Here is a 72,089-nt window from a genome sequence, read left to right on the forward strand (position 1 = left end):
CTTGAAGAACCCTTTATTGTGCAGGTCCAAAGATCCTGAACTTTTCATTTTATGGTACCGTGAAAACGAGTGCCTTTGACTAATAAATCCTTCCTTGTAGAGCTTAAAGAGTTAAATTCTGGTAAATGTCAGGGCTTTTCTCAAAAGTCCTTCCAACGACTCATCCCATCCAAAATTAAATCATCCTGGAAGATTAACTTCAAAGAATTGTCTCGCTCGATCTGTTCTCAGATGCTCGAGCGGAAGACATGTGTTTGGCTGCGACCCATGTGTGTTTTTTGTCATTTTTAAACTTTCCTTTCACCCTTGATCTAAGAAAGGAGAGGTTATAAACTGATGAAAGGAAGGGGAGAAACCTTTGTATGCGAGAATGTATCAGGTCGACAGGCAGCACCGGTAAGCTAACGTTAGCTTCTTTTATTTTGGTTTTGTTGGACGGTTTTCTTTTTCCTGCTTCTGAGACTTCATTCAGGATGACCGGGCGCGTTGCTAGGATGCACCTGAACCCGAATCCACGATCGACCCTGAGACTAGAAGGATGCAGGCGGATACGAGGACGTCATTTGGTTCACAAGCTTCCCAGCTGCAGTAAACAACCTCGTCTTGTCGTTACATTTTTGTTCTTCTTGTTTATTCTTGACTTGAGTATGTATTGACCACCACGTCTTTTTATTCCTTCAAAACATCATGATTTTCAGCTGGTAAAGTTATTATTATTTCTTGGACCTCAGTGATATGGACTCTTACAGGGATCACTCCTTAAATTGTGACTAAAAAATTCATATTTTTTGGGTCTTGTGAATTGCCTGTTGTTCACTCTTGATCATCTTGTGACACCACACAATTACACAAAACCACAAAAGCACAAAGCGGAACAACAACCAACTTTTGATTCCATCTGATTTTCAAGTGGAGGATAAGTACCGTTTATAGAGGAAGATCGATGCCATCAATGACCACTTTAGCCAGAACTTTTTCTTATTGGTCAACAGTCCCACCACTGATGACTTACCACCACAATAATCATCTTTTTGTTAAAAAAAATGATGAAACACAAACATTCATACAGAAGAAATTTGATAAAAAAGCGATTCTGCTGAGGTTAAATTTAATGTTAATCTTTTCAAAGTTGTTTTTTGAGTTAAAATCTTGAATAATTGAATAAGGAATGTGTCTTTTAGACCCAGTTTAGCCAAGTTGTGTTGCCATAGATTTGTTTTTCTTTACGTATTGCGTATGTCTGTAAATGATCTGGCACGATTCTACAAAATGTATTTTTGTCATGGATAATAGACTATGTGTCAATTTGAATGTGTCATTGTCAAGTGTATTCAAGGGTGTAACCATTGTGTAACCAGTTCTATGCAATTAGATGGTTCTGTCTCTATTCAATCACATTACCGCAAAGCCCTTCCATTAGTTATCAGAAACGTTTTTTTTCCTGTAGTGTCAAATCAAATAGGTACTAAATTAGAGCCCAAATAAAAGAAAAATGACATAACTCCATCAACCGTATTATTTGGACTACAATGGGAACTTAAAATCCCTTTATTTTCCCAAAAATCGACAGTAAACAACCTCGCTCAAAAAAGCAGCTCCATAATATAGGTACTGAGACTCACCGTGGTATGACTCAGAGAGATTCAGTAACTATCGGACTCGCTGAGAAATTGTATTTATATGGTGTTTTACTAACATTTTATCTTAGTCATTGTATCTTTACAACAATTAGTCATAAAAGCTTGTGAGCTGAGTCAAAGTCTCGAAACTTTATTGACACCACGTGTAGACGTCGACACCCCTATACCAATAGACAAATGATCTGCTGGAGACATAACTATCATATTTAAATACATGAATCATGGCTGATGTTATATACAACTGTAATAGCTGTTTGTAAATTATTTTGAGGGAAACTGTTGTTCTATTTTACGACCCTTAAAAAGAAAATTGTTTCAGTTAATTTAGTGTTCATTATCAATCTTAAAAGATTCTTTGATGCTCAGATTTAATCCAGATTCAAGTCACTTCACGCAGATGAGATTATAACGGGGAGATATTGATTGACAGCTCTTAAGCTTCTCTAAACGCTTTTCAGTCAAACTCCTCAGTCTTGTTGTGTCTTGCACGTTTGCTTTATTTATAGTTGAGCAACGTGTTCCGCTCCAGAGACTCACATTCAGCATTATCGGATTAAATGTTGATCGGAACTCACGGCCGAGCGACGTTTCATCTCAGTGGTGTGGAACCGAAGACTCATGAGACACGGGGCAGAATTTTTTTTTTAAACAGTTCAATTGTTTGTTTTTATCTTAATAATGCGATTTTATTTTCAGATTACTTCAGAATATTTCTATCTGTTTTGAAAATATATAAAAGAAAATTATACGAACATAATGATTATTTTAACATGAAATTAAACATTCTTTATTCTGATTTTATGATTGAGTGTATATGATATACACACACACACACACACACACACACACACACACACACATATATATATATATATATACTGTATATATATATACAATAAATCAACTGTGTGGCTTTTATATTTGGGTTCTTATGTCTTTATGTCCATTCTTTTTTTCCTAATAATCAACTGTCTTTTTTACTTTTCACAAAAACACTCTATAATTCAGAATATCTTTACTTTTCCTTAAAATCTTGTATACAATAAATAGATATATTTCTTGTCTTTCTTTTGTTTTCAAATAATGTTTTGGGAAGTTCAAGTATTGACATGTCCAGTTAAAAGGTTGAAACATTCGTCAGCTTGTTGATTCTGTTCGTGTCCACAGTGGAGCCAATTTTTCCAAGATCACCTGTTTTTTGGGGGATAACCAGGGGTTGGGAGTGAGTAACCAAGATTGCTTCTAGAAATAAAAACAGATGTAAATTGTTGCCTATTTAAATCAGAAAGTGTCGGAGTGCAGTGCAATGGGTTTAGAACTACAGGCAAGAAAATGCTCAAAAGCTCTTGTATTTCATTGCAATTTTGTCACAGTTTCACACAAAATTTTTCGGCGCATTCCAGCCGGGCTCCTGCCACTCCCTCGTCTCTCGTCCGTACACATCACCAACCTTTACTCGCATGCGAGTCACCAGCACCAGAATTTATTGACTCATCAAACTCGCTGAGTGTGTTCTTTTTTTTTTGTGGCCACCACCTTCATTCTAAGTCCTGCTATTTTGGCACTGTCAAAACTGTACAAACAATTGAAAAACTAAACCGACCAGTGCAAGAACAGATAAGTCTAAATTCTATTCAAGTTAGTAATCTTGTTCTCATTAAATAAAGTCTTGCTCTTCTTCACTCAGTCTACTCAGCAAGAAAAAAAAAAAGTGTTTCTAAAGTTTGTTTGAATTTTAGGCAAAATTTGAAAAACTTGTTGTAAATATTTACTTTTTTTCTCTTTTTCTTTTTTGAATTTATAAACCGTCGGTCGTCTCCTTTGTCTGAGGTTTTATCTGCTGAAACTTCAGTCGACGACAGAGACTGAACATACAGAGGTTGAGTGATAACTTTGGGAAAACTTTCCTTAGAGTATGAGTGTGTGTGTGAATGGTTGTGTGTCTTTGTGTGCCCTGCGACAGACTGGGGTCCTGTCCAGGGTGTCCCCTGCCTCTTGCCCTATGATACTGGGATAGGCTCCAGTCTCCCCGCGATCCCGGTAATGGAAAAAAGCGGTAGACAATGAATGAATGAAAATTAAAAATGCAAATATTTACATTAGAATATAACTATAAACATACAACAAAATAACAATATATACTCTATAGTTTATTCATGTTTTGTCTTTTTTAATGAGTAAAGTATATCAGGACCATCTGAATATTTGATTTAACTGTTATTGATGTTGTTTTTATAACCCTTGTGTTATCTAAGGGCCTTGAGGTCACCTTGACCCAGAGATAACACAAGGGTTTACCGTTTATTTTTTTAATTTTATTTCTATAGTTGAATTCAAAGATTTCTATACTGAAAGGTTGAATTTATTTTTTGAATAATACGAATTAAAAAAAATACTTGAAAAAAATGAAAGACTCGTTTTACACATAGAGTTAGATGTGCTAATCATAATAATTAAAAATTACTTTTTTTTCCAAATGAATTCTTTTTTAATTCGTAGGCTTTTAAATTAAATATAAATATTGAAACTTTTTAATTAAATTATTTTAAAAAATCCTTTCAATATAAAGATCATTGAGGACAATTATTAAAGAAATAATAGAAGCTTTCAATATATCAATCTATCTATCTAATATTATCAAAAAAAACAACCAAAGTGTAAAAATTTAAATGACACTGATTGATTTCCATATATTCACAAGGACGTGACAAGGATTAAAATGGGGGATGATGACTTGCTCTGGCAACCCCTGATGAAAGTAATGATTAATTCCTGGAAGGAAGAGAACAATGAACACAAGATTGTTGATGAAACAAATGTGTGCGTCGACACTTCTGGTTGTGTAATTACGGTACATTTGCGTCGCTCCGAAGGACTAAACAGTGTTCCAGTCGGAGGCCGTGAACGAGTGCCAGACGGAGAACGTCCCAGATAAGAGTCCGAGCTCCAACATCTAACACCTGCTTTTTCCCTCTCCAGTGACCTTGAGCGAGGTTTCCCTGGAAGGAGAAAATCCAGAGCCTGTCGCGGATTTTAAAGCCAAAAACTTTGATTGAAAAAACAGATTTTTTTTCTTTTGTGCTTAAGTGTGAACAAACTCAAACAGGGATGAGAATATTTTATCAGGGGTGGGAAAAAAAAGTCCATCTTCGGAAAGAAAAAACTTTATTGAACAATTTGCCACGAACGATGGACGAGGGATCAGCAGGAAATCTTCAATCCAGCGTAACATTCCTGCATAAATATTGGGGTCGTCACGAGCCTCATTGTTACCTTTGACCGAGGCAAGTACTACATGATAGTGGAGGATACTGGGGAGGAGATAAAGGAGGGAATGTGTGGGAGAGAAGAGAGAGGGCAAAGTGCCAAGGCTGAGACGCTGAACCTTCTCCACTGGGCAAAAAAATCTGAAAATTCAAGGTTCACAACAAGCTCCAGGTTCACAGTTTAGGCTACAGGACGACAGAGACATAAGAAGTAACACATGTTGACCGTGATAAAAATGTTAATTAGTGGAGTCTGGGACCAACTCAGAGCTCAGTTCTAGTCCCGACTGAACCCATGACGAGACACATGACGTAAACTATACAAAAATAAACACAAACATGTGCAAAAAATAGACAAAGAAATAACAAAACACACACATCATCTACACATTATCATCAAAAAAGCAAAACAGACTCAGACACACAAACAGATCCTGGAGGAACTTTTTATTACCTTAACTGTTGTATTGATAGCAACAGTGTCAATAAAGTTTTATTTTGAATATAAAAAAACAAAGATCATTGATTAATAATTACACACTTGAATGTGAGACGCGATTTTGTGGAGGTAGTCGTGTGACGCGTGAAGATGTCGCTTCAACTGCTGTAAAGTCTTTAAAACACTCATGGATACACACAAAAATGTGTCAAAATATAAGTACACTACACAACATGCAGATGTAAACACAAGTTTTCACAACATGCGTGAAGAAATATGCAAAGAATTAAGAAAACGACAAAAAATGAAGAAAAAATGTTAATAAAACCACAGAGCACACATTCACACATACACAGACCCACAAACACGCACATAAACATACACCTAGACGAACACATATACGACACACATTAACAGCTACATACTCATATATTCAATCACACACACAGACAAACACTCATATGCAAAAACAGACATACTCACACAAACACACACATCCACACAAAAAGTGTCTAATACACACTTAAACCCACCTGGGCGAGCACACATTGGCCCATACACACACAACAACAACAAATACTTAAATCACACACCCAGACACAGACACACAAATACAAACACACATGTAAACACACACTCATCCACACACACATGCACAGTCAGACAGACACACATAAAGATGAAAACATACACAAACATACACACACAGATACACACAAACATGCACACACAAACACACACCTATACAGACACACACACACAAACACGGACACACACCACACTTATACACAGACATACACACAAATACAAACATACACAAAGACAAACACATACACAAGTCAAATACACACAAAACATGCACAAAGACACACACATATAGATAAACACACACAAAGAGAGACAATAACAAAGGCAAACACACACAGACACACACCACACTCATACACAGACATACACACGAAGACAAACACATACACAAGGCAAATACACACAAACACACACACAGAACATGCACACACAAACACACACTCCTACAGACACATACTCACACACACACTTATACAGACACACTCAAACACAGACACATACTTATAGATACACATACACACACATATATATACCCACAAAGACATACAGACACACAGTCAGACAGACACACAGACACATACATATAGATACACACACACAGATAAACACACACATATATATACCCACAAAGACATACAGACACACAGTCAGACAGACACACAGACACATACATAAAGATACACACACACAGATAAACACACACATATATATACCCATAGATACATACAGACGCACAGTCAGACAGACACACAAACACAGACACATACATATAGATACACACACAGATAAACACACACATATATACCCACAAAGACACACAGACACACAGTCAGACAGACACACAAACACAGACACATACATATAGATACACACACACAGATAAACACACACATATATACCCACAAAGACATACAGACACACTGTCAGACAGACACACAAACACAGACACATACATATAGATACACACACATAGATAAACACACACATATATACCCACAAAGACATACAGACACACAGTCAGACAGACACATAAACACAGACACAAACATAAAGATACACACACACACACACAGAGATACAAACACATATATAGCCACAAAGACATACAAACAAACAGTCAGACAGACACACAAACACAGACACATACATATAGATACACACACATAGATAAACACACACATATATACCCACAGATACATACAGACACACAGTCAGACAGACACATAAACACAGACACAAACATAAAGATACACACACACACACACACACACAGATAAACACACATATATACCCACAGTCAGACAGACACACAAACACAGACACATACATATAGATACACACATATAGATAAACACACACATATATACCCACAGTCAGACAGACACACAAACACAGACACATACATATAGATACACACACACAGATAAACACACACATATATACCCACAGTCAGACAGACACACAGACACAGACACATACATATAGATACACACACATAGATAAACACACACATATATACCCACAGTCAGACAGACACACAAACACAGACACATACATATAGATACACACACATAGATAAACACACACATATATACCCACAGTCAGACAGACACACAAACACAGACACATACATATAGATACACACACACAGATAAACACACATATATACCCACAGTCAGACAGACACACAAACACAGACACATACATATAGATACACACACACAGATAAACACACACATATATACCCACAAAGACATACAGACACACAGTCAGACAGACACACAAAAAGACACAAACATAAAGATACACACACACACACACAGATAAACACACATATATACCCAAAGTCAGACAGACACACAAACCCAGACACACACCGAGGAAACTTTCTTCCTCACTTTACTTTGGCAGAGCTGCACCAGAGCAGATTGTGCTGCACGTCTGCACACTTGGCAAACAATAAACACTTTTAATTCTGAGATTGTGACAAAGAAAGAGAAACTTGAGTTCGAAACACGATCTTAATGTTTCTGGCGTCTGCGTTTCCACGATCAAGATAACGTTTGCTTCTCCCACAGACCCCGGCGTGTCAAGGTGAGCCCGGATCAAACAGACGGAACCTTGGCCCACACACACGTGTGTGTGTGTGTGTGTGTGTGTGTGTGTGTGTGTGTGTGTGTGTGTGTGTGTGTGTGTGTGGGCCGCTCGCACTGTAAGGTTTCTTGCACTTGAGAGGCTGTAAACCGTTCTGCTGCTCAAACTCTCTCCAAATATTTTAATTTTTCCACTTGTTTCTTGGACGCCGTGAGACGAGCGTTTGAAGCGCTGACATTTAATCACAATGAAAAGCTGCCACGCAAGTCAACCCACTAGTATCTGTGCCTGTTTGGTTTTTTAAAAATAATCCACTCTTTCCAGAATCGAGAAACAATTTCTTTCCGTCGAACGCCAGGAGGAAGCGGAAGAAACCGATGATGATACGACAACTTGATTTTTGACGTTAAACTGTGATGGAAAATATGTTAAATCTGTTGAAAACATCGACTCCTGGATACAAAATAAGTCAAAAGTATTTATTATAAGGAATCCATTTTTTAAACTCACCTTAAATTGCTCAGAAAAGGCTTTAAAATGTATTCAGGTTTGAATTAAATACAAAAAACTTTGATCATTTAAGTACACAATTTTGGACGAAAGTTGACAAAACATGAAAAGAACACACATTTGTGAAAGTGTTTGTGTGAGGCTTGAGGTGTCACTCAATTTGTCTTTACTTTATATTGGAAAAACGTTCAAAAACACACTAAACAATATTATAATATAATATAATAGTTATAAAGTTAGAAAGTACAACCATAAACACAAAAAGAAAAATGCATAAAATTAGAAAAATACAGTGGCTCAGAAATGCAAAACAAACAAATGAACTCTGAAACAAAATTGAAAAATTTCCTGAAACAAATTTGCAATTTCCTAACATCGTAAATCAAGTGTTCTTAAATTTGTTTTAGGAAATTGTAATTTTTTTATTAGGATTTGTAGATTTGTTTTGAACTTCTGGGCCACTGTACTACAGGCACCAATTTCCAGATAGTAATTTAAGAAAAAAGAAAAAAACTGAATTTGTTTAAGGGATTGTTATTTTGTTTTGCATTTTTTTCCTATCGTAGTATGGCGACCAAATTTTCAAATTTTTACAACATTGTGAAAATTTCGGGGAAATTTAATTTCCATCAGAGTTTTTGATTGTGCCCTATTTACTGACAGCTGATTGGTCGCTACAATACCGTATTTAAATCCCACGTCTATGTTACTACGTCAGAGGTGGTCGACAGATGTGATTGGTTGGCTGGGCGGCAAAGCATCGGCCAGGTCACCGTTACTGAGAGGGTTGTTTAGAGAAATGGAACCCTTATATACAATGTTGAGTTCATATAAATATTGTTTATTTGAACAAGTGATAAGTTAAAATTTGAATAATGTGTAAAAAAATATATAAATCAAAGATAAAAGATTCTCACGACAGTTGATTAATCGCGATTAATCGCTCTGATCTGGAAATATGGAAGCTCGTTAGAGCGTCGTCTCTGGCAGCGGATGAATCGGCCGATAAGACGGATATAGAAGGAGATTCAAGGCTATTCTCTAAACACGCCGCGATTAGATCGTGAGGAAAACAACTGTCACTATCAAGATCGCGCCGACAGCTCCAAGGACGGCGAGGATTCGCTCGGTGAGTCTTCAGGAGTCTCTGCGGTGCCTTCCATCGAAGCCAGACTCTGGTCTCGAAGGCGGCGAAAAAAACAGCCTGCGTGCCTGTGACCAATGGAATTCTGGTCTATGGAAGCCCAAATACTTTCAGTGACAAAGGCAGCAGTTAGGGCGGAGGATCATGCGGACGGCGGTGGCGACGGCCGCGGGCCGTAAGCCACACCAACAACAAATTGGCCAATTGTTGCAAACTGATGAGCTGCGGTCTGATAAGTTCTCTATCTGACCCGAGTTTCCCGAACCGTTACGGAAATGAAGGATCATTTCACCCTCATTAAAAGTCAACTGCGTATGGATCAAAAAACTCATTTTCCTGAGATTAAAGAAACAAAATCTTGATGGGTTTTCGGACAAACTTTTCCCAGAATTCCGATGACACAACGAAATAGAGCGACGCGGGATAAATCTCCGTTGCTCGTAAATCAGAATAATCTCTTCGATTTGTGGCCTGACAAGGTTTATTGACCTTGTGTGACAAGTGTAATAACATTTTACTTCAAAAACATGACGACAAGTCAAAACTCACAAAACCAGCGATTGTTCCAACTGTTGTGATGACGTCACTCAAGTTTGTTTGTCCGGGTTGTGTCTCCGTATCCATGGAGGGTATTCAGGAAGTCACTTTGCACGCTAGCAAGTTAATAATATTTGAACAGTCGAAGGTACAAACGGTGTATTTAGCAAACCGTGAGAAAGTACGATTCATTCTCCGAGATTTTGTCCTTCTTTTGAACACCTTTCCTTTGATGTCAGTTGTAGTTGTCGACCTCAGTCACTTCAGGTCGAAGTATTTTCGTTTTTATTTTGAGCAAACTGTACAGTGGGCCACATTTAACGACTTGGTGGCCCAGATCTAGCCCCCGGGCCTCGAGTTTGACGGACAGAATACTACATATTCTTACTCATATCTTGATGATTCATTGTTCGGAATAAAAGTCACAAAAGGTCGACTTCGTTCAACTTGGATTTGTTACACAAAAAAAACAAAAACTTTTAAACTTTGAAATTGAAATTGAAACTTTTTTTTTTTTCCAGTCTGTTCGTCTGAATGATTATTCATGAACGATTCAAGTTGTTTCACTTTGTTTAATTAATATGTTGCATTAATTTATCTGATGAATTATACAATCAAGTCAAACAGAGGGAGGCAGAACAACAACACTGGATGGGGGTTCAAATCTCATTTGAAAGTATAACTCTTGCATTCATATCGGCGCTAATGAGTTGGTATGAGAGGTTCAAATGTATCAATTTACTAATAATTAAAAAATTAGAATCCAGTGCTATCAAGGCACTTAAAAAAGAGATTAATTAATTGTTATTGTTAGTTAATTCATGTTTTTCTCACCTAAAATAACTGAGAAAAGTCATTAACTTGAGTTTTATTTTGTATTTTGACAGATTAAAAGATATAAATGTAAGGGAAAAAAAGGGTCGTCATGTAGTCATTTATTATTTTTGTATTGCTGTTTTTTTCTCTCCAAATAATTAGAAAATAAAAATCAAATAAAAGAATCAGGTCTATTTTTGTAATAAGTGCATTTTTGTGAGACTTCTTGAGAATCTTGTTATAAATTGAAAAATAACAAAAACATATTTGAGTCACCATAATATTCCGATTTGATATTAAGTAAACTAAGTTAACGAAGTAGAAATTTTTAAAAATAAATACATAAATAAAAAAGTATCAACAATTCTAGCACTAAAAGACCAGACAAACTAAACAAAAACACTGAAAAAGTCAAGTTAGAAATACAAAATCATGCGATTAAAAATAAAAATAAAGCACTAATAATATAAATAAATAGAAACTGTATGTATTTTAGATTTTGGACAAAATATATATACAAAAACGAATATATAAATAAGACATAAATCCATTTTCCCCCCCAAAATAACTCTTGATTTAAAAAGACGTTATGAACAATTAGTACTCCCAAAACAAATGCATTTAACATACGTTATATTGTTGGTAAAACTAGTTATGAAAAGTAAAATACTAAATTTTGTAATAAAAACACTGACATCATAATACTGTATAAATATTGACTAGAAATGTCACTCAAACTATAATTTTTACTTATTTTTGCAATTTTTTACTATTGAGAATTTCAATGTGTTAGTTATAGTTTTTAATAAGGATAGAAAGGATTGAAAGAGGATTGAAAAACGTGATTAAAAACAAAAAATCATGTATAGAAACCCAAAAACAGACGTATACGTATCATGACTTCCATTTACTGAACTTATCAGTTCATACAAAACACATTTTTGACTGTGTATTGATCATTTTTACACTATTATTTTTAGATATAAAATCACATGATATTTCTGCTGAATATGATTTTTTGATTCGAATTGGCAGTAGAAATGGGAGGAAATATGTGCGACAAATCAAACCACAAACCTGGATTAACAGAAAATTAACAGTAATTAAAATATTTAAAACAAATGTTCACCATATGATCATAAAATGAATTCAAAGAAAATATGAAGTTGTGTTCATTTTTTAAATGATTTTAAAATCGTACGAACAGAACCAAACGCCTCCCGACGTATTAAAATCGATCCTGGAGTTCATTGGAATCTCGAAAAAAAAAAAATCGACTTCTTAGTCACGCCGCTGACTAAGCAAAAAAAATTCTTGCTTTTCATCTTCACCAACGTTTGTTTACATCTGCGCATGGGGAGGTTGAGTCTGTTTACGTCACGGCTTGCAATCCAGTGTTTGGACGAGCTGTAAACAAAGGTGTTCGATTTGACAGAATATTTCTCCGAGCTCAACCGTTTTTAACGATGGCAGCAATTACGCTTACGCAACCGTAAATCGTTTTTTTTTTTGTTTCACCGACGCCGACGCCCTTCCATCCTGTCGCCGCCCTTGTGTCGATTTCGTCTTGGCTTTCCCTTGCCGACCTGAATTTACATTAAGCGTAACGTAAAGAAAAACACACTCGACCTCCTTGGCAGAGGCGATTATCTTCCCTCGTAATGACGTTTGTAGGTAAGCGAGGGGAACTGGAGGCGATGCGGGAATATCTCGCCACAAATAAGCGACTGACACACGATTGATCTGCGAACAAACCCTCGAGGGAGGAAATTGGACACAGAAGCTCGCCAACAGAGAATTATATCAGTTGGTTATCTTATTGATGAACGCTTTCTTTCTTTCTTTCTCGCTCTCTTGAGTAGCCGCTCCAAAAAAAAGGGGGAGGTCGTTGAGTTGAGTGTGACAAACTTATTTTGGGTGATTTATTTACTGCACCGGAAATGTTTTATGGACTATCACGGAGTCGCTCGCAACCACATAACACTCCTATTGTATCGGGAATCTATTTGCGACATCAGATAAGAGCCTCGTTATCCTTGTTTTAATGTAAGGGATAACAGACCCTAATCGTTTTAATAAACTGTAAATGTGAAAGATGAGTCGCAATTATAGCAAAAAAGATCCGATGTTGAGATAAAAACGTAAAGAACTTCCATGAGTTGAGAATTGTTCCCATGAATCGCGATTGAACGACCGACGGCTGTCATGAAACATGTGGAATAACAAAGATTAACACTGGGATAAGTTGTATAAATATGATTAAAAAAAATGGATGTCGAACATCCAGTTTTAAAGCGTGAACGTCAGGGTAGAAAGAGCTGTAGTTCATCGACCGTCCACTTGAGGCTGGATTGATTAATATCACACAGTTAAGAAAATGGAAATTAACGACATTAAAAACTATATTTACAGCTTGGTTCTAAAAGCTGCCCCAGTCTTAAACACTGATAAAAACTATTGATTTTATTTCTGTTCCTGAGTTAAGGTAAGGTAAGATAAGGTAAAACTTTATTGATTGAAATTTGTTTTATTACAATAGCCAATAATAGCCCGAGGAATGAATGAATGAGTTAGCGTAGCGCTGTAGCCTCGAGATAAAAGGGCGTGGTTTCACCCAGCAATCATAGATAAGCTCACCAAAACTGTCACTTTTTGGAGTCCCTGTCTATTATTTTAACGTTAAACCGTTAAACCGTTAAACCGTTAATTTGCATCATAAGGGGGTCGGACTTGTCGGACAGGTTTGCACACATTACCCATTGATTTTATTTCTGTTCCTGAGTTAGCGTAGCTTCGCGTGATAACTGACATGTGTGCACCTATTTGGAGCCGTAGCCTCGAGATAATGGGCGTGATTTAGCCTCAGGATAATAGCTCAAGATAAAAATAAATCTCATTGTAATTCTGTTCATAAGTTTGCTTTCATTTTCATAATAATGGGAGTGGTGTACTCGTTTGACAAGAGTGCGCTAATCCATCACTCCATCACAATTCAGATCGCCAAAATCTCTTACTGGAGTCCCTATCGATTTTATCCCACTAAATCAATTAGCATAATTGTACCCCCAAAAAACCTTGTCTCATACTATCGTATCTTAAAAGATCAAGTTTTCGCCGCTTATTTGTAATTCAGACAGAAAATACATCTTGAGTTCCAATCAATGTTATTCCTGTTAAGCAATTAGCATAATAAGGATATTAGCATTAGCATTATAAGGCGTGTGGTTTAGTTGTGAAAAAAAGTGCGCATATTAGCCGGCATAGCCTAGAGGCAATAAGCACAAATCACACAAAATCCAGAAAAAAACGTTGTTAGCTTTAATTTGCGTAATCGTGGGTGTGATTTACTTGATTGACAAGAGCTCGACTGTAAAGTGTGCACATATTAGCCGCCATAGCTTCAAGATCATTGACATGTTTTCATGGCGAAATCGTAATTTCAGCCAGAAAAAAATGGAGTTGACGTTCCAATCGGTAACTTTAAATATTGTTAATCAATTAGCATAATAAGGGGCGTGGTTGTCATGTGACAAAAAAGGCCATAGCCTACAAAAAAAGAGCACGGTTACATTGCCCAATCATAATTCAGCCCGCCAAAACTCTACTGCTGTGTCTCAAATCTAACACTTCTGCTACACACTTACAGGAAATGACTCAACAGCTTCTTCTACTACTATTTAACACTGATCGCAATCGGAAGTTGAGACACTATCACCGACACTTTCCCCAATTGAAACAAGTTATTCAGTTGTGTTTAATTTTGTTTTATACTGTTGTTGTGTTGTTTTGTGGTAAAATATGTTTTTTCTCGAAAAAATTTACGTTGGTATCTTCTCCGAAAACGCGTCGTCAGTGACGTAGCTTCCGTTTAGCGTCATCTACGTCGCTAAGATGGCCGCTGTTGAGGGTGGAAATTTTCCATCGATCCACACTCAATTTTCTGGCCATTTGAGTGCGCCAATTGAGTGCTCATTGCGCACTAAATTTTCGCACACTGCTCATCGGGAGTCACTTGTTTACTCAAAATATTGAGTGAAAGTGCAGAAGTGCGTGATTTTGTTTAAAGCTGTATTTCAAAAATGGCCGCAACTGCGGATTGGCTTTAAAACCGTTTTTCTTTTAGAATGGATGGGTGACGTCAAAAATACTGTATTTAAAACAGTACATGGGCTTAAGTCAACAAAAACTACGAAAAACCTACTAATTCGAAGCCGTTAGCATTAGCACGTTCTTTCAATTTCCGCATCAATCATGAGGAACGATCATTGATGCTTTTTATAAGCTCAACATCCTGAGATGCATTCGCGGCCTGTTCCCGTTTTCAGGGACGCCTCTGGTGTCTTTGAAAAAGATCCTTTGAGAGATGCGTGACACTTCAAACACCATCAGCCATGTGATGGGATGATCAACAAACTTTTTGACTTGTGTTTAGAAAAACATCTGTCAACGACACGCCTGTGCGCCGCTCGAGCCAAAACTGTGAACGGACTTGAAAAGGAACCTTCGGCGGTTCTTCCTCCGCTGGCAGTCCACGTCCACCCCCCCCCCCCCCCCGGAAACACATGCTCGTCACTGGGGATTATTTTCAGGAGGAACTCAAGCGGGTCCAGACGTATAATTTTAACATCACTTTTATTATGCTTAAACCCAGAATCTATGGTTCTACCTCCATCGACCCCAATTTGTATTAGAAACTGAACCGCAAAAACTGCCTCTGTCGTCGTTAAATTCCTGATATGGTCCATCATTTAAGGATCTTATTTTGATCCCAGGTTATTCGTAACATTAATAACTATCCTCTTCAGTCGAGGAGTCCAATATCATCAATCGACAGACTCTCTATTTCAGTCGTCTGGGTCCGCCCCGTGGCCTCCTTCCAGCTGGATGTGCCCTGACAACCTCAGAACCAATAACGGGGGCCCCTATTGAGAACTTCCGAGCTCTTCATTGGAGACTCTCCTCAGGCCAGAAGAAACATATCCCCGTTGATCAATCACCGATTTTGTCACGTTGGTGTTGATCCAGCTCTCATGGCCACAAGTTTAAAATTAATGATCGGTAGAAAATCGCCAACTTGTCGCCGAGAGAGAAATGTTGTCGGCGTCGCTGTACAGCACAAATATATCGCTTTGGCTTCGTTTTTTTGTGTGTGTTTTATTAAATATATATTTAGAACTTGTTCAGAGCGACCACTCATCTGCTGATCGCTGTAGCCTACCGTGCGATAAAAACAGATTTACGTCTTCGGGGCGATGTAATGTCTCAATTACTTCCGATGATTTTTATAACTGGGAGGATGTTAATCTACTTTAGAGGAACGAAAGATAAAATATAAGAAATGTGAAAAGAAACAGCCAACTCTTTGGGTTTAAATGTGTTTGAAGGGAGCGTAGACCTCCTCCAAGCAGCTCATTTAAACCCATATTTATGTTTTAACCTTTTCTTTTTGTGTTTTTAGTTTAGTTCGTTTATTATTATTATTATTTTTTAATTAGCTAAATGGGATTCACTTGCATAACCCAGTAGAAACCAACAATTAAGTAGGTTTCTTAATGGGCCACAGTGTATACTGGTATATGTGTAAGAAGAAAATGTTAAATTAGAATGAAAATATTGTCAGGAAGGAAATTATTCAATTATGTAATTCTGAATGTCACTTATTGTCAAATACAATTTTGATTATAACCTAGTTCTTATTTTCTGAATATTTTTGGTAATTTTCCATTTTTATTTTGAGGATAAAAAAACAGTAAGTAACTAACAAAAAAAAGAGCTGAATTTGTTTCTTAACGGAAACCAATAAATGTTACCGCATCATATATTAAATAACAATTAATAAATACAGTTAGACACATCAAGGGCCGCATAAATTCAGTCAAAGGGCCGCATCTGGCCCACTGGCTGCACTTTCCCCTATCGGTTCCTTGCCTGGTTTTCAACATTTTATGAAAATAAACGTTTTAAATAGGTTCACAACTTGTTAAACTACAGTGCTAAGAGAAATTGAGTTAATACCTCAGGTAGAATCTCCGAACAAAGAAGAAATCTTCAAAAGAAAAATGAAAAATGAATTTTAAATGAAGTTAAAAGAACTCAAGTGCAAGCTATCAAAGAATAAGAGCAAAATGTCAACAAAGGTGCTCTACAGTGCGACTGAGTGACAAAGAGAGCACAGTTAAAATCTAAAGACCGATTAACACGAGATGGGACGTAACGTTCTGGCAACATCTTGAAAACCTTCCCTATAATTCCATCAAACGCCGTTTAATTGCAGATTGAAATCAGCCACTTTTAAAGGCAGAGAAATGAAAATCGACCAAATCGAACCCAACAAAACAGAAGACAGACGACATCACCTTTGAAAGACTTTTTAAATGACGTTAATGGAGCGTACAGTGGTCTCCAATTTCTCGTCTTCAAAGAGCTTGCCGTTGTAAATTTTTCTTTCTTCTTTTTATGGGATTCAGAAGAGAAACACAGGATTTAAATGTCAACAACAGCGATAATGTGGGATTATTATCAAACTGAACTTAGGTAAGTACATTGTAACAACATCCAACGATGGTCTGGCTCCATGTGACACTTTATTGAAATAGAAATACAACGTTTTGTTGAGGCATCAATTAAAAAACACTATAATCATTTATCATATTATATATATTGATAAATATCTTTCTAAATAATTCTAAAAAGTCACGCTCTATTAAACTTTAAATTTAACATCCAAAAAACATGTATTTTTAAAGAATCTAAATACTGTAAATTTCCAATTGAAAATCAAACAAATCATTTCTTACATAAATATCACATAAAACATTTTGACAGAAAAACATTAATTTATTAATAATTAATTAATGTATTGTTATTAGTTATTTAACTTCATTTTAAGGGGAATATTCGTCTATTAAAAAAGACATCTGAGTCACAATAAAATTTGCAGTAAATTTATGATTTAATGGATTTTTGCTTGAGGTGGGGAAATATTTTCGTGTGTCTCCGAGTTCTAGAGACAATTATTTCCACTATTTTTCCAAGTGAGAAAAGTTACATAAAGGTATTACTTCAACTGCGAAAGATTTTTGATTCACAAAACCCGGAATTTCCCTCTAATTTCATTATTTATCGTTATATTAATGGGTGGAAAATCTTCTATTCCAGTTTATTTATTTATTTGTTGTATTAGACTAAAATGATGTTATGGGTAAAGTGCGGCCAGGGGGCCTAATGTGGCCCTTTCCCTCCATCAATGTGGCCCAAATTACGTCAAAATAAAAACTGACCAAGTAGAAATGTTTCTGATGCTTATTGAACAATTGTTCTACTGTTTCTACTCTTTAAATAACTTTGTCAGTAATAAAGGTATGTTAATAAAAAAAATGTTTTAAATGAATGTAAATAGACAGACAGACAGGCAGACAGACAAGACAGACAGATAGACAGACAGATAGACAGATTGGGTATATATTTGTCTGTATGTCTTTTTTCTCCTCTTTTAAATTTTGGGAATATAAAGTTATTTTATATCATATTTAAAATGGAATTGATATTTAATGGAAAATTACACAATTTTTGTCGAATCTGGGGTTTTTAATTGAATATATATATAATATATATATATATATATATATATATATATATATTCAATATATATTCAATATATATATATATATATATATATATATATATATATATATATATATATAAGTAATTAAGTATAGTATAAGTAGGTATAAGTACAAGAAAGTTAGTAAGTAATTTGTATTTGTATAGCGCTTTTCCAGACCAGTGTCACAAAGCGCTTGAACAATCAAAACAATATTCAATAAAGTATATACTTTAAAGGTCAAGATAACACTGAGAACAACACACACACACATACACACACACACACACACATATATATATATATATATATATATATATATGAAACATAAAATTGTGTTTCTCTACGTTGAATCAGATTAAGATAATTCAACCTTTTTATCCCTATACTTTATTTTGTCTAGGTGGCCCCTTGTATCAGCCTCAGTATAAAGTGTGGCCCCTGAGTAAATTGAATAAAAAAAATAATTAACTCACCATATAAAATGAAGAGCATTTAAACCACAGACACAATGGTGTATAAATGACCACGACTAGGTTAATTCCTGTGGTTTTATTTTTTATTTATTTTTTCTAATCGGGTGCTAACGATTCTTTGAAGGATATTAACTGTGAGCAGATTTAAGTGTCTGTCCAAACACATCTGGTGGATGATTCAACCTGATTTTCCTCTTAATCACTTCCTTCAAGAACCTTTTTTTTTATTATAATGATTTAAAAAGTGTGGTTGTCACTCACGTGGCACTTTCAGGTTTAACCATCAACACTTTCTTTTTTCTTATTTTCTTTTCTTCCACCACAGCAGCAGCAGCAGCAGCTAAAAACAATATTCCTTCCCCTAGAATGAATCATTCAGCGTTTTTCATATCACTGGGAGGGGAGTCCTGTGAGTCCAGGGGTTGATGAGGCGAACTTGAGCCCGAGTGAGAGTTTAGGAGGAGTTTGACTCAGTTCTTCTCCAGGACCTCGACGTGAGCAGTGCAGAGAGAAGGCTTTTTTTTTTTTTTTTTTTTCTGGATAGTTGTTGTTGTTGTTTGGGGGGGAAAAAAAATAATTCTGCTGCTGGTGCAAAGTTCGCCCCCCCACCCCCACCCCCCTCAAGTAAACACCATTTTGGTTGGAAATGAACCAAACAAACCGACAGCTGTCTTGCAGCAGGTTCTGGCCGCGGGGTGAGCGAGGAGTCGGAGTCCGGGCGGGCGACGTGTCTCCCGACAACATGCCGCCGAAAAAACCCGAGGAAAGTCGCGTCTTCTTCTCCTCCAAACGCTCGCCCGGGACCGAGTGCAGACTGAGGGACTCCGGGCGAGACCACGCGGGCGTTTACGGGGACGCCGCGGAGAAGCGTCGGGAGGAGTTGCCGGAGTGTCGTGTGGGCGACGCTCGCTCCTTTTCCGCCTGCGCCACCATCTCAGAGACCGGCAGGGAGCTGTGCAAGGCGGTGTCCGTGTCCCTCGGGCTGACCATGGACCACCAGGACGCGGACCCGGACCCGGCGGTGCCCGAGATGTCCGCGGAGTTCCTCTTCAGGGTCCCGTTGAGTTGCTCCTACAGGTGCTCGGAGCAGGAGGACACGAATAAGTTGCAACACCCGCCGGAGCCCAACTTTCCCCCGTGTGACCCGGACGACGAGGACGGCGCGACCCCCCTAAAAAATCTGGACTCCTACGCCCAGGATACGCGCTACGGTCCCCCGTGTCGCCTCAACTATAAGCTCCCGGTGCCGCCACCGGGTGACTTCTCCGAGGCCAACAAGTTCCGAGGTTACCCGCCGGACCACTACGGGTTCCGAGTCAAATCGGAGGACGACTCCGCCGTGGGACTTTGGGGGGGTCATCATAGTTACAGCCCGAACCAGGCGCGGGACCCGCAGTTTTGGGGGGCCAGGCAGCAGTACATGAGCGCCCACGAGGGCGGCACCGGCGGCACCGGCGGAGGCACCGGAGGGACCTTCATTTGTAACCCGTACGAGAGGAGCCCCGGTCGGCCCGAGCAGTGGTACCCAGCCGGAGGGATGCTGAGGCCCAACTATCCCAACTCCAGCTACATCAAGACCGAGGAGTGGCTGGACGTGCCGTACACGGACTCCAGGTAACTCATTTTCAAGTTTAACTTTTCCTACAGAAAAATCAAGTTTATTACACATTTAAACAGTAAATTATACTTATTTATGGCCTTCGTTGTAAAGGTTAAAAATGTTGTATTGTAGACTCTTTATTTAGGTTTTATCACAATTCTAGTATTTAATCATTTAATATAAACTCCCTTGACTTTTCTGTGTTAAAACCCCAAAATTGAATAGTAAAATCCAAAAGTAATTTCTATTCAATAATAGCTCGACACATTTTCAAAAAAGGAACTTTTTCTTCTTCCTAAATCTGGTCAAAAAGAGCAGACGTGTGTCTGGTTGTAAATCTATAAACTGCCTGACCTTTTTTTTTTTTTTTTTTTTTTTTTTTTGCCAATGTGGTTAACATGAGTCTGGAACCTCAGGCGGATAATCACTACACTCCTGACTCCGTTTAATTCCTATTGATCGAGTCGTGGATCAGAGTCACCAAATAAAAAGTCAGTTTTCGGTTTGCAAGACTTTTTTTTATAGACTTTTAAAAAATGAGGCCAGTGGAAGGTGTTTGACTGACAGCTTAAATAGTATGTTTTTAAAGTTGTCACTGCAGGAAATACATTTTTTTATATGTTTAAAATTGGCTTTAACGATCATTTTAAGTATAAATACAAGCCTATTTTTGTTTCCTCGGATCTTCTGGGACGTTTGATTTTGGGTCGAGTCTGTGACTACTGACAACAAACAAGAGAAATCTCTCACAAGTGCTCTTTGTGTTCAATGAAATCCGCCCTGGCCGGGCATAATCTTATCTTGTGATCGTATCTGTTGTTTTTATTATTTTGAGTAAATCACTGTGAAACTAGCTTCATCCATCTGTGTTCTTCACACTTTTTGGGGATACAATTTTCTAGTTCGATTGTGAATCACGGTGGTTTCTAATTGAAAAAAAAAAAAGCCATGTCAGAGTGACCCCTAAACCACGACCGTGACCTTTTGTTTTAAACAATAATCCCCGTCGTCTCAGATCCTCCGCCACCAAAAAATAATAAATGAATATTCAAAAGAGAAGCTTATGCTAAAGAGGGGATTTTATTATCTTAATTTTTAAGAGATCTTTTCTCACAGCGATGTATCTGGAATAGATATTTGGACTCATAGCGAAAAGTGATCTGTAACAGGAGTAAATCATCTGGTCGTTACGATCCAGCACCCTGCTGATTCTCTGACTCACGTCCTTGTTCGTTGCCCAGTAAAAAAAAACAAAAAAACCCAGAGGTCTTGAACCAGGCTCCCCTCCAAAATTCGAGATTTATTCAGCCAAGTGCCAGAATAACCACTTGTGTAGATTTCACGGGGCCGTGTGTGAGATGTGGGACGAGCGTAACTCTTGGGTTTGAATTGGGGGGTATTTGCCTTGGATTAGGCAATAAACCCGTTTACCCATTTTACAAGGTCATTTGAAGCTTCGAATCCTGGTTTACGTTGGACCTTCATCCATATAAATGTTTAATGTTTTAAGACCTCAGTTAAAGTTCTAGATTTACTGCAGATGTGTCAATGATGTTAAGTGATTGTATCACACTCACTTCATTTGTCTGGGGGGAAAAAACAACTAGTCATCAGCGTATAACCTCACTTTTTTGGCTTTAATCTGGTGTCAGTTTTACTCTGACAGAAACTTTATAAGGTGTAAGAAACACATCATCTCGGTCAACAGGTCGTGGATATGCATCCTGGCTGCTTTTATCTCGCTTAATCTCAAGGATTATCAGATTATAAAGAGTGGAAACCATCACTTGAGTCAAGGAGTCTTACAGGTTCAGGTCTAATTCTTTCTCCATTCATGGTCAACACAAGGTTGGGTTCATCCTGAGGAGCTTTGAGCAGTTTATCGTGTGGCCATGATGTTTTTAGCAGACTGCTGAAGTTTTAGTTTTACTTAAATAACCTGTTTTTACATGAAAAAAAACATGATTAGTCGAGTAAAAACTTCATGAAAGATCTGAGAAATAGCCACTTGCGACATGAAAACAGTCTTTAAAACTTTAAAACTCTATTGAATTACAATTTTAGATAAAAGCACTTAAAAATAAATAGCGTTATTATCAGATAATTGTAATATATAAACATTATATCATAGACGATGGGTATGAAACTGGCAAATACAAAAGACTGATTGAAACTCGCTAGTTTCGGTCATTATCGCTAATTTAGCCTCTAATGAAAACATGGCCATTTAAGGATCAAAATGAGAAAATTAATTAAAAAAAATAATGTATTATTTCACCAAAGGACACTCATTGAATCAAAACATCTATTATCTTTCAACCGTCCCCCTCATTTGAACTTGACAGATACATTTTTTACTTTTGCCCGTTAAAAAACGAAGTATAACCATGCATTGTGTGGGTTTAAGTTTAAACCAATATTGAATAACTGTATTTTTGTTGCTCTTTTTGGATGACTTGGGAGGCCAGAATTTGTTACCAAAAATAAATCCAGAACTAAACAGAAAATTTTACTAAATGATTTTTCAGGATAAGACCTATAATTGTGTTGAGTTAGGGTCTTAAAACAAGTTTAAATAATAATTAAATGTGGGTGGTTTTAATGTAAAGTAGAGAATAATGCACCGTCACCATTATTTCTTTGGTATTTAACGTAATTTTCGGAGTCCTAAATTGTAGAGTACATTTTTTAAGCACCAAAAATCGAGTACGAAGTTTGAGCGGGAAAGGCAAGAAGACCAGGATAAAAGGAGACGCGAGGACCCACAGGAAATAACCCAACAAACAAAAATCCAAGACCAACTTCGTTTGGTCGCCGCGTTTGTTTAGTTGCACGTTCCAGGATCTTTTAGGGCATCAACAAAAAAAGTCTACGCCGTTGCTGGCTGCGGCAACACTCTCTCGTCGTCTGGATACTTGTGGAAAACTTCTGAGCAAAAAACAAAGCTGAAAACTGTAAAGATTCTTAAAAAAAAAAACCCCAAGGATTTATGGACGGGTCTCTCTAAAACTCATCTTGTGTGACCATTAAAATTTCTGTCCCAGTAGGAGGCGGTGTGTGTCGGTACCTCGCTGAGTAACTCGAACCTGCTGCACTGGATCTCCAGACCTCATATGCTTCTTTGAAAATTGCATTTAAGCAACAGGGTGACTTCTGGCAAACAAATCTCATCCACATACCGGAAAGTGGAGTAGATTGAGACGGTATGATGAACAGTTTCAAAGCTAATTGCCTTCCCAGCGTAACGTCGTGAGCATTTAAGGAATCGGGCCAGGAAATATTTACAAGTATGTTAACAAACGCAGCGTTTAGCCGAACATGCTGAGATATTACGCTACAAACCCACTGGGGACAGGAAGAGATTATTCCTAAACTGCAATCATTCTCGGTGAGACAAAGAATGCTTGTAAAGCAGCGATAGTCTGTCCTCAAATACCCCTCTCTTCCCTCTCCTTCCAAGAAGTTTTAAAAAAGCAATTTATTGTTGGAATTAACTTGGTTTAGAAGCAATAACTGGAGATCAAATGGGGCCATTATGATGAATAGAGTCGAGGCCGTCCGAGTGTTTTTTTAACTGAATCAACAAAACGTTGAGTTTAAGGATTGGACACATGAACTGGATTATTATCCAGAATACGTCTCATCGTAACTTGAAAGAATGCTAAAGGAAAGTAGCAAAATTCATCTTGAATTTTCCCTGATTTTCTCTATAGTTATTATCATTTCTATCCAGACCGGGAGTCTCAAACTCTCCAGGGGTCGAAATATTTGAGCAGTTTTGGTGGTGGGCCAAACGTCTTTAAATTCTTCAACTTCAGTTTCACATGAGTTCTTGTCCCTTTATCTTATATTTAACACTGGTATCAGTCAACATGTCAACATGAATCCACTTTGAGTTTGAGATAACAATCCGGCGGGCCACACGATTGCACACATTTGATCTAAACAATGTAGCGTTTGAACCTTAAAAGACACAAAATTCACAAGAGTACTTTCAGTAGGTACCTTGTGTTAAATGTTATCGCAGTTAAGTATTCCAAAGATGTTTATAAAAGTGAGTCCGACTCAAAACAAAAGTTTCCGTCTGAAAAATGTTGGGAAGTAAAAATGTATTTTGGAAAGTAAGAAATCAGTTTCAAAATCACCTGTTGATGTTGTTTTCTGGGGAAACCAGTGGGGAAACCTTATTTTCTTGCTCTAACTTCAACCTAGATTTAGTGCAATAGCAATTGATCAATTTTGTGTATGTGGACCTGGCGGAGAAATAAATGATTAACCAAGGCAGGGCCGGGTCTAGGCAGGGGCAAGAGGGGGCCTGGCCCCCTCAAATAAATGTTGTGCCCCCTCAAACTTACATGTAAGTAAGTAAGTAACAGCACAATGCCCCCTCAAGATTTGTGGCTGCCCCCTCATACATGCCTGTCTAGACCCGGCCCTGAACCAAAGACGGAAAAAGACCCAAAATCAAGTGAAATAAATTCTTGCTGTGACGCTAACCACTACCCAAAAGTCCTGCCCCTAAATGTACATTAGAAAACCATTAAAAATGAACAAAAAATCCAGAAAACATTGGTAATTATCTTCATTATTATCAGATCGATTTTAGTTAAATCTTACGACTTTTATTCTTATTGGAGATTTTAAGGGTTTGAAACTCGTGTAGTTAGAAACAAGAGTTTCAAAATGAATGAAACATGAGTTTCAGTACAAAGTTGTTCTAGCCAACCTGCTTCACGTTCTCTCTTCAGTGAATCGTAAAATTTAATTTAAACAAATTTGTTTGTTTTTTTTTTGCTTCTGACTCGAGCTGCTAACTGAAGTGTGATTAGCTAGTAAAACCTGAAGAAGCGTTTAATGACCTGGAACTGCTCAGATTTTTGTTGGCGTCGGATACGTTTCTGCCGAGAGTGACGTCCAGAGCTATTTTCACTCAAGTCGGAGAAGAAGTGGCTTCGTAAAGAAACCCGTCTGTTGGTAAACACTGGATTATGAGATTGAAACAGTTAAACAGATTCTACCAAATAATCTAAGAAAGCCATGATCATATACAGCCATAAAATATATCCCAAAAAACTCAATTTTCTGGTTAAAATACTACTAAATTTGAGTCCGTTCTTGTTTGAATGAAGAAGTTCAATCTACAGAAGCTGTCAGGGAAGTTAAACCTGGTCAATAGTCTGAGCGAGGTCGGCTTCAAGATTTAACCAAACTGTGTTGTAATAAAAGAAGAATGACGCGTTTCTCCTACTTAAGTATTTTCTGGACGAGCTCGTGGTTGCAATAAACTTAAGACGATCAATGCTGTGAATTAAATTTAAAAAACATGTGCAACTTATCTAAGTTACATTGTCAACTTCTGGGGGATTTTTTTTTATTCGTCCAGAGTCTGTCAAACCTTAAATATAACGATTGTTTCAAAGGTCAATATTTGCCCCTTTTGTACGACTATAATGATGAATCTAAAAAGTACAATTGAATCCCTAAAAAATAAGTTAATTAAGGATTCATTATTGAATTATTTATGTCTGATGTCCAGGTTTTTACTGCACTTATGTTGTATCTTTGCCTCTTTTGCTAGTACACACTTTATATTATTAATATTTACCTTTGTGTTAACAACATTTACCTCTTCAGCTAAATTATTTATATGTATATTTACGTCTAAATGACCTTATTTTAGTGTCTATTATAGCCTGTGGTTTATGATTCAGTGACTTCAATTATCAATTGTATGTTTTTGAATTTCTTACTTGTTACAAAGTTAAGTTTGAATTAGTTTTAATTAACATAAGTTGTTATTGTTTTTTTTAAATTAAAAGTTGAATTTTCTTCAATCATTTGTCCTGCATTTTCGATATTGTTAATCAATTTAATTGATGAATTCATAGAATTGCTTAAGCTCTACCCTCGTGCTAACTTTAGAATTTTAAACCACATGTTACTGAGTATGAAAGACGAATTCTTCTTCTTAGATGTTTTCATATTGTTTACTTTGTGTGAGAAAACAACAAAAGCACTTCACAGAGCTTAGACTAATCTTGTACTTTAGCTTCCTTTTTTAACGTGTATTTCAGGTAATTTCTTGTGTCTAAAGTTATTCTTAAACCTGATTAAACGTATCTGCGCCCGAGCCGTCATCATACGTTCACGGCCACCTTCGGTCAAAACAAGACACGCTGGATGTTTTCCGGCGCAGCTTCATCCTTGACGGCGTCGTCGCGGGTCACTTAGGCAACGTTGTGTCTGAGCCGTTTGCAATCTTTTCCTGTTCAAGGCTGAAGAAGAAGAGAACAAATACCCCCCCCCCACACACACCACTTCCTCCCGCCCTCCCCTCACTCACCCTCCCAGACTTAGCTCCTCCCACTAAAAAAAAAACCCATCTCGGCCGTTGGTTTGGCGCTCGAACGTTTCCCAAAACGTGCGCTGTCATGAGCGCCGTAGCAACCGTCGCACAACTGCTGACCCCGGTCGACCCCCAGTCAGAGACCTAAACACACCTCATTAAAAAAACAACAACCACCGAAAATAGAAGCAGGAGAGACAACAAGCTGATCCGACAGAATCTTCTTTCACTTTAATTGTTGCATTTCAAAACCTCTCTGGTCGAGCGTGTGATCAAAGAATGTATTTCCTCACATCCCTGTTAACAATTTACATTTGATTTTACGCTTCAATTTGATGCTAAACTGATCCTGATGAAATGTGTGATACTTAAGATTAAGAAGGCATGAACTAAAAGTGTGTTGATTTAGTGGCGAATTTACTATTTCAAATTTTTTTTTTGGGGGGGGGGGGGGGGGGTACTAGAGCTCTGGTTTCCATCCCAGGATCGGCCAATTAGGGTTTTGTTACCAGGCGCAACAGAACGAAAAATATGATTAAAAAAATGTATGTTATATTGATTATTTCAAGAGGTTTGGTTGGCAAGAATCGATACAGGCACAAGAATATATTGTGATACTGTAGTATATATGTGTAGTATTGTCGAGTACTTGACTCTGGTGTTGCAGAATTTAAAGACCACATGACTCTTGATGACGTCGTAACTGCTTTCATTTGTTTTAAACCAAAACATGTCCAAAAATCAGCTTTAAAAGCTGCTGGAGTCCAACGTATCCTCTCGTTCTCAGTCATTGCTGGATTCCTACTTGATTTTAATGTTATGTTTGCAGCGGAGGACGTATTGGCCGCTGCCATCTAGCAGCTGGGAATTTAATTGCAACCCAAAAATGGCGATAAAAAAAGCTTTAGTCAATTATTTGTAAATAAAAAAAAAAAATAGAATCGTTTTAAATATATTTTTTACTCACTTTTTTTGAAATACAAACCATAAAAACGGCATGGTGGAGACAAAATATAACGTGAAAGCAAAACAAAACCAAAAGGACTAGTAATATAATTTGAAATAGATACAGTGATGTTCAAATTTTGATGCAGTTTCATAACAAAAAAACAAAAAGATTTAAGTGTATCGATATTTTCTTAGACCGCTAGTAATTATTGTCCAAAAAACTCACCATTAGTTTGTGACTCTTGACACGTCTAGACACTCGTTTTACTCAAGGTTACTCTAAAAAAAAAAAACTGTAAACAAGTGAAAATAAGTGGAAATTTGACTTATTTTTACAGTGTTTATCTGAAGGTCAGTTCGTGAATATAATGTGGACATTAAAATACAGTAAAATAAAATAAGAAACCCTATGAACTCATTAACCTCTGACAGAAATAGTTATAATCATTAAAAAACAACTTTAAACGGAAACTTAAACTACATTTTAAAAACTCGTCTCGGTAATTTAAAGCTTAATTTAAAGTGAAAATGTAAAAAGTTGTGTTATGTTTTTGTGTCCGTAAACAAAAAACTGTACAAATCAAAAAGTCAAGCAGGAAATAAAAGCGTCTTTCCAGAAGATCAATAAGTGGTTTCATGGCGTCCGACTGTTTCCACGGCTGGTTCCAGTTAAAGTCCAACTCTGTCTCCATGTGTTTCGACTGCAGGTTCGAGTCCAGCAGGGATCACATGTTCCCCATGGAGTTCTTCTTTCCGCCCCAGAGGACCTGCCTGATCTGCTCAGACGAGGCATCTGGCTGCCATTACGGCGCTCTCACCTGCGGCAGCTGCAAGGTCTTCTTCAAAAGAGCGGCGGAAGGTGGTAAAAAAAAGAAAAGAGACAGAGAATCTGATTGGAATTAGCGATCGTTTCTTTTGATTATATCTTCTCCGGCTTCATCCTCTCCAAGCAGGGAAGCAGAAGTACTTGTGCGCGAGCAAGAACGACTGCACCATCGATAAGCTCCGGAGGAAGAACTGCCCCTCGTGTCGGCTGAGGAAGTGTTTCGAGGCCGGGATGACTCTGGGAGGTAAGACGGGTTTATTTCCACGGTACTTTCATCAAGTATGAGCTCAAGACAAAGTCCTGAGAATGTGTTTGGATCTTGATTCAAGTCTGGACAAATAAAACAAAAAGGGTTTTCTCTCATATGGCTCTAGTTATTATAACTATTACAATTATAAAATTCACAAATAAGAATCAATTTTTGCAGCATTTTCCACATAATTTACCAAAAACCCAAACAAAGATGTCCCACTGTTTCAAACCTTCATTATTAAAGTCATTAAAGATGGTGTTTTGGAGACGAGTGGGTCAGAAGCACAATTAAATGACATAATAAGTCATTTTTAATAAAGCAATCTTTAATTTTAAACTATTTTTCTGGTTCCTCCGATGTGTTTGTGTTGTTTTCAGGCTTAGAGCAAAAAAAATATTATAAAAAGAACCATACTTGAATAGTAGTGATGTGTTGATGAAGCGTCATGAAGCAGTGTCATTATTTTCAGAGTCCACTAGATGGCGGTCTTTGCACTATTTTCTAGTGATGGACTGACGAAGCTTCATGAAGCAGTCATGTTGTTCAGAGGTCAGTAGGTGGCGCCATCAGTTTCAAAATGATATGATGTTTAATTAGAACAGTTGCTAAAAACAAAGGAAAATAGTGCAGAGACCGCCATCTAGTGGAATCTAAAAATAATGACACTGTTTCATGAAGCTTCATCAACACATCACCAGTAACTATATATTGTTTATAAACATTTAAAAAATACCAAGTAATCCTTAAATTTCTTTTAATTTGATAGTATTGTATTCGTTAAATTTCTTCCTGTGGTTTCCCTCGACGCGTTTGGCTTCATATCAAAACATATTAAATTCAAATAAATTAAAATTATAATAAGTCTTTTTAAATGAAACTTTTTTTTAATCACAAACGAATTAGTCATTTCGAAATCAAATACGTTTTGGTTAGTTATTATTTCTTCATTAACAGGATTTTTTTGTTTTTATTAATTTAATGAAACTTAATTCTTTCATGTTTTTTTTTAACTTTATTTTAGTTATTCCTTCCTGTAGTTTTAAGTCGACTTTATGCAACAAATAAGTAAAATACATATTAAAAGGGTAGATTTTTTTAACTATATAATTGAGAACTGCTTTAGAAGTCCTTTGCTTACATTCCTTCTGTTGTGTTTTCATTGAGAATTTATATATTATATTTATATAGAATTGATCAAAACACTATATTTCTATATTTCTATATATATATATAGACATATGTCACACTACAGATTGTAATCCAGTAGATTCTGGAATCCTACTAGTACAGATTGGAATTCCAAACCTACTGCTATATTGGGTATATATATTGCCTGCTATATATACAGTATATATTGCTAATTTATTATAATTCCAATCCGTCCTCGGACAAATGGGAATTCTACCAGGAAAAATCTCCAATTCTAATAGGAGAAATTCGGATCCATCAAAATGTTTTGGAAAATAGACTGAATCATTTCACAACTAAAATTTCAGCATAGGGAAGCCTACCTTGACCGTTACTATTCTAGGTGTATTACTTCATATTTTAGATATCTGATAACCCTTCTGTTAATACACATTGTAACCATGGGAACAGCCGTCTGGTCTCGGTCATAGACCTTATTCATTTGGACCATTGGACCACCAATTAAAATACCGTCAATTGCAATCTGTCCTCGGATAAACTCAAATCTATTACAATGGTATTGTGTTAATGTAAAGAAAAAACTATATTCTTACAAAACATGATTTTATTCAGAATCTACACATACAGACTTGGAATCTGAACTTATATAGCTGAGCTTCAAAATCTATATCTGGAATCCTACTAGTCCAGATTGGAATTCCAATTCCAGATCCTACTGGATTCCAATCTGTGACATATGTCCATATATATATATATATATATCAATTCTCAATGAAAAGACAACAGCAGGAATCTCAGCAAAGGACTTCTAAAGCAGTTCCAAATTATGTAGTTGAAAAAAAAATCAATCAATCTATTTTTAATATTAATTTTATTTCACCATGTGGTTCTCCTGGTGTGTTTGTGTTGTTGTTTCACTTCAGGAAAAAAAGAAAACTGAAGTAAAAACAAAATCATCAGAAAGGATATACATTTATTCTATTTTTTTTCAACTTTGACCTTGTATCGCCACATTTCGCGACACTACCTGCACCACCATGATGACATCAACGACAAAATGTTTTTAGTCAAAACGCAACAGCACTAATGCAATTGAAATCTTCTATGAGACTTTCTGATAACATAAAAGCAGTTATAATGTAATAATAGTAGAATCTGTAGTAATAATCAAGTGTTAAACAACTTCCTGTACAAATAAAAATTTGGCGTGAACCCGAGGTGGGATCTAAGTGTCTACTTGTGGAATGGGGTCAGTTGGTTTTTGTTTTGTTTACACGTTGAGCTCAAGTTTATTACGTTTCCATAGCGACCTGATCAACAGTAATTACCGTCGGCATAAACATCTGAACTATCATCGATCGACCAAATACTTTTTTTTCCGAAGTCAAACCCAGCGTCGGTAGAGACGCCGCCCGCGGACGCTCGTGACTGAGAGCCAGAGCCTAAAAAAAAGAGAGAAACTATTCATGGATTCTCAAGACCAAGTACTTTACTCTGTCTCCGGCGCTCTCTCTTCAATTGCAGCATCATCACAATAGGGGATGTTACTGATAATCAAGCCTCTGACTGAGCCGCCGCGCAATTGAGCCACTATTCCATTCACTTCCCCCGTCCTGTCAGTCACCGCCGCTCGTCATATTAGGCCCCGGAAGATTGACATGTAGGACTAATTTTAGTCTTGTGTTCAATTTTCACCCGCGGCCATTTTTCCCCCCTTTCTGCGAATGGGGCGAAAATTGTACTGGAAGCACAAAGCTGACATGTGAATTAAAGCAGCAGACATGCTGGTAATTTTGACACCAGTCGCCGACAAACCTGTGGAGGGAAAGTGCGAGCTAATGCGACGAGTGACGGGAAGAAAAAAAAAAAGACACACCTTTTTGCTGGGATTCTGGAAAAATAAGAAGTCTTTTCGTGGAGTTTTGTGTACGAGAGAGTCGCTTTTTTTATGTGTTAATAATTTATCTTGAACTTTATTTATAACAATTTTATTTTTATTTTTTGGCTAATGCTAGTAAGACTAACTGTATGTGGCGGAAGCTGGATGTTCTATATGGAGTATATTAATGCCACCAGTATTTTTGAATGGTTGAATTTGACATTTAAAATATATATATATATATATATATATATATATATATATATATATATATATATATATATACATTTTCTATCAACATTTTCAAAATCAAGTATTTGGTGGCACTATTATACCAACATTTATATATTACATTTAAAAGGCTAAGAATAAAAACAATTTTTAAAAATAAATTGCAAAATATGAATTATTTTAGTTCAACATTTCAAAAACTACAATCAACAAATGAAACTTTGAGTATATACATTATTAAATTAAATTATTAAAATGCTTAAACTTTCACTAAAAAATAAAATTCAACGTTTCGACATTTTAAATGTGAAATTCAACCCAACAATATTTCGATGGCACTGATTTACTTCCATAGAAGTTCTAAAACTTATGCAAAAAAATAATTTGAATATCTCACTCGTTGAAGTATTTGTTGGTACTATTATACCAACATTTATATATTACATTTTTAAAGGCTACAAATAAACAACATATTGAATTTAGACATTTTATTTTTGAATTTTGGGAATTTAATTAAACTAATTAAACTAAAAAAATCTATTCAGTTCAGATTCATTATGAAGTATTTTACGGCACTTTTATACCAACATTTATACATTAAATTAAAAAAGGCTAAGAATTGCAAAACTTTTTTTGGACAAGGGATACCACAAACACATTTCAAAATCTTTGTTCCTTGGCTTCCATAAATACATATGCAGTGGTGGAGGTCGTTCACCTTTACCAAGAGACAACCCAAGGGATACCACAAACACATTTGTTTTCAGGCCTCCGGGTCACCTTGACCCAGAGACAACAACGGTTAAAAAATGTTTCGCTTTAATGTTTCACAAGTTTCTCAAAACTGCCGCTGAATAAACCAACGATTGACAAAACATCCGACTTTAGTTTTGCCTCAAAATCAATTAAATTATTTATAGGATATTCTTTAAATGGTCGTTTATTCATCGTGTTTTCTTCATTTCTGGATGAAAAACAAGATATTTTCAGGCGCGATCGAACCTTCGGAGCCGTCGATCACACACACATGCGACACACACACACACACACACACACACACACACACACACACACACACACACACACACACACACACACACACACACACACACACACACACACACACACACACACACACACACACACACACACACACACACACACACACACACACAGAGGGCTAACCTTTACAAAGTCAATCATTCATGACATTCTCCTGCGACTTCCAACTGAACAGCAGTTAGAAGCAGTGACGTGTTTCTCTGCTCCTTTAATAAATCATTTATTTCCTTCATTAGAAACACCTTGAAGACCAGCTCTTTAGTGACTCCCTGCCTCTCGCCCTAGCCCGCTGGGATAGCCCCTCCCCCACACACTTCATGGAGAGGATTAAACCCTTCGCTGCATATTTATCATAAAATGACAGTTTATGTTTTTTATTTTTTAAATCAACATCATAAACATCCGAGTAATTGGTTCATAAAATATGTATCGGCTTCTCGTCCAATCACAACCATTCGTTCCTGGAACCAAAGTGTTAAAAAGATAAAATATATTATTTTATAATTCGCACAGTAGATACATTTGAGTTGTCACAGCAGCAAAAAAAATTGAACTTACGCAAAAAAAAACAATAATAAAAAATACATTGTAACAATATTTCAATAAAAAATAAATGATAATGAAATTATTCATATATAAAGACAAAAATGTACAACAACAATAAAATAAAAATACACTTAAAATAAAAACAAGAATAGCTAAATCAATAATAAATAAAATCATAATTCAATATAACAGCAACAATAAACTGTGGTTGTTTCAAGGTGTTAAACTTCATCGATTACTGAGTCAAAATATGAAAACAATGTCTTGTTAGTCTCTGGTTTAACTATAAATGGTTATTGTTGCATATAACTAATATATATACAGTATATATATATATATATATATATATATATTATATATATACTTAATATATATATATATATATATATAATTAAATAAAAGTTGAGAAAGTACTAGTCCATACTTAAATATTTAAACTACTATAATTTCATATTTGTTTAAGTTATTTGTTTAACCCTTGTGAAATCTCAGGGTCAAGGTGACCCGGAGGCCCGAAAACAAATGTGTTTGTGGTAACCCTTGTGTTGTCTCAGGGTCAAGGTGACAAATATGCCCGAAACTAAATGTGTTTGTGGTTTCCCTTGTGTTATCTCTGGGTCAAGGTGACCTGGAGGCCCGAAAACAAATGTGTTCGTGGTATCCCCTGTGTTGCCTCTGGGTGAAGTGGATAGTAGAAACACATTTGTTTTCGGGCCTCCGGATTACCTTGACCGTGAGATATCTCAAGGGTTAAACAAAGAACTTAAAGGACTATCAAATTCTATTTTTAAATACTTCAAATATTTAAGTAGGGACTAGTACTTTCTCAACCTTTATATATATATATATATATATATATATATATATATACATTTTCTTTACATAAAAATTGACAATAAAACTTTATTTTCTCTACCTCATTCAACTTTTGTTTCCTGTATCAATGATTTTGATGTTAAGTTTTTTAATTAGATTGAAAGTAAATATATACGCCGTCTTTTTTTAAATTGAAATCAAAACATTACTTAATTTGCTCATAATTTTAGGTGAAACGATGAACCAAGTCAATTCAATTCAGTCGTAGACATTAGTTTTCGTTGCCGTGTTGATATTTTTGCTTCTAAAAATGACATTTAATCTCACGTGAAGATGACGTAGAACTTCTTCGGAAACAAAGCAGCGAATACATGACTTTTTGCTCTTTTCAACCGACTTCCTCGAACAGATTTAATCATGAACATAAAAGTATGTTCTTCTAGTTCTGCTCGGCCGCTGTCAGACACTTCCCGACTCTTAACCACACAATTAACGTCGGTGATTTTAATCACGCTGTGACCTTCACGACCTGGAAACCATCGCGACTAAAGAGGCATTTCAAGTGTAAGAAAAAAAGTGTTAAATCCAGCCGCTGATTTACGAGCGAACACCGAATGTGCTCCGCAAGTTAAACAGTGAGGTCTGGATGATAATGATGGGAAAAGTAAACTGTGAAAGCGCCCGGAGGAGAATAAGTACGAGTCGTGTGAGACGATAAAGTCGGACTCGGAGGTTTCTGAGTGTTTGTCCATAAAGAGTTCGTAACAAGTGTTAGCTTTTAAACGACGTTTATGGAATCAAGTAGCAGCTCTTGACTGACAGATGGAAGAGAAAACATGGAACTGGTTTTCGTCAGTTTATAATACTACTGTGAAAACTGTGAAAAGTTTTCTCTCCTGTAATGCCCCTTAGAAAAAGAGAAAACAACACAATTTTCAAAAATACTTTCATTAAAACTTTTTTTTGGGGGGGGAGCATTTTTTTTGGGAAGCTATTCTATTATGATAGTTATTTTTTTACTCTGATTTTTAACTTCAGTTTCAAAATCATGGAATTCCCAAAACAACTGTTTTTTTAGTATTTCATTTAATGATGGAAGACAGAAAAACCTTCAAATGGAGACAACTGTATATTATTATATTTATTTTTGCCATATTTTATGTGGAGTCCCTCAAGGTTCTGTTCTGGGTCCTTTATTTTTTGTGCTGTAGGTGATTCCCCTGGGTAAAATCTTTCACAGATTTCCTGATGTTTCACATCTTTGCTGATGACATTCAACTCTGCAAATATAACTTATTTACTATATTGTGAAAAAGTAAACTATTGTGGAAAAAGTAAATAAACACCAAACTATAGGGATTCAAAAAAATCTTTAAAAGGATTTAAAAAACTTTAAGAATCCTCATCATAATCAAAAAACATTCAGTAAGTTTGAACTTAATTCGTTTTTTTTTTAAATACATTTTAGAACAAAGAAAAAGTATTAAACCAAGGAAAATAGTAGTGATGGCCTGATGAAGCTTCATGAAACAGTGTCATGTTGTTTAGAGGTCAGTAGGTGGCGCCATCAGTTTAAAAATGATGTTTCATTTGAACAGTTGTTCAAAACAAAGGAAAATAGTGCGGAGAGCGCCATCTAGTGGACTCTGACAATAATGACACTCCTCATGAAGCTTCATGAAAACCTAGAATATAGAACCTTCTGTCTTCATCAGGTGAGTAACAGACAGAAAAGAAGAAAACGAGAACTGTCTAAAAGCACTTTATTTCGTCTGTACAACGTCAAGATGTAAAACAGCAAAACACAAAAATGGAGGAAAACAATAAATATATTATTTGAAAATGCTCAATTATATAAAAAAAAATAATAATCATAAGAAGAGCTATGAAGAGAAAATCAAACACAACTATAAGAGTTAAACATTTCAACAAGAAAACATAGAAAACGTTTAGATTTCCGCTCTTAAATAAAATTTCCGGTAAATATTTAGGATATTTTCATTATATTTGTATATAGTACCAGCTTTCTGTAACAGGAAATATGACTTTTTTTTTTTATTTGTGGAGGCTCCAATTCTTTTATACATATATTTCCTTTAAAATCCGATCTATATAATCGTGTAAGTCAATAATCTCAGTTCCTTGTCTTATCTCTCAACGTTAATCCTTGAGTTTGACAGGTTTTCTCTAAACAAATAAAAATGTGAATTAATTGAATGTATAATGAATCGTTAAATTAAGTTAATAATATTTTTCAGAAAAATAAGTTAGACATTTTTAAGTTTTATTGACAGTCATTTTTGGGGAAAAAAAGGGTATTAAAACCACAGAACTGTGAAAAACAAACTTTAAAACAAAAAAAAGGATGACTGACTTTGTTGAAGTTGGCTCCTGCGCTGAGGATCCAAAGTTTCAAACGTATTTACTCTCTGCAAAGATCACATTCTTTTTCTTTTTTTTGTCTCCTGAAAATCCCAGTTTTAATGAACACTTTTCCTCGTGTTTGTCATCGGATCAAAGTTTGACTCGCAAATAATACGCTCTTAAGCAAATCTGCACGTTTCCCTCCCGACCCAGGGACTTCAACCGCGTCTAAAAGTGGCAACTCAATATTTATCGAAGCTTTTTCCTTTTTTTTTTTTAAACTTTTTTAATGAGACAAAAGGAAGCAATCAAAAACTTTATTAGCAACGCCTGTCAGTCAAGAACCAGGGCGAAGGAGAGTCGCATCCGACGTCTTTAATCCCCGGAGATCTCGGGACTTTGTAATGAAAGAATCTTTTTTTTTTTTTAAAGCTGTATTTGGCAAATGTTTAGCGGGGAATTGAATTACTAGGACGGTGATTGTATCTGCTGAGTTTATACGTCGCTTCGAGTCCAGCGAACGCTGCAGCAATTTGGTGGTAAGTGGCGCCTGTCATATGGAGCAGCTGCCACACGACTGTCAGCGTTTACAAGGAGGTGCTTTTTTTTCTTTTTTCAAAGCAAAGAGCCCTTTTTTTATGACCGTCTGTTCGTTTATTGTCCTTTAATACTCGCTTAAGTCCATTTGGAATCATTAAAGTCATGTAAATCCAGGTGATTTGTGTCGTTTGGAGGAGTTTTTAGACGCCATTTGCTCAAATAAGTGTCTTTCATTTCCTGCAGATGAGTCTCATCAGTTCAGGGAGTTTCATTCGAGTGGAGGAGGAGTTTGATTTCTTTAAAGTGAGCGGAGGATCCGTGTGAGTTGTTGTTGGGAATATATTGATAAAGGTTATTCAAAATCTACCCAAGCAACTTTTTTTACATCATTTTTTTCCGTGTTTTTTCACCCTTTATTCCTCCATCCATCATAAATATTTAACTTACAATTGATTTGAACTCAACGAGACTCCCCTAGGAAAGAGTCACGAGGTGTTCCTCAACCAGAGTGCGGTTTAAAGACAACCTTACTGACCTCTGAACAACATGACACTGTTTCATGAAGCTTCATCAGACCATCAATCACTGCCTTTTTGTTTTGCATGTTTTCTTTTCTTTCTATTAGTCAAATGATCCTTGACCTGGTAAAATATATATTTTTATTTCAAATTTGTTGAACATTCATCGATGAGGCTCAATGAAGTACAAACTCATAACAAAGGTTATTTGATAAAAATGACAATTTTATAGTGTTTTTTTTTAAATCCATTATTGATTTTTTTTTTTTCAGCTTTTGACGCGTTTGGAGCGTATTTTCTTTTTTGGGACAATTTTTTAGCATTTTTAAACATTATATTTATTGTTTACATCCATTTAAAAGGACTCAACACAATAAGCCCCTTCAATATCTCTAGTTCACTTTAATTTGTGTCATATTTTCTGCTAAATGTGTTTAAGGGGTGAATTCTATGGCAGTGGATCAGTTCCAGAATAACGCTTGAATTTTACATAGAAAATGTTGAAACGTATTAAAACATTGTTTTGTTTTTTTCACATTCCTTTTTTTTTAAATAATTGAATCAAGTGATTTCTATATTGAGAGGTTGAATTATATAAACAATGTTTATATAATAATAAATAGGTTGATATTCAAATTCTAATGATTAAAAAATATTTTTTATAAATGAACTCATAGCCTTTTAAATATGACATTCACAAGACATTAAACTTACATTTGAAGTATTTTTTAAATGTTTACTGTTAATAGAAACAGAAACATATCAACTACTACCTTAAACCCAGTAAACGCTAAGAGTGAACAAAATACTTCACCTACCATTGGTGAAGTTTCTTTTCTGAATGGTTGCGTGCCTTTCCAGGTGCTCCCAATCAGTCACTGATTGGGTGAGAGGCAGCCATTTTGCTGTTGCTGCAATTGCATTCTGGGAATTGTAGTTTGAGACGTGGTCAACTCAGCAATAGTGACACCAAATTATAATAATCCCTATTTGAAAATATATATTAAAATGTTTTATTCAATTATTTAAATAACAAGAACACATTTTTGATGTAGGAACTATTACATTGAATTGTTAAATACAACAATTCAATGCTTAAAAAATTAAACACGTATATTACGTATTACGTATATTTATAAACGTATATAATGTATAAATATTTCAACAACATTGAACATTGAATTCAACCCTAAGTATAATTATGACACTGATCTACCTCCATAGAATCCTCGAGGCAGGTTGTATAAATAATTTTCGATTCTATTTTTGGCCTTATATTATTATTTTAAATTAAATTAAAATCATTTGTATTACAGTCAGAATGTTGAGGTCACAATAAATCGACAGATATGCAGTTAAATCATGACAAAAATACACATTTTTAGATAGATTAATAGATAATAACTATAACACTAATTTGTATTGATATTATTTTATATCATAAATTTAATATAAGTACATTTTTATTCCAGAAATAACGTCGGAGTGACAATAAGTGAACAGGAATTCAATGAAATTACACATTTACAGTGACAAAAAAGGGTTTTTATGATAAATTATAAATATCGATTATGATGCTTGTTTTGATGAGCTCAGCATTTTTTGAATTATACTTTTAATTAAATTAAATTGTTAAAAAACAAAACAATTAGATGCTTAAAAAAGCAATAATTATGTATATTTATAAATGTATAAATATTTAAAAAAAATGTTAAATTGAATTCAACAGTATAAGTATAATTACGACACTGATCTGCCTCCATAGAATCCTCATTTTTTGAATAATACATTAAATTAAATTGTTAAAAACAACAATTAAATGCTTAAAAAAACAATAATTATATATATTTCTAAATGTATATAATGTATAAATATTTAAACAAATGTTAAATTGACTTCAACAGTAAGTATAATTACGACACTGATCTTCCTCCATAGAATCCTTTATGGCTCACGATCTGCCAACACCGGGCGCTGAAATGGAGTCGACTGTCCTTTGATTATTTTACGATGTTGTATAAAATTTGAAAGCGTGGCAGCGAATCACAGTCGTTTCCGCGCAGCCTGGCCTTGAGTGGATCTTTTATAACTCGTCTGGACACGACGGGTATTTACATCTCGGTCCGGAATATAATAAAAAAAACCCTCATTAATTAACGTTGAGTCGTCCCCCGAACGACCGTCGCTTCCCTGAACCTCTTGACCTTCTGTCTCCCAGCGCGGAAGCTGAAGAAGATCGGGCAGCAGAAGAGCGCCGAGGAGGAGCACCACGTCCAGGAGCAGATGGACCAGATGCCCAACGTCTCGCCCAACACGGGCCTGAGCTTCAACTCGCAGGTGGTCTTCCTCAACATCCTGGAGTCCATCGAGCCCGAGGTGGTCAACGCCGGACACGACTACGGGCAGCCGGACTCGGCCGCCACCCTGCTGACCAGCCTCAACGAGCTGGGCGAGAGGCAGCTGGTCAAGGTGGTCAAGTGGGCCAAGGGACTCCCAGGTGGGTTCTTCTGTCTTTTCAGTCACATTTGTAACCATCATGCATTGCACCGACGACTGGTTCGATTATACTTCCTATTCTTGGTGTCGCGCTAATGCTGTGACTTGTGGTGATGGATGAGTCGAGCCAAGAGGAAGAAGGGATCGAACGAAAAGATGGAGAAAATTGGAGAATAATTGACGTAATTAGGATGAATTAGAAGAAAATAATAATAATAATAATTAAGATTTTAATGATAACATCAAGAAATACAATAAGAACAAATAAAGGGGGAACAAAAATGAACTTTAATAAGTTATATTGAAAATTAGCCCATAAATAAATAAATATAGTTAATTATATTATTTATTTATTCATAAATAATTGAAATGATCAAATATTATTATTGTTAATTTAATAATAGTTCATTTTTATTTCATAGTTGACGGTATTTAACTTAAATGACACGTTCACAGTGAGAAAAAAGTTTTTTTTTTATGCTAATAATGAATAATTATGATGTTAATTTGTATTGAAAAAGTGTTTCAATCATCTTTTTTTTTCCTTAAAAGTAAAATGTCTTCAATAAAACGAGTTCAAAAGAAAATAATCTGGTTCAATGAAAAAAGTTGCTTCAATAAAAAATGAAAAACATTTCCAATCCAAAAAAAATTGAAGCTTAAATTGTTTTGATGAAAAAAAAGAATGAAATAAAAAGAAATCAATCAAACAAGATCCTTCAAACTGACACATGTTTTAGGTTTTTCTATCAAATTAACATTTCCTAACAAAAGATCAAATAATGTCTCAAAAGAAAAAAGTTGCTTCATTGATAAATAAAAGCTGCTTTGTTGAAAAAACAGTTTCTTCAAATTAGATTAAAAAATCAAAGAAATGTAACTAAGGTAAGGTAAGGTAAGGTAAAACTTTATTAGACATTGTCCTTTAAAATAACCTGAACTGAAATATTTCAAAAGAAAATGTATTCAATCAAAAAACGTGATCAAAACAATTGAAAAAAAAGGTTGTTTCAATCAAATCAAAAAAGTTGCTTAAAATAAAAAATATTTTTAATCCACAAATAATGCTTCAATTAAAAAAAAAAAACTAACAAATGTTGATTTAATCAAAAAGTGTAAAAAACAAACAAAAACACGAGCTTCTTCAAACAAAATAGTATTTTCTAAATAAATAATCCAAAAAAGTTGCTTCAATTTAAAAAAAAATTGCTTCGATCAAAACATTATTTTCGAATTAAAGAAAATTGCTTAAAATACAAATAGTTTGTTTAATCAAAAAAAATGTTCAATAAAAAAAAGTTGCTTCAACTAAAAAAAAATGTAAGAAAAAAACAAAAACTGCTTCAAACAAAATAACATTTTCAATCAAAGGAAAAACCTTTAAAAAGCTGCAAAAAAAAAAACACATTTTCAATCCCAAAATTTTGCCTCAACTAAAAACAAATGTTACAAAATAAAGCAAAAACTGCTTCAAACAAAAAATATTTTCAATCAAAGGAAAACCTTTAAAAAGCTGCAAAAAAAAACATTTTGAATCCAAAAATTTTGCTTCAATTTAAAAAAACTTAATTAAAAAGTTGTTCCTTCATCCTCCTTCCTCATTTTCCTCTTTATCCTCCTCTTTATCTTCATCTTCATCCTCCTCCTCATCTTCAAATGTATCCTCCTCCTCATCTTCATCTTTATCCTCCTCTTTATCTTCATCTTCATCCTCCTCCTCATCTTCAAATGTATCCTCCTCCTCATCTTCATCTTTATCCTCCTCTTTATCTTCATATTCATCCTCCTCCTCATCTTCATCTTTATCCTCTTCTTTATCTTCATCTTCATCCTCCTCCTCATCTTCATCTTTATCCTCCTCTTTATCTTCATATTCATCCTCCTCATGTTCATCCTATGCTCCTCTTCATCTTCATCTTCATCCTCCTCCTCATCTTCATCCTACTCTTCATCTTTATCCTCCTCTTTATCTTCATCTTCATCCTCCTCCTCATTTTCCTCTTTATCCTCCTCTTTATCTTCATCTTCATCCTCCTCCTCATCTTCAAATGTATCCTCCTCCTCATCTTCATCTTTATCCTCTTCTTTATCTTCATCTTCATCCTCCTCCTCATCTTCATCTTTATCCTCCTCTTTATCTTCATATTCATCCTCCTCATGTTCATCCTATGCTCCTCTTCATCTTCATCTTCATCCTCCTCCTCATCTTCATCCTACTCTTCAACTTTATCCTCCTCTTTATCTTCATCTTCATCCTCCTCCTCATTTTCCTCTTTATCCTCCTCTTTATCTTCATTTTCATCCTCCTCCTCATTTTCCTCTTTATCCTCCTCTTTATCTTCATCTTCATCCTCCTCCTCATCTTCAAATGTATCCTCCTCCTCATCTTCATCTTTATCCTCTTCTTTATCTTCATCTTCATCCTCCTCCACATCTTCATCTTTATCCTCCTCTTTATCTTCATATTCATCCTCCTCATGTTCATCCTATGCTCCTCTTCATCTTCATCTTCATCCTCCTCCTCATCTTCATCCTACTCTTCAACTTTATCCTCCTCTTTATCTTCATCTTCATCCTCCTCCTCATTTTCCTCTTTATCCTCCTCTTTATCTTCATCTTCATCCTCCTCCTCATCTTCAAATGTATCCTCCTCCTCATCTTCATCTTTATCCTCTTCTTTATCTTCATCTTCATCCTCCTCCTCATCTTCATCTTTATCCTCCTCTTTATCTTCATATTCATCCTCCTCATGTTCATCCTATGCTCCTCTTCATCTTCATCTTCATCCTCCTCCTCATCTTCATCCTACTCTTCATCTTTATCCTCCTCTTTATCTTTATCTTCATCCTCCTCCTCATCTTCAAATGTATCCTCCTCCTCATCTTCATCTTTATCCTCCTCTTTATCTTCATATTCATCCTCCTCATGTTCATCCTACTCATCATGTTCATCCTCATTTTCCTCTTTATCCTCCTCTTTATCTTCATCTTCATCCTCCTCCTCATCTTCAAATGTATCCTCCTCCTCATCTTCATCTTTATCCTCCTCTTTATCTTCATATTCATCCTCCTCATGTTCATCCTACTCATCATGTTCATCCTCATCTTCATCTTTATCCTCCTCTTTATCTTCATCTTCATCATACTGATCATCTTCATCCTACTAATCATACTCATCTTCCTCCTCCTCTTCATCTATATCCTCCTCTTTATCTTCATCTTCATCCTCCTCCTCCTCCTCCTCCTCCTCCTCCTCCTCCTCATCTTCATCCTCGTCCTCTTCATCCTCCTCATCATCTTCCTCCTACTCATCGTCTTCATCTTCCTCTCCATCATCATAATTGTGCTCCTCCTCCTCCTCCTCCTCCTCATCTTCATCCTCCTCCTCATCCTCGTCCTCTTCATCCTCCTCATCATCTTCCTCCTACTCATCATCTTCATCTTCCTCTCCATCACCATAATTGTGCTCCTCCTCCTCCTCCTCCTCATCTTCATCCTCCTCCTCATCCTCGTCCTCTTCATCCTCCTCATCATCTTCCTCCTACTCATCATCTTCATCTTCCTCTCCATCATCATAATTGTGCTCCTCCTCCTCCTCATCTTCATCCTCCTCCTCATCCTCGTCCTCTTCATCCTGCTCATCATCTTCCTCCTACTCATCATCTTCACCTTCCTCTCCATCATCATAATTGTGCTCCTCCTCCTCCTCCTCAATCTCCTCTTTATTCTCCTCTCCATCTTCATCATCTTCATCTATATCCTCCTCCTCATCTTCATCTTCCTCATCAACTTCTTCCTGCTCGTCATCTTCGATTTAAAAAACGTAATTAAAAAGTTGTTCCTTCAATAAAAAACGGCATCAAAACGTTCAAGAACCAGTATCGAAGTGAAGTTATCAGAACCTGGTATCAGTTCCTACAAATGTTGGTTGGACTTGAAACAAGGTTCTGGCCCTCAGGCTTCAGGAACATGCACGTGGACGACCAGATGACGGTGATCCAGCACTCGTGGATGGGCGTGATGGTGTTCGCTCTGGGATGGCGCTCCTACAAGAACGTCAACGGGCGCATGCTTTACTTCGCTCCCGACCTGGTGTTCAACGAGTACGTATCCTCGGCACCACAACACAACAACAACACACCAAAGTACACACACCTGCTCCTCCCTCCCCGTCCACCACGACACAAAGAACTTTCCAAGTCGGTAATAGAACCGGGGAACGAGTCTAAAGTAGGGGAACGCTCGCCGGGCTCTTTTCAGGATCATCCAATTTCTTAGTCAGACGCTGTTCTTTTGTGGCGGCGAGATTAAAGCGAGGGAACATTAGTTCCCCACATTGATAGTCGGGCGAGAGAAAGTGATTCACGCGCGAATGTCGCACAAGACAACAATGGGCCGGCGTGTGAGGACGACAGCAGGAATATTAATCATTTCTACGCTGCATTTTTTCAAGATATAAGTTGAAAACATTACAAAAAAAAAAGCCGGATCATCCGACGGTCGCGTGTTTGACACTAAGAGACTTTTATTCTTCCGGGAAAATCATCTTTTTACTGGCCTGGGATCAGTCGCTGAATTATCACCGTGTCACTTTAGTAAAGCAGGAAGTCCATTAGTCAACGGGTTTTTTCGCCCTCGTGCTCGTCTGGAGGCGACACCTCCGTAATTATGCAAAGCAGCCGCCAAGTGTTGGTGTGGACGAGCCGGCGATGACATCACAGACGCCACTTTGCTCTAATGAGACGTGGTCGTCGAGAGAGCGGAGGTCAAGGGTCGCCGTGATTCCTGGACTATCTGAGGAAGACTTGAGGCAGGATTGAAATTGGTTTTATGAAAATATCGTTTAGATTTTTTTCATCGTATCATTTATTTATTCAGAGATGCATCTTGGAGGTTAATTTGTTTTATTAGTCAAAAAAATACTTTTTAAATCCTCAAAAGGTGCTCAAATCAAAAGAAAGTTGCTTGAATACATCGATAAAAAAATCTAGTTTCTTCAATTAAAAGGTTGCTTTATTAAAAAATATATTTAAAAATGAAGGAGCTTTCATAAGAATACAAGGCATATATATATATATATATATATATATATATATTCCATTTTATTTTTTGCTACTCCTCATCTTCATCTATATCCTCCTCTTTATATTCATCTTTATCTTCATCTTCATCCCCCTTCTCATCTTCAAATTTATCCTCCTCCTCATCTTCATCTTTATCCTCCTCTTTATCTTCATCTTCATCCTCCTCCTCATCTTCAAATTTATCCTCCTCCTCATCTTCATCTTTATCCTCCTCTTTATCTTCATCTTCATCCTCCTCCTCATCTTCAAATTTATCCTCCTCCTCATCTTCATCTTTATCCTCCTCTTTATCTTCATATTCATCCTCCTCATGTTCATCCTACTCATCATGTTCATCCTCCTCCTCCTCATCTTCATCCTCCACCTCATCTTCATCTTTATGCTTCTCTTCATCTTCACCTTCATCCTCCTCCTCATCTTCATCCTACTCATCATCTTCATCTTTATCCTCCTCCTCATCTTCATCCTCCTCCTCATCTTCATCTTTATGCTCCTCTTCATCTTCATCCTCCTCCTCATCTTCATCCTACTCATCATCTTCATCTTTATCCTCCTCCTCATCTTCATCCTACTCATCATCTTCATCTTTATCCTCCTCTTTATCTTCATCTTCATCATACTGATCATCTTCATCCTACTAATCATACTCATCTTCCTCCTCCTCTTCATCTATATCCTCCTCTTTATCTTCATCTTCATCCTCCTCCTCTTCCTCTTCCTCTTCATCCTCCTCCTCCTCCTCCTCCTCCTCCTCCTCCTCCTCCTCCTCCTCCTCCTCCTCCTCCATTTCATCTTCAGCCTCCTCATAATCTTCCTCCTGCTCATCGTCTTCATCTTCATCATCTTCATCTATATCCTCCTCCTCATCTTCATCTTCCTCATCATCTTCCTCCTGCTCGTCATCTTCATCTTTATCCTCATCATTGTCCTCCTCCTCTTCCTCATCTTTATCTTTATTCTCCTCTTCATCTTCATCCACTCCTCCTCCTCCTCCTCCTCCTCCTCATCTTCATCCTCATCCTCTTCATCTTCCTCCTCATCATCTTCATCTTTATCCTCTTTATCTTCATCTTCATCCTCCTCCCCATCATCTTCCTCCTCATTATCTTCATCTTTATCCTCTTTATCTTCATCTTCATCCTCCTCCTCATCATCTTCCTCCTCATCATCTTCATCTTTATCCTCTTTATTTTCATCTTCATCCTCCTCCTCATCTTCATCATACTCATCATCGTCATCCTCCTAATCTTCCTCCTCCTCCTCATCTTTATCTTTATTCTCCTCTTCATCTTCATCTTCATCCACTCCTCCTCCTAGTCCTCCTCCTCCTCCTTCTCCTCATCATCATCTTCATCCTCATCCTCCTCTTCCTCCTCCTCCTTATCTTCATCCTCATCCTCGTCCTCACCCTCATCCTCATCCTCATCCTCATCTTCATCCTCATCCTCACCTTCATCCTCATCCTCATCCTCATCCTCACCTTCATCCTCATCCTCCTCATCATCTTCATCCTCCTCATCCTCTTCCTCCTGCTTGTCATCTTCATCTTCATCTATATCCAGCTCATCATCTTCATCTATATCCAGCTCATCATCGTCCTCCTCCTCCTCCTCATCTTTATCTTTATTCTCCTCTTCATCTCCATCATCTTCATCTATATCCAACTCATAATCGTCCTCCTCCTCATCTCAATCATCATCATCATCATCATCATCATCATCATCATCATCATCATCTTCATCATCATCTTCATCTTCATCTTCCTCATCATCTTCCTCCTGCTCGTCATCTTCATCTTTATCCTCATCATTGTCCTCCTCCTCCTCCTCATCTTTATCTTTATTCTCCTCTTCATCTTCATCCACTCCTCCTCCTCCTCCTCCTCCTCCTCATCTTCATCCTCATCCACTTCATCTTCCTCCTCATCATCTTCATCTTTATCCTCTTTATCTTCATCTTCATCCTCCTCCTCATCATCTTCCTCCTCATCATCTTCATCTTTATCCTCTTTATTTTCATCTTCATCCTCCTCCTCATCTTCATCATACTCATCATCGTCATCCTCCTAATCTTCCTCCTCCTCCTCATCTTTATCTTTATTCTCCTCTTCATCGTCATCTTCATCCACTCCTCCTCCTAGTCCTCCTCCTCCTCCTTCTCCTCATCATCATCTTCATCCTCCTCTTCCTCCTCCTCCTTATCTTCATCCTCATCCTCATCCTCATCCTCATCCTCACCCTCATCCTCATCCTCATCCTCATCCTCCTCATCCTCTTCCTCCTGCTTGTCATCTTCATCTTCATCTATATCCAGCTCATCATCTTCATCTATATCCAGCTCATCATCGTCCTCCTCCTCCTCCTCATCTTTATCTTTATTCTCCTCTTCATCTCCATCATCTTCATCTATATCCAACTCATAATCGTCCTCCTCCTCATCTCAATCATCATCATCATCATCATCATCATCATCATCATCATCATCATCATCATCTTCATCTTCATCATCATCTTCATCTTCATCTTCATCTTCCTAATCATCTTCCTCCTGCTCGTCATCTTCATCTTTATCCTCATCATTGTCCTCCTCCTCCTCCTCATCTTTATCTTTATTCTCCTCTTCATCTTCATCCACTCCTCCTCCTCCTCCTCCTCCTCCTCATCTTCATCCTCATCCACTTCATCTTCCTCCTCATCATCTTCATCTTTATCCTCTTTATCTTCATCTTCATCCTCCTCCTCATCATCTTCCTCCTCATTATCTTCATCTTTATCCTCTTTATCTTCATCTTCATCCTCCTCCTCATCATCTTCCTCCTCATCATCTTCATCTTTATCCTCTTTATTTTCATCTTCATCCTCCTCCTCATCTTCATCATACTCATCATCGTCATCCTCCTAATCTTCCTCCTCCTCCTCATCTTTATCTTTATTCTCCTCTTCATCATCATCTTCATCCACTCCTCCTCCTAGTCCTCCTCCTCCTCCTTCTCCTCATCATCATCTTCATCCTCCTCTTCCTCCTCCTCCTTATCTTCATCCTCATCCTCATCCTCACCCTCATCCTCATCCTCATCCTCATCCTCCTCATCCTCTTCCTCCTGCTTGTCATCTTCATCTTCATCTATATCCAGCTCATCATCTTCATCTATATCCAGCTCATCATCGTCCTCCTCCTCCTCCTCATCTTTATCTTTATTCTCCTCTTCATCTCCATCATCTTCATCTATATCCAACTCATAATCGTCCTCCTCCTCATCTCAATCATCATCATCATCATCATCATCATCATCATCATCATCATCATCATCATCATCATCATCATCATCATCATGTCAATCATCATCTTCATCATCATCTTGCCTGCGCTCGTATTCAAGAAAGTCAACTAAATCACTTATGAAAGTAATAATTGTAATAGTGGCTGAAGGTGGCGTCAGAGCAGGAAGTGAAAGTGATGCCATGTGGGCAGGATGCAGACAATCGCGGCTCCTCACGGTGGATTAGTGCTTCACACTTTGATGAGTGAATTAGAGCCTGAAGGTCTCACACACTCCAAGAAAAGCTGGTAATTGGAGGTTCTTTCTGAGCGCGGCTGGAGCAGGTGTTAATGGACTGAAGTGCTGCCTGTCATTCTTCACATCACTGTCTCCTGCCTGAACTCTGAGAGGCACAGGAGCGCCGTGGTGTCGCCGTAATGAGACGCCGGATTCATGTCAAGATTAAATCATTGTTGAGGGTTTTCTTAGTCACAGGTGTAGGTTTACACCGGTGGTCCGTGAGGCGTTCAGGTTCCTCACACGAGCGAGTGTTGCGTGACATTGCAGACTAATCCACGGGTCAAGAGTTTGATCCCAGCATCCTTCAGTGATCCTTCAGTGACATGTTGATGAGCAAGAACAACACGTGGTTACATGTTATGCCTGAAATATGTACGTACGTGAAAGTTTTACATCTTTAAAAAATATAAATGATTTGTTAAGGACAAGGATTAATTTAAATGTTTAAAGATGAATAAATGAATAATTAAAAAATGTATTACACAATTTTTTTTATTAAATGCAACAATTATTTAAATTTAAAAAAGGAAATACGAATTCAAACAAAGTCTAAAGACAATAAAATGAAATGGACTTAATTTGTTATGGTTAAGGACTTATGTTAAAGTTAATGTTGGGGTTATATGTTTTGTAAATAAATGTAATAAATAAAATAAATAATGTAATAAATAAAATAAAATAGAAATATGGAATAATTTAAAGATAGCTCTAAAGACTTTAAAGATGATTTTTAAAGATCTAAAGATAGCAAAATGAAAAAAAAGAATTAGTTTCAAAGCCAATTAAATAAAAATAATTTATTTGTTATTGTTAGGATTAGAGTTAGGGTTCATGTTAGGGTTTAACTTTTTTAATAAATTCAATACATTAAAAAAAAATCTATTAAAAAATAAGTTAATAAAATAATTCTTAAAATTGTAAAGAAGATATTAAAATATTGAATAAATAAATATTGAAAGAAATGTAAAGACAAAAAATAAAATAAAATAAAACTCTTTATGGTTAAATATAATGTTAGGGTTTCATTTTTGTGTTATCCAATAATTTAATAAATTATTAAATATGTATCGAAAATAAAAACAAATACATTTAATAATTCCTAAAAAGTAAAAAGTAAAGGAAATCTTGAAAAAGTTTAAAGACAATAAAATATAAATAATTGAATGTGTTATTGTTTAAGATTAGGGCTAATATTGATAATTTTTTAAATAATAAAAAATGTATTGAAAAAAATCAACTTTATAAATTAAATAAATCAAGTCATTATCAAAAAAAAAAGAAAGAAGGTAGTAAATATTAAATTTAATTTCAATTTCAATTTATTTTGGTTTATGGTTTATTTCAATTCATTTAATGAATTAATTTACAAAATATTTTTAAAATAGAAAAATAATACATGGAATAATTAATTAGAAATGTATTCAGGATTAGAATCAGAATTATTTTATTTCCATTAAAGTTGCACCCATTAGTCATTTATTTTGGTTCATAAATGCAACATTAAACACAAAAAAAACATCTTAAACATAAATAAAAATACAAAGAAAAACCTAGAGAAGATACTAAAATAAAAATATCTTGAATGAAGCGTCAAACTCACATCAAACCTTAGTGTTCACTATTTGGTCGACAAAGGTTTTGGGAAAATCTTGAGCTTGAATGAGTTTGTTACCAACATTTTAATATTTATAATTAGAATAAAGATCATGAACCCATCGATTAATCCTAACCGGATCTTTGCATTAACCTGTGAGTCACGTTTGTTTGGATTCACTCTGAGTCTCAAACTGATGATGATTCACAGGTTTTCTGACAGATACCTGGAAAACAACGTTTACAATGGATTGTTGAGCCTTTAAGTTCAGACGTGACGAGAGTCTCTGACGAGAACATGAACCACTGACTCGACGGAACCTGAGAAGAATGAGAATCTCTCGTCCCTCTCAGTGCACGAGTCGCCGTGAATCATGATTGTCAACATTTAAACCGGGACGGTTGTTTAACTTGTCATATCTCAGGGTCAAGTTGACCCACAAATGTGTTTGGGTTATCCCTTGTGCTGCCTTCGGGTCACATTGACCCAGAGATATCACAAGAGTTTTCTACGTTTGAACTTATAACTTTATGAGTTCTCCCCTGTCTGAAATGTCAGCGAACAAGAGGTTACAAGAGCAGATTCCATTATTACATTATTATTAAAAGATCGATATTTAAGAAGAAAGTGACTTTAAAAAGTAAATTATAATTTTAAAAATGTTTTTGTTTCTAGTCATTTACGTTCTGCTGTACAAATTAATGTATATACATGTGTATATAATATATAGAAAGTATATAGATGATTGAAATTATTAAATTAAATTAAAATATTGCAAATTGTACATTCATTTTTGATCAAATTTCTTGGCATGTCGCCTAAGAAGTTGCAGGTTCAATCCCGGCCCCGGCTAAGATTGTGTAGTTGTATCCCTGAGCAAGACACTTGCGTCGCAGCCTACTCCCATCAGTGTGCGATTGGTAAAACAACTTTTTTTGTTAGTTTTCAGTTAAAGTTCAACTCATGTGTTCATTTAAGTGTGTCTTAAATATATGTTGGACTCTATTGTATCATCAGTTTCTGTTTGTAAAAAACTTTACTTTCATTACAATATTGATCTTAAGCCCCACCCAATGAAACACTTTCTGGAGAGTAAATCTTGTTTACCATAACCACGCCCCCTCTGCTGTGATTGGTCAAGCATGGACGTTTGTCACTAACCACCATCAATCCCGGAAGTCCCCACTTGTTGTATAAACAAAGCGGGAGAGGGTTACAGCTGTTTGGAGGAGGATTGAAGTAATTATTACGTAATAATAGACTCAGCTCTCGTAACCTGTTGTTCGCCGAGATTTCAGACAGAGGAGAACTTTACAAAGTAATACTTTTAAAACATGGTCATGATGAGAGACTTACTTCATCTCAAAGGAAGACTTTAACATTTGAAACATGTAAGTAAAGTTTCAAACCCGTCGACCTTTAATGATACGTTTAACTAAAAATACACATCAAGTAAAAAGTCTTACCACAGAAATACTTTCATGTTCGACAAGTTTAAACTCATCTCATGAATATTCATCCGATTGATTGAAGTTGTCTCGGTCCCTTCGCCATCATTTATACATCAAGACGGAAAAATCTGTGGCGAATAAATCAAACTTTAGTTCAGTTTCAACCCCCGAGTAAAAAAAAAAAAAAAAGAAGTAAGAAATCATTCTTTATTTACGAGAAAATGGAGAATATTTGCGGAGGAGAATTCCTCCCCGATTCCGGTCTCGGTCCCGCTCGATGAATTACCCACAAATGGGAGCTCGGCTCACCTCGGATATTAGAGGTTTAAAGGTGACGGTGGGCGAGTGCGAGGGAAAATATCCGCCACGTTACCGAGATAATTCACTCATTCCGGCGGTAATAGATGGAACCGGCGGGCGAGCCGCGCCCCGTCATTACGGGAGGATCATTTTTTACCCCCGAAAAAAAGTTTAAAACCGGTTGAAAAACTCTGATCTTCTGTGACCTTTGACCTTCCACAGGCACCGGATGCAAGTGTCCACCATGTACGAGCACTGCGTCCGGATGAAGCACCTGTCGCAGGAGTTCATGCTGCTGCAGATCACGCAGGAGGAGTTCCTGTGCATGAAGGCGCTGCTGCTCTTCAGCATCAGTCAGTTTTCCTTCTTCCTCAAGGTCACCAGACATTTTTTTTTTAAATGTGTTTTGTTTACCCCCCCCCCCCCACCCTCGAGCAGTTCCGGTGGAAGGCCTGAAGAGCCAGAAGTACTTCGACGAGCTGCGCCTCACGTACATCAACGAGCTGGACCGACTCATCAGCTATCGCATCGCCGCCACGTGTACGCAGAGGTTCGACAAACTCACGCGACTCCTGGACTCGCTGCAGATGGTGAGTCCACTTCCTGTCGGAGTTCGGAGCGTTTGTCGCCGTCGTACGTGCGGCGAACACGCGGGGTGAACTTTGAGTGAATGACTTTCAGTTGGAAATTGTTGGATTTCAGTTGAAAGTTGTTGGATTCCAGTTATTAATTGTTTGATTATAGTTGAAAACTGTTTGGTTACAGTTATAAAATGGTTAATTACCGTTGGAAATTGTTGGATTTCAGTGAAAATGGTTGGATTTCAGTTATAAATTGTTTGATTATAGTTAAAAATCGTTTGTTTACAATTAAAAATTGTAGTTGAAAGTTGTTTGAATATACAGTAGTTATAAATTGTTTGATTATAGTTGAATATTGTTTGATTATAGTTGTAAATTGTTTGAATACAGTTGAAAACTGTTTGTTTACAGTTGAAAATTGTTTTATTATAGTTGAATATTGTTTGTTTACAGTTGAAAATGGTTTGATTATAGTTGAATATTGTTTGTTTACAGTTGAAAATTGTTTGATTATAGTTGAATATTGTTTGTTTACAGTTGAAAATTGTTTGATTATAGTTGAAAATTGTTTTATTATAGTTGAATATTGTTTGTTTACAGTTGAAAATTGTTTGATTATAGTTGAATATTGTTTGTTTACAGTTGAAAATTGTTTGATTATAGTTGAAAATTGTTTTATTACAGTTGAAAACTGTTTGTTTACAGTTTAAAATAGTTTGATTATAGTTTAAAAATGGTTTGAACACAAAATATTCTACAATTGTAGTTTTTAAATGTATATCAATAATAGTTTTTGATTAACACGAGGGTTGAACTTTGAGTGACAGTTTGTGTTGCGACGTCGGCGGATAAATGCACTGACAACACATGTTTGAACGTTAATCACATTATAAAACACAAATGATTTACATATTTCGATACAATACGTATCACAATGGAGGGACAACGATACGATATATAGTGATACTGTAGTAACAAGGATATAGTTGTAGTATTGTCGAGTACTTGACTCTGGTGTTGCAGAATTTACAGACCACATGACTCTTGACGAAGTCGTAACTGATTTCATTTGTTTTCAAACCAAAATATGTCCAAACATCAGCTTCAAAAGCTGCTGGAGTCACTGTATCCTCTTGTCCTCAGTCATCTCTGGTATCTCGCAGGATTTCATTGTTGCTGAAGCTGTGGATGATGCACTGGGTGCTGCTATCTAGTGGCCAGAAGTTTGTTTGCAACACAAAAATGAACAAATACTGCAGATGTTTTCAAGTAAATATTAAAATTTTGATATATATTGATTATTAATAAGGGTATTTATTGGCAAGTGTCTGGCAATATGTTAACTATAACAATACAAGTGTAACAATATGATGTATTGTGATACTGTAGTAACAAGGATATATTTGTAGTATTGTCGAGTACTTGACTCTGGTGTTGCAGAATTTACAGACCACATGACTCTTGACGAAGTCGTAACTGCTTTCATTTGTTTTGAAACCAAAATATGTCCAAACATCATCTTCAAAAGCTGCTGGAGTCCACTGTATCCTCTCGTCCTCAGTCATCTATGGTATCTCGCAAGATTTTATTGTTGCTTTAGCTGCGGATGATGTACTGACTGCTGACATTTAGTGTCCAGAAGTTTAATTGAATAACTAAAATGAACAAACTCAGAGAAATCATTTGACAATCAATATGAACTTTAGTTCAAAACAAACACATTTTAGACGAAACAATAAAGGTTAGAGAAGAATGTTTTGTTCCAGTATAATCCCTCCAATTTAAAAACATTGTTTCTATGAACTATAAGTTGTAAATAAAGGTTTATTGAAAGCTCCTCTAAAGGTTTTTTCACAGTTGAAAATGATTGAGGATGTTTTGAGAACTGTTTTGATCATTAAAGGCTTTGTTTTTTGTCAGAAAGTCATTTTCAATAACAATACGTTCGTGTGTTTACATATTTCTTTGTTACTTTCTCAAAATGTGACTTTGTTTGATCAGCGTCTGAAAATCCACGTCAGTCAAAATCCATTCACTATCCAGTTAAGCATTGAAATCAAAATGGGGGAAATATTTTGATTAAATTTATGCATTGTTTGATTATAGTTGAAAATTGTTTGATTTTAGTTGAAAATTGTTTGATTTTAGTTGAAAATTGTTTGATTACAGTTGAAAATTGTTTGATTTTAGTTGAAAATTGTTTGATTATAGTTGAAAATTGTTGGATTATAGTTGAAAATTGTTTGATTATAGTTGAAAATTGTTGGATTATAGTTGAAAATTGTTTTATTATAGTTGAAAATTGTTTGAACACAGTTGAAATTTGTTGGATTTCAGTTAGAAATTGTTTGATTATAGTTGATTTTTTAAATTTCTGTTTAAAATGGTTGGATTACAGTTAAAAATCATTTGTTTACAATTAAAAAATGTTTGATTATAGTTAAAAAATAGTTTGATTTTAGTTGAAAATTGTTTGATTACAGTCGAAAATTGTTGGATTATAGTTGAAAATTGTTAATTACAGTTGAAAATTGTTGGATTTCAGTGAAAATAGTTTGATTATAGTTTGAAATGGTTTGAACACAGTTAAATAATAATAATAATAATAATAATAATCTCTATTTATATAAATATTCTACAATTGTAGTTTTTAAAGGTATATCAATAATACTTTTTGATTTTTAAAGCTACGATTGTATACATTTAAAAACAGGCTATAAAACGACGTGAAGGACGAGATGAGATTAAAACTAATTGAAATGAAAAAACAAGGTTAACGTTTAAGTTTAGCTTCGACGTGTGGCTCATTTCTCAGAAGCTCGTACCTTCACCTCATGATTGACAGGTGAATGTTTGAAGGTCCCTCAGCCTGGAAGCCTCACTGAGCCAGAATCTCCTCTTGTGTTCCAGACGGTGAAGAAGCTCCATCAGTTTACATTCGACCTGTTCGTTCAGGCGCAGTCGCTGCCCACCAAGGTCAGCTTCCCGGAGATGATCGGAGAAATCATCTCCGTCCACGTACCAAAGATCCTGGCAGGTCTGGCCAAACCCATCTTGTTCCACGAGTAGAAGGATCTGCTTTTTGTACTTTTTTTCTACCCGAGTGACTCGAGGAACTGAATCTTGGTCTGACCTGTTGTCACTTTCGCCGTCGACGTTTCTGCTCCGAGCTTTACTGGAAGTGCTGCCATGAACACACACTCTCACACACACACACACACACACACACACACACACACACACACACACACACACACACACACACACACACACACACACACACACACACACACACACACACACACACACACACACACACACACACACACACACACACACCTGCTTGACTTGGATCTACTTTTTCAAACACATTTAAAGTGTCCTTAAACTCGGCTTAAACCGTTACCGTGACGACACACGCCCAGATGATCTTCATTCCTGACGCGTCTGCAGCGGACGATATACAGTATAGCATGTAAGCTAGCTCTGAGGCGACGCTGCTTCCATCTCGGGATTTTGTTCTCACTTTAGCGTTCATAAATGTGATGAAGAATGTACGGAAGTAAATCAGTGACATCAGAATAATTGAATTTAATATTTCACAAAAGGGGCCATCAGTTAAATGTATTATTATTATTATTATTATAAGTTAAAACTTTTTTTTATTGAAAATGTTGTTTTTTTTTCAAGCATTTCATTATTATTATAAGTTGAAACTTTTTAAATGAAATTTATTTTTATTTTTTAAGCATTGAATTATTATAATACGTTGAAACTTTTTTTATGAAATTTATTTTTTAAGCATTTAATTATTATTATTATTATAAGTTGAAACTCTTTTTATTGAAATTTATTTTTTAAGCATTTAAGTATTATTTTTATTATTACAAGTTGAAACTTTTTTAATTGAAATGTATTTTTATTTTTTTAAGCATTTTATTATATATATCTTTTTAAATAATTTAATTAAAAACGTTCTGTATTGGAAGGTTAAATTTGTTATTTATTTTATTTCAAATAGTTTGATATTAAAGTTCAAAAAATTCAAAAACAATTTTAAATGTTTTCTTCATATTTATACTCTTGGTTTAAATTAAAAGGCTATGAATAAAAAATAAATGATGTTGGCATTATTATAACAACATTTTTTAATTGAATTTAAAAGCCTATGAATGGAAAAATATACAATCTTTTTTTTAAATGCAATTATTAATTATTTAAATAAACAACAAAAAAAACATTAAAATAAATAAACCTTTTTTTTTATTGATAACATGGCACTGATATACTTCCATAAATGAGGAACTTTCTTTTCTTGTCATGGTGCTTCACTACAGAAGGTGCTGGTTCAAATCTGGCCGTTAATTGTCTGGAACTGATCCGTGTGTGTTTCGATCAAAACAAGTATAATCACGATGTTTACCTGCTAATGTGTAACTACAAAGATGCTTTTTCATTCTTCGATTTCCCTCTTTGACGGTCTGTGCATTTTGTTTATTCTACTTTCATTTTCTTTGGATTGATGCCCATTTATTTGTCCTGAAAATACTTTGTTCCTTCATGAAACTAATAAATCATAGTCCAATATTCTATGGAAGTAAATCAGTGCCAAAAGTGTATTGAACGGTTGAATTTCAAATGTTGACATTTTGACTTTTTTTCAGTCACACATTAATTTTTTTTTTGTTGGAATAATTGAATTCAACCTTTGTATTGTAAAGTTTTTTTCTTACATAATTGTTTTTAATTTAATTTTATATTCAATTGTATTGAACAAAATTAGATTTAGATTTTTTTATACATTTATTTTAATAATAATATTAAACAGTCTGTAATTTATTTTTAATTTAAATATTTTCTAAATTTTTACATACAGATTTTGATATTGTAATTACAAAAATTGGGAAAAAAAAGAAAGAATTTTGTTCGCTGTGATTGGCTAGAAGTAGTTTGGTACTTTTGTCCGGTGACACCATTATACCAACAATTTTATATTGAATTTGAAAGGCTATGATTGAAAAAATACTGAATTTAAAACATTTATTTTTTAATTATGGTAATTAAAATATTAAACTACATGTGTAAAACAAAAATAATTCAATTTGAAAAAGTAACATTTATTTACATTAAATTAAATTGAATTAATTAAAACAATTCAACGCTTAAAACAACATTAAAGTTTAAATTGAAATGTTAAATTCAACCGTTCAATATTATGGCACTGATTTACCGCCATAGAATCTTCGTTATCAAAAACCATTTAAATGTATTGAAAAAAATGATGTTAAAATGGTAGGAACGCTGACATATTCGGCATTTTTCTGGATCAGTTTTTCCTCTTTAAAGTGTCAAAAAAAAGAGTGAAATTTCGCATCAAAGGCCAGAATATTCGAGACAGTTGTGGGCAAAATACCGAAAGAGAATTCCTTTCAAGCGCCAACACTCTGGGCCGAGGGCAGCGTCTACGACAGGACAACAAATATCCACCTTCAGCCAAAAAACTCCGATCTGGAGGAGACGCTTCTCTGCTGCCAGACGAATCCACGGAACAGAAAAAAAAAAAAAAAAAAAAAAAAAAACATCCGTGGAGCGCCTCCAAGTGTTTTTGTTTCACTCAAGTCGTGTACATATTCAAGTTCCTCCTGCACTAAAGAATGTATTATAATGTAAATCTCGAGCAGCTCGACGCATGAAACACCGACGTCTGGATGTACCTCCTCGTTTTTTCCACGTCTGTGGCGTTCCTCGCCGGAGAAAAGGGACTTTTTTTGAAGCTCACGTGACGAACAAACAAGGTTTTTCTTCTCCCACTTCTGAGCCTCTGCCCATCACTTCATGTAGCTTTCTTATGCACAGAGTGAGCCACCAGCCGTGCACGTGTAAATACTCACAGACTTTTGTTTGTATATTGGACAAAAGCGTGCGACCCGCCGCCGTACTTCTTCTCCACGTATCACTGACCCGTTGTTTGACCCGTCGAGGTCCTTCTCTTGTATGATTTTTACCTTTTGTGAACCAGTGTGTTTTTTCAGGACGTGTTTTTTCAACACATGCAAAGCTGCATCATCTTTTAAAGGCGATTAAAATGATTCTGACTCAGTTTGTTCGTTTGTTTATCCCGCAGCGACAAACGCAAAATGTTGACAATGTTTTTTCAGTCATGCATTGACATTTTTCTTTTTAGTAGTTGTTGGGTTGAGTTTTTTTTAAACATTCGCGTAAATTTCTTTTTGATTATTTAATAATTCGTTTTTTTTACACATGTCATTTTTTTATTTGCATATATTCAATATACATTTTTTTCTAAAAGTTCGATCAAGTAGCGCAGTACTCTTTAAAGATTGTGTAGTGACACTATTATAATAATAGTGTATAATAATAATAATAATTTTGTTCTGCTGTGATTGGCTAGAAGTAGCTCGATACTCTTTAGGTTTTGTCTGTTTTATATTGAATTTAAAAGGCTATGATTGAAAAAATACTGAATTTAAAACATTTATTTTTTAGTTATGGTAATTAAAATATTAAACTACATGTGTAAAACAAAAATAATTACATTTGAAAAAGTTACATTTCTTTACATTAAATTAAATTGAATTAATTACAATTTTAAAGCTGCATCATCTTTTAAAGGCGATTAAAATGATTCTGACTCAGATGTTTGTTTGTTTTTTATCCCGGAAAAACAAACGAAAAATCGGCTGCTTTTGATTCTAAATTATCATTTTATTTATTTATTTTAATATAAACCCTTTTTAAAGTGATGCTCAATATTTAACTATATTAACATATAGTGAGTATTGTCTATTATAACAACATTTTTCATTGGATTTAATGTTACAAATTTAAAAAATATTGATTTTAGAACGTTTATTTTTGTATTATTGGAATTATTTGATCAAACTCTACGTGTAAAACTTCATTAATTTGGGTATTATTCCTTTTTTTAAATGATACAAATCAATTTATCAAAGATATTATCACAGAAGGACTCCGAGAGGAAAAGATTCTAAGTTAGTTCAGTTGTTCAATGGAAAACAGCTGCTTCACCATCGCATTGAATTCCAACATTTCTTTCTCTGCGTAATCTTTGTGTGACTCCGGGGGGATCAGTGTTCTACGGAGGCCCTGAAGGGACATGGATCGACAAAATAATAGATCTAAAAAAGTTTTACAAGATTGAAATAAAGCTAGATGGGTTTATAAAGGTCTTGAACATGTTAAGAAGATCTTTAGAAGTTAAAAAAGGATGTTGAGAAGTGAAAGAAAGATCTTAAGAAGAAATAAAAGATCGTGGGAAGTGAAAGAAGATTATAAGTTAAAGAAGGTTCTGGAGAAGTTAAAGAAATACCTTAAGAGGTAAAAACAACAAACCAAGAAGACTTTGAGAAGTTAAAGAATTATCTTGAGATGATAAAGAAGGTTCTTGAGAAGTTAAAGAAGGTCCTTGAAAAGTCAAAGAAGATCTTGAGAAGTTATAGTAGGTTCTTGAAAAGTTAAAGAAAGATCATGAGAAGTAAAAAAAAAAAGGATATTGAGAAGTTAAAGAAGATGTTGAGAATTTAAAGAAGGTTCTTGAGAAGAAAAAAAAAAGATCTTGAGATGTTAAAGAAGATGTTGAGAAGTTAAAGAAGGTTCTTGAAAAGAAAAAAAGATGTTGAGAAGTTAAAGAAGATGTTGAGAAGTTAAAAAAAGATGTTGAGAGGTTAAAGAAGGTTCTTGAAAAGAAAAAAAGATCTTGAAAAATTAAAGAAGATGTTGAGAAGTTAAAGAAGAATCTTGAGTAGTTAAAGAAGATGTTCAGAAGTAAAAGAAGGTTCTTGAAAAGAAAAAAAGATCTTGAAAAATTAAAGAATATGTTGAGAAGTTAAAGAAGAATCTTGAGAAGTTAAAAAAAGATGTTGTGAAGTTAAAAAGGTTCTTGAGAAGTAAAAAAAGATCTTGAGAAGTAAAAGAAGATGTTGAGAAGTTAAAGAAGATGTTGAGAAGTTAAAGAAGGTTCTTGAAAAGAAAAAAATATCTTGAAAAATTAAAGAAGATGTTGAGAAGTTAAAGAAGAATATTAAGAAGTTAAAAAAAGATCTTGAGAAGTAAAACAGATCTTGTGAAGTAAAAGAAGATCTTGAGGAGTTAAAGAAGTTTCTTGAAAAGTTAAAAATATCTTAAGAAGTCAAACAAGATGTTGAAAGGTTTATAAGTGTTATTTTGCTTTAACAATCTAGTTCTGTGAATTCCTTATTTAAGATTATTTAAGTTTAATTCCATCTTTCTTTTAAATATATTTTCTTACTTTTTTATTTGAGCCTTTAAGATTTAAATGTTTTGTTTAAATAAATATGTCCGTGAAAAATGCAAATAAAACTGTTCAAAATGATCATTAAAACTATTTTAAATGATCATTAAAACTGTTCTAAATGATCATTAAAACTGGCCTAAATGATCATTAAAACTGTTCTAAATGATCATTAAAACTGGCCTAAATGATCATTAAAACTGGCCTAAATTATCATTAAAACTGCTCTAAATAATCATTAAAACTGTTCGAAATGATCATTAAAACCGTTCTAAATGATCATTAAAACTGGCCTAAATGATCATTAAAACTGTTATAAATTATCATTAAAACTGCTCTAAATAATCATTAAAACTGTTCGAAATGATCATTAAAACAGTTATAAATTATCATTAAAACTGCTCTAAATAATCATTAAAACTGTTCGAAATGATCATTAAAACTGGCCTAAATGGGCATTAAAACTGTTCAAAATGATAATTAAAACTATTCTAAATGATCATTAAAACTGGCCTAAATGATCATTAAAACTGTTATAAATTATCATTAAAACTGCTCTAAATAATCATTAAAACTGTTCAAAATGATAATTAAAACTGTTCTAAATGATCATTAATACTGGCCTAAATGGGCATTAAAACTGTTCAAAATGATAATTAAAACTATTCTAAATGATCATTAAAACTGTTCTAAATGATCATTAAAACTGTTCTAAATGATCATTAAAACTGGCCTAAATGGGCATTAAAACTGTTCAAAATGATAATATAAAACAGTTATAAATTATCATTAAAACTCGCCTAAATGACTAGAATCAACAGTCATGTCATTGTCGTCATAAATACGTTTATTTTATTGGACCTTTTCTCCTTAAGTTGAACGAGTACGAGGAAGAAAACATGGAAACGTTGGAGAAGACGCAGCAAAACAAGCGAACGTCAGTCGTTGCTTCCTACTTTATCTGAGTAAGTTCAGACCGACGGTCCGGACGTGTTGTGTTCCCACTTCCAGCTGCCAAATCAAACATGGACGCCTCGAAAAACCTCCTTCATCCCCAACGTTTCCTGCGACACACGTGACGACGACGACGACGACAACCCTTCGCCATCTTTTTCCCTCCATGTGCGTTTGTCATCGATTTATTTCCACCCTGCTCCTCCCCTTCACATTCCTGCAACATTCAATGCCAGCCAGAATCCTTCCCCCTCGTCCTCTCCTCACCCTTTTTTTTTAAATTTTTCTCTCCTCACCCTCGCCAACCTCAGCAGGACCACCCCAGGAATCTCAGACTCTGGACCGAAGCCATTGTCTCCGAGTTCATGGAGATGAAGGAGGAGGAGGACGAGGACGAGGAGGAGGAGTGGTCACATGATCCTGCCTGGACTTGCTTCTGTAAATCTGCAGCTCGTGTTTTCCTGTCAACACCGGGAGAGAAACCACTTGGTCGCTGCCCGTCAGACAAGTGCATGTATCGTGGTGGTGACGGGGGTCTAGGGGAGGGGGTGACCTTTGGCCCCAAGGCCCAAAAATGTGTTTGCAAGTTTCCTGCAGGAGGGTGGACGTCTTGACCGCTTCTATTCCTGCAGCGACGTCGTGGGAGTGTGCATGTGTTCGGTGGATTTGGGAGGGAGGCAAAGGGCCAGGTCTCCCAGGAGAACATGGCGGGTGAAGGGGGGTTGGTTAGGGTGAGGAAAGGGGGGAGTACATGATCTAGATTTCTATTTCGAGGGTAAACCCTCTAAACCGGGGACGGACTTTGTAGGTCGGTTTCGTGTAACGATACGCGGATACAGGAGTGTAAAAAAAAAGAAAAGGTATGAATAATAATGATTATAAAGTTATGATGATAATGACTTTTATGGCCCAAATATGAGGATAATATTGACTCCTCTAGAACTAGAACCTCCTGCAACAACTACAGTTGTAAGAGTCTTGGACACAAACTTGTAATAACACACACTTTCTTTGTTCGCACTGTCGTTGAACTGTATTTTTAGTCTTTAGGATTGGATTTCGTGTCGACGATGTTGTGGAACCTTTGACCGATAATGGAGATGAAAACTAGTCTGATTCTGATGTGAAGGTATTTGGAAGTTTATCAGTGATATCAGGATATTGTATGGTGGTTGTTTTTATTAAATATTTTAAATTGACAAAAACTTGTCTTTACACATTGTTTGTTATTATAATTCCATTTATTCAAATAAATACATCTTGAGAAGTTAAAAAAGATCTTGAGAAGTAAAAAGAAAATCTTTAAAACTTTAACAAGATCTTGAGAAGTTAAAAAAGATCTTGAGAAGTTAAAGGGAGATCTTGAGAAGTTAAAGGGAGATCTTGAGAAGTTTAAAAAGATCTTGAGAAGTTAAAGGGAGATCTTGAGAAGTTAAAAAGATCTTGAGAAGTTAAAGGGAGATCTTGAGAAGTTAAAAAGATCTTGAGAAGTTAAAGGAAGATCTTGAGAAGGTAAAAAGATCTTGATAAGTTAAAGGGAGATCTTGAGAAGTTAAAAAGATCTTGATAAGTTAAAGGGAGATCTTGAGAAGTTAAAAAGATCTTGAGAAGGTAAAAAAGATATAGAGAAGTTAAAAAGATCTTTAGAAGTTTAAGGAAGATCTTTAGAAGTTAAAAAGATCTTGAGAAGCTAAAAAAGATCTTGAGAAGATAAAAGAGATCTTGAGAAGTTAAATAAGATTTGGAGAAGTTAAAGGAAGATCTTGAGAAGTTTAAAAAGATCTTGAGAAGTCAAAAGAGATTTTGAGAAGTTAAAAAAGATCTTGAGAAGTTAAAAATATCTTGAGAAGTTAAAGGAAGATCTTGAGAAGGTAAAAAAGATCTTGAGGAGTTAAAAAAGATCTTGAGAAGTTAAACAAGATCTTGAGAAGTTAAAATAATCTTAAGAAGAATAAATGATCTTGAGAAGTTAAAAAAGATCTTGAGAAGTAAAAAAAACAACTAAATTAGGAAGAACTTGAATAGTAAAAATAAATCTTAAAAACTTAGAAAAAAAGATCTTAAAAAAAAGATCACGATAAATTAGGACATAAAATGTCATAAAAGAAAAGTGATAAAAGAAGTAAAAGAAAAAGATAAAATGTCTAAAAAGTCCTAAAAAAAAGTAAAAATGAGAAAACAAAAAAAGATACTTCAGTCAAACAGAACCTTTTTGTCAATCAAAACAAAAGCGAGTCCCTGAATGCATCGTGTAATCAGGTGTGTTCGTGCAGAACTCCACAGTTCAAGATGTCAAGCAGCAAACGAAGGTTGTCGGTGAAACACTGTGGGCCACGTTCAGCTGATGAGATCCTCTTTTGATGTTTATTTCTGAGTCACAGCGAAGCAGATAATGCTTCCTTGTCCGAGGATCAATAGCTAAACACACTCAATCAGATGAAGATAAACTTGAACCACACAAAGAAACACTCAGTGATCCCGGGTTCTTGTCGTGTTTCAAGAGAGTTGTTCAGAACTGGGGCACACGTGGGGCGAGGGTGGGTCGGGTTTGATGAATCTGAGACCATAGTTCTCAACGGTAAAGGGTCAAGTTTTACAGCCCATGTTTATAAAGCTTAAGTAAGTAAGTAATGGTTATTTGAAAAAACAATACACAGTTAAAATATATACTTTAAAGGATCAAGACACATAAGACAAACGGATTCCCGGAAAATCAGGTTCAGGAACCATCAGTAGATTCTGATCCACAGACCTCAGAGCCCGAGCTGGGGTGTAAGTCTGGATCAGATCACTGATGGAAGGTCTGACCATGAATAGCTCTGAAAGTAAGAACCAGAATTTTAAAATGATCCTGAAAGAAACTGGCAACCAGTGAAGAGTTTTACAGAATCAGGGGGAAATGTGAGTTCTTCTACTAGAGCAGGTCAGAATTCTCGCTGCAGACTTAAGGATCTTTGGGTTTTGTTTCAGAGTGCGGTAAAAGATTGGGATCATCAGATGGATTGATTCCAGTATAGATCTTAAAGAGCTGAGCCAAAGGCTCTCAACCCACCAAACTTAAGGATCATAAGAACAAGATCTTTGTAAGCATTTTATAAAGTAAAGTTGTCATGGGACATAAAGCGAAAAAAACTTAAATATAATAAAATGAGACTAAAGTTAATGAAAAAACATAAATCATAAAATCTAGCTAAATAGGCTTAAATACATTTTAGAAACTTGGTCAAGTCAATATATATATATACAGTTGTGGTCAAAAGTTTACATATACTCGTAAAGAACATACTGTCATGGCCCTCCTTGGAACAAATTCTTCTTTGTCACAAAAAAACATTCATGAAGTTTGGTTCTTGATGGGAAATGTCAAAGGATCTCAGCATGGATCTGAAAGAAAGCGAATCATTTACTTGAAGGGAAGTTACTTTGAACCGTTTCAAAAGCAGCTGCAGGTCCCAAAAGAAACAGTGCAAATAATTGTTTGTAAATATAAAGTGCACGGCACCAAGAACCACCAAAAAAGCACAGTCAAGCGTGTTTTGCTTCTCCAGGGACTGAGAGGCAAGAACGAAGCTCTCGCTCCAAAAGCGGCACCTCAAGGCTCCACTGAAGTTTGCTGCTGATCACATGGACAAAGATAAGACCTTCTGGAGGACATTTCTGTGGTCAGACGAGACACAAATCGAGCTGTTTGGCCACAATGCCCAGCGATATGTTCGGAGGTGAAAAGGTGAGGCTTTAACCCTGAGAACACTAGACTACCGTCAAGCAGGGTGGTGGTAGTTTTAGTGTGTGCTGCCAATGGAACTGGTGCTTTGCAGAGAGTCAATGGGATAATGAAGAAGATTCTTCTAGATAACCTTAAATCATCAGCCCGAAGTTCGGGTCTTGGGTGCAGTTGGGTCTTCCAACTGGACAATGACCCCAAACATACATCAAAAGCGGTCATGAAATGGCTAAATCAGGCTAGAATTAGGGTTTTAGAATGACCTTCCCAAAGACTTAAACCTCATCGAGAATATGTGGTCAATGCTGAAGAAACAAGTCCATGTCAGAAAGTCATCAAATTTAATTGAACTGCAACAATTCTGTCAAGAGCAGTGGTCAAATATCAACCACAAGTTGCCTTTTTGAAGTGAAAATGGCCAAAAATGACCAAGCAGATTTTGCCACTTTTCCTGTTAACCCATAATAAAGTAGTACAAGAACCAAAGTTCATGAAAAAAAAAATTTTGTGACAAAGAAGAATCTGTTCCAGTCACTTTATCAGAGAAAAATCAAGAGTTGTAGAAATAACTGGAAACTCAAGAGAGCCAAGATATTATGTTCTTTACAAGTGTATGTAAACTTTTGACCACAACTGTATAAATATATATATATATATATATGATTATTTTTAAATAATTAAAACATTTTAAATAATTTTGCCAAATTACTGATTTAATTAAAATAGAAATTATTTATATAAATAGTAGAAAATAGAGTAGATGTATTAAATTGCCTAAGAAATATTATGGTTTTCGCACAAGGCAACGTTTAACTAAAACAGAAAGTTAAATGTAACTATTAAAATGTACCTGTAATAAAGGAAAATAACTTACACAAGCTAATCTAATAAAATCCAGCTAAATGGCTAAAATGTATGTTTAATTGTACTTCATATAAAATAGTTTTATTACCTGATATAAAAGCACCTTTTAAAAAATGTTTTTTAATATGAATCGAAATCTTTTTGATGGTCAGTAAATACTCACAGAAATGTTGGAAAAAAGACCAAAAAAACAAAATATTTACAGTTGAACTAGTTATGAAAAATAAAAAAATTAATCGAAACAAATCGTTCTATATGATGCGTCAGATTATTATTATCATCATCGTTTTATGATACAGTATATATAATCTATAATAATATATAAATTCCACAATGTCGGCAAAATAACGAAATCATTTTTAAAACACGATTCATTTTGAGAACTTTTTTATTTCCCCTCTTTAAACAAACAGGTAGTTAAAAAAAAACAAGCATTTCAAATAAAAAAAACAGGAGTTACTTTTACAATCAAGCTTTTTTTTTTCTTTTCACGTGTTTGAACAAAAAACGTCCAGTAAACTGTTGAACAAGAACGACTCGTGTAACATAAAGACGACGCACCAACATTTAAAAATAAAACTACATTCAGGGGTTAAACATTTGGACAATACTTTCTGAACGATATTTTCATTTTTTTAAACTACTTTTTGGTTGATTCTTCCCTCGTGACGATTGCAAATTCCCTTTTTTCAGAACAAGACGAGAAATACTTCAACGCAGATGAAGAGAAACGATAGTAACAATCAGATTATGGTTGATTCGTATAAACCTGTCAATCAAATCGTTAGAATTTAATTCCTCTTGTGATCCAATTAATCTTATTTTTTATTAATACTGACAGTTTGCCTCGTGACAAACACACTTTGACATCATCATTGAGCACAATTCTGATGATAATATATATAATAACATGTATTTATTTCATTGAAAAAAGCTTATAGGTTTTCATTTCAGCTTTTTTTCTATTTAAAACATGTTAACAAAACATTTAACTTGAAAATATAAGTACTTTTTAGTCAAAATCAAACTAAGGGACCTTAAAATGACAGATAAATATGATTTTAAAATATTTGACCTAAAACAATACTTTTTGTAAGCTGTCTATGTCAATTAAATGTCATTTTATTAATTTAAAATAATAAATAAAGCACATTTTATTGAGACAATAATGTCTAAATTATTTAAGCATTAAGGACAATTTTTTAGGAACTTGCTACCGTTTTCATAAACAGTAAATTGATATAGAATTTTATTATTATTTTTTACTCAATGAATGAGTAAAAAGGAAAATAATTGGTATATTAATGACAAATAGAGCAAATATTTGTTAAAATATATGCACTCAAGGCAACTAAATCGTAACAATTAATATGTAACTGGAACTCAGATAAAAGTTTGGATTATGATTAAAATCCTCCATAAATCAAAAGATCAAGAAATTAAAACAGATTTTTAGAATTCAAGTTAATCGTTCAGATTTTTTTTACATCAATTTTAACTGTCAATTACGTTAAGAGGTTTAAAAGGCAGTAAAAAAAAACACAAGAAAAAGCTGTCGTCTGGAGGAAACAAACGTAACTTTCACACGGCCGCGGGACTTTTCCCACACATCCTGGTCACATCCAAGAGTCTATTTGCTCCTTAAATATCCCACCACGATTCCCAGCACTGGACCCGGGAGCACATGGTGGCGTCACGAGTTTGGTCTCACCTAACCTGGAGTCTTGGGAAGACATAAAAGATAAAGGGTTGAATAAAGTTGAAGAGCAACATCTTTAATTTAAGTTACATGGACTCACTTCTCTCTTCACATTCGGGGCAGAAGGAGGAGGAGGAGCCACCTGCGGACTGACACCAGGAAGAAGAAGAAGAAGTTGGAACGGATCTCATGATGATGTTTGATGAGGTGACGGCGGCTCGCTGTGTCGAGCGGCGTGACGTCCATTTCCAGCCCTCGTGTGCCGGGACACGATGAATTATGTGCATCACTGACGACTTGTGTCGTCAAATACTCGAGTGAACAAACACCGTATAAAGTGACTTTGAGTTGATTCAATGATCCATTCACAGATATTCATCTTTCATTTATTCCTTGGTATCTGCTTTCGTCACTAGACCAGATAGATCAGTTGGTGGATCATCCACGCTTGATCTCAAGGACGGGAGTTCGAACCCCCAATTTATTTACATTAAAAAAAATCTGCAAAGTCTCTGCGAGCCGCCAGTGGTATTACTCCGCAATGCAACGTCGTATTACTCTGTGAGGCGCTGTGGTTTTACTCACTGAATCATCAGGTATTACTCTGTAAGGCGACGTTGGACTACTCCCTGAGGCGCTGTGATATTACTCCGCTAGGCGCCGTGGTATTACTTTGTGAGGCACTGTGGTATTACTTCATGAGGCACTGTGGTATTACTCCATGACGCCCCGTGGTATTACTCCCAGGGCGCCATGGTATTATCCCCTGAGGCGCTGTGGTATTACTCCTCTGAGGGAGCATGGTATTACTTTGCGAGGCACTGTGGTATTATCCCATAAGGCGCCGTGATATTACTTCGTGAGGCGCTATGGTATTACTTTGCAAGGCACCGTGGTATTATCCCCTGAGGCGCCGTGATATTACTCCGCTGGGGGCCGTGATATTACTCCGCAAGGCGCTGTGGTATTACTCTGTCAGGTGCCGTGGTATTACTCCGTGAGGTGCCATGATATTACTCCGTGAGGTGCCATGATATTACTCCGTGAGGTGCCATGATATTACTCCACTTGGCGCCGTGGTATTACTCTGTCAGGTGCCGTGGTATTACTCCGTGAGGCGCCATGGTATTATTTGGCGAGGCGCGGTGATATTACTCAGCAAAGCCCGGTGATATTACTCCGCAAGGCGCGTTGATATTACTCCGCTATGCGCCGTGGTATTACTCAGTGAGGCGCCCTGGTATTACTTTGCAAGGCGCCATGGTATTATCCCCAGCGGCGCAATGGTATTATTTGGCGAGATGCCATGGTATTACTCCGCGAGGCGCCATGGTATTATTTGGCGAGGCGCGGTGATATTACTCAGCAAAGCCCGGTGATATTACTCCGCAAGGCGCGTTGATATTACTCCGCTATGCGCCGTGGTATTACTCAGTGAGGCGCCCTGGTATTACTTTGCAAGGCGCCATGGTATTATCCCCAGCGGCGCAATGGTATTATTTGGCCAGGTGCCATGGTATTATCCCCTGAGGCGCCGTGATATTACTGCCCCCCCCCCCTCCCCCCCAAATTGTATTACTCCGTTAGGCCTTGTGGTATTACTCTGCAAGACACTGTTGTTTTACTTCATGAGCTAGCAGGAGTAGCAATGCTAATGCTAGCTGCCAAAAGCTACCTTAGCAACCAAAATGCATCTAGAGAGACGGAAGCCCTGAAGGATCAATTTCAAAGTATTTTTCTTGTTGCATCTGTCGTTACAGCCTACATTGTCTCTGACTTAACTCTCCTGAAGCGCAGAATTATTATTTTTTTAAATAAACGCCTGAACATCCTTCCAAACGTCTGCTGTTACCATCTCAGCCAAATATTCTTCTACTGGACCTTCTCTTGGATTTTTCTTCCATTGTTCGACTTCTGACTCAAAGCGCCTCCATGTGTCTGGACGCACTTCAATTGGTTAACGTGTCAAACAGAATTCGCTGTGTCAGCATCATTTTTCATCATCTGCTCCATGTTTTGTTTTGATCCACAGAAATGTCAGACGTACCTGCCGGAGCCTCTCGAGGCGTTTTCAAAGAACTTGGCCTTGGATGCAACACTGAGGACAGAAACAACGTGTTTGATAATTAAAGTCTGTAATATTAATGAAACAAACATGTTTTTATAAGTACATCAGTGACATTAGAATATTAATGGTTGAAATTGACTTTTTAAATGTTAAAACATTTATTGTTTTTTAATTTAAACGTTGATTTTTAAGTATTTTGATATTATAAAATGATTGATTTTTGATTGATCGATCATTTAATTCAATCATTTGTTCGTTTTAAAAGGTTAATTTTTTTCATTATAAATATTCGACCTTTCATAAAGAAAATGATTGTAATTTTACATGAGTACATGCTTTAAAAAAATCGATTGCGAAATTCAATTTGATTTTAAAATTTGAACAAGAATATCAAACTCTATTATGTGTAAATATATTTATATAATAAATACATATATATTTACAAAGTTGCACTTTTCAAAATAATGACTTTTTTTCCACATCAAGTTTGATATTCTTGTTCAAAATATAACAATATATATGGAAGTATATCAGTGTCAAATATAAATATATATAAAGTATTCAATATAAAAAATATTTGAATTCAATTTAAAAAAAAATGTGATCCTTGACAAAAACAATATTTCAATAATTAAATAAATTAAAAAAGAAAACCAATATTAATTATGATGTAAAAATTAAATGAAATATTCTGATATATGACAAAACATGAACAGTCTTTAAACCTTTGTATTATTAACATATTCTGAAAGAACTGTCATGGTTTGTCATAATAAATGTGTTGTTGCTTTAATTGACGAAGTACAACACAATGTGAGGAATATCAATTTTTTTTTTACAGTTAAATTAAATTTGAATAACTTTATTGAGCAATCAGGTTGACATAAGAACACACAAAAAGACCACAGCATTCAAAAAATGTGGACAACTTGAACACTGATGTAGAAGGAAAGTTTGGACGATGAACGAGCCACAAAAATGCATCAAAAGTTGTTATTTAAAAGGGAAATGACATTTTATTCTATTCCTACCATTTACTGTTTATTTGTGTTTACTTTCTCAGCCTAAAAAAGCGGCGGTTTGACCCGGTTATCAGTCAAATCTAAAGGATAGCATTATCTAAATACATGAGTAACCGACATGTTGAAACAATAGATTTAATAATAATAATGATGATGATGATTGTTGGCGGCAAAACACATCAGTCTCGGCGGCAGATGTGAGTCATCGAA

The 72,089-nt window shown here is 35.7% G+C and overlaps 2 protein-coding genes across 2 annotated transcripts in view; one reads left to right on the plus strand and one right to left on the minus strand.

Annotated features, from left to right (window-relative positions):
• The first annotated feature begins 19,226 nt into the window (after positions 1–19,226).
• Positions 19,227–57,053, plus strand: ar (androgen receptor). Its single transcript, XM_087807343.1, has 8 exons — positions 19,227–20,727; positions 28,715–28,866; positions 28,961–29,077; positions 40,410–40,688; positions 44,645–44,789; positions 52,897–53,027; positions 53,113–53,264; positions 56,166–57,053. Exons 1-8 carry the CDS (start codon positions 19,760–19,762, stop codon positions 56,322–56,324), a joined length of 2,103 nt encoding a protein of 700 aa, XP_087663469.1. The 5' UTR covers positions 19,227–19,759; the 3' UTR covers positions 56,325–57,053.
• A 10,407-nt stretch (positions 57,054–67,460) lies between these two features.
• The window catches only part of ophn1 (oligophrenin 1), a 46,973-nt gene continuing 42,344 nt past the window's right edge, over positions 67,461–72,089 (minus strand). The window contains exons 22-24 of the mRNA XM_087807341.1: positions 70,837–70,887; positions 68,890–68,938; positions 67,461–68,813 (exon numbers count right to left, since the gene is read on the minus strand). Coding sequence (XP_087663467.1) covers positions 68,802–68,813; positions 68,890–68,938; positions 70,837–70,887 — 112 coding nt within the window. The 3' untranslated portion in view covers positions 67,461–68,801. The remainder of the gene's footprint in view (positions 68,814–68,889; positions 68,939–70,836; positions 70,888–72,089) is intronic.

The sequence above is a fragment of the Callionymus lyra genome, chromosome 14, assembly GCF_982586985.1.
Source record: "Callionymus lyra chromosome 14, fCalLyr1.hap1.1, whole genome shotgun sequence".
Taxonomy (NCBI): domain Eukaryota; kingdom Metazoa; phylum Chordata; class Actinopteri; order Syngnathiformes; family Callionymidae; genus Callionymus; species Callionymus lyra.

Bases quoted from the DNA above. Each gene is read 5' to 3' on its own strand.
- ar (XM_087807343.1), top strand. From the start codon at position 19,760: ATGAACCAAACAAACCGACAGCTGTCTTGCAGCAGGTTCTGGCCGCGG. The intron at 28,867-28,960 runs GTGGTAAAAAAA...CTCTCCAAGCAG, and splicing joins CTTCAAAAGAGCGGCGGAAG to GGAAGCAGAAGTACTTGTGC. The intron at 29,078-40,409 runs GTAAGACGGGTT...TCTGTCTCCCAG, and splicing joins GGCCGGGATGACTCTGGGAG to CGCGGAAGCTGAAGAAGATC.